At 35.4% G+C, this 71,437-nt stretch overlaps 7 protein-coding genes, 1 long non-coding RNA gene and 2 pseudogenes across 12 annotated transcripts; 3 read left to right on the top strand and 7 right to left on the bottom strand.

Moving 5' to 3' along the window:
* Positions 1-1,288: 1,288 nt before the first annotated feature.
* Positions 1,289-2,938, top strand: LOC120176412 (leucine-rich repeat extensin-like protein 2). 3 transcript variants are annotated; one of them, XM_039182839.1, is made up of 2 exons: positions 1,290-1,803; positions 1,849-2,938. In XM_039182839.1, exons 1-2 carry the CDS (start codon positions 1,329-1,331, stop codon positions 2,778-2,780), a joined length of 1,407 nt encoding a protein of 468 aa, XP_039038770.1. In that variant the 5' UTR covers positions 1,290-1,328; the 3' UTR covers positions 2,781-2,938. The 3 variants fall into 3 exon arrangements, with proteins under 3 accessions (XP_039038768.1, XP_039038770.1, XP_039038769.1); XM_039182838.1 differs by having other exon boundaries at positions 1,290-1,800; positions 1,846-2,938; XM_039182837.1 differs by having other exon boundaries at positions 1,289-2,938.
* A 2,216-nt stretch (positions 2,939-5,154) lies between these two features.
* LOC120176411 (heat shock 70 kDa protein, mitochondrial-like) lies at positions 5,155-8,431 on the bottom strand. The gene is made up of 6 exons (XM_039182836.1): positions 8,220-8,431; positions 7,762-7,823; positions 7,592-7,670; positions 6,920-7,486; positions 6,219-6,839; positions 5,155-6,003 (listed from the first exon to the last, which is right to left on the bottom strand). Exons 1-6 carry the CDS (start codon positions 8,292-8,294, stop codon positions 5,368-5,370), a joined length of 2,040 nt encoding a protein of 679 aa, XP_039038767.1. The 5' UTR covers positions 8,295-8,431; the 3' UTR covers positions 5,155-5,367.
* Positions 8,432-10,156: 1,725 nt separating this feature from the next.
* LOC120176416 lies at positions 10,157-12,512 on the bottom strand. Its single transcript, XM_039182844.1, has 4 exons — positions 11,528-12,512; positions 11,249-11,328; positions 10,721-10,985; positions 10,157-10,582 (listed from the first exon to the last, which is right to left on the bottom strand). Exons 1-4 carry the CDS (start codon positions 12,264-12,266, stop codon positions 10,320-10,322), a joined length of 1,347 nt encoding a protein of 448 aa, XP_039038775.1. The 5' UTR covers positions 12,267-12,512; the 3' UTR covers positions 10,157-10,319.
* Positions 12,513-17,177: 4,665 nt separating this feature from the next.
* Positions 17,178-21,439, top strand: LOC120176405 (putative disease resistance RPP13-like protein 1). The gene is made up of 3 exons (XM_039182831.1): positions 17,178-17,575; positions 18,031-18,495; positions 18,565-21,439. Exons 1-3 carry the CDS (start codon positions 17,178-17,180, stop codon positions 21,422-21,424), a joined length of 3,723 nt encoding a protein of 1,240 aa, XP_039038762.1. The 3' UTR covers positions 21,425-21,439.
* A 2,443-nt stretch (positions 21,440-23,882) lies between these two features.
* LOC120176415 (protein EXECUTER 1, chloroplastic-like) lies at positions 23,883-29,068 on the bottom strand. 2 transcript variants are annotated; one of them, XR_005521323.1, is made up of 12 exons: positions 28,514-29,068; positions 28,319-28,435; positions 28,150-28,215; positions 27,937-28,043; positions 27,643-27,724; positions 26,458-27,183; positions 26,214-26,337; positions 25,827-25,996; positions 25,451-25,525; positions 25,233-25,325; positions 24,993-25,137; positions 23,883-24,348 (listed from the first exon to the last, which is right to left on the bottom strand). XR_005521323.1 is itself a non-coding variant. In XM_039182843.1 (11 exons), the coding sequence occupies exons 1-11, from the start codon at positions 28,898-28,900 to the stop codon at positions 25,045-25,047; spliced, it is 2,040 nt and encodes a 679-aa protein (XP_039038774.1). In that variant the 5' UTR covers positions 28,901-29,068; the 3' UTR covers positions 24,953-25,044. The 2 variants fall into 2 exon arrangements, 1 of the variants encoding a protein (XP_039038774.1); XM_039182843.1 differs by lacking the exon at positions 23,883-24,348 and having other exon boundaries at positions 24,953-25,137.
* Positions 29,069-32,627: 3,559 nt separating this feature from the next.
* LOC120176417 lies at positions 32,628-35,056 on the bottom strand. Its single transcript, XR_005521324.1, has 3 exons — positions 34,372-35,056; positions 34,316-34,319; positions 32,628-32,639 (listed from the first exon to the last, which is right to left on the bottom strand). It is a non-coding gene; the product is annotated as an uncharacterized LOC120176417 (long non-coding RNA).
* A 393-nt stretch (positions 35,057-35,449) lies between these two features.
* Positions 35,450-38,769, bottom strand: LOC120176383 (annotated as a pseudogene).
* Positions 38,770-40,811: 2,042 nt separating this feature from the next.
* LOC120176420 (14-3-3-like protein) lies at positions 40,812-42,893 on the bottom strand. Of its 2 annotated transcripts, XM_039182851.1 has the most exons (5): positions 42,306-42,893; positions 41,515-41,637; positions 41,222-41,338; positions 41,064-41,141; positions 40,825-40,985 (listed from the first exon to the last, which is right to left on the bottom strand). In XM_039182851.1, exons 1-4 carry the CDS (start codon positions 42,792-42,794, stop codon positions 41,082-41,084), a joined length of 789 nt encoding a protein of 262 aa, XP_039038782.1. In that variant the 5' UTR covers positions 42,795-42,893; the 3' UTR covers positions 40,825-40,985; positions 41,064-41,081. The 2 variants fall into 2 exon arrangements, with proteins under 2 accessions (XP_039038781.1, XP_039038782.1); XM_039182850.1 differs by having other exon boundaries at positions 40,812-41,141.
* A 2,745-nt stretch (positions 42,894-45,638) lies between these two features.
* Positions 45,639-47,847, top strand: LOC120176394 (annotated as a pseudogene).
* A 2,878-nt stretch (positions 47,848-50,725) lies between these two features.
* Positions 50,726-60,054, bottom strand: LOC120176422 (protein EXORDIUM-like 2). Its single transcript, XM_039182852.1, has 3 exons — positions 60,038-60,054; positions 54,972-54,976; positions 50,726-51,830 (listed from the first exon to the last, which is right to left on the bottom strand). Exon 3 carries the CDS (start codon positions 51,807-51,809, stop codon positions 50,928-50,930), a length of 882 nt encoding a protein of 293 aa, XP_039038783.1. The 5' UTR covers positions 51,810-51,830; positions 54,972-54,976; positions 60,038-60,054; the 3' UTR covers positions 50,726-50,927.
* Between the last annotated feature and the right edge of the window lie 11,383 nt (positions 60,055-71,437).

Raw genomic sequence — 71,437 nt, forward strand, 5'->3', positions numbered from 1 at the left:
AATGATCTATTTGTGTTCGGGTTAAAAATTTTGAGTTATTTAAGTTGATGAATTTTATTATATAATTTAAATTTTATTTAAATTTTTTTAGTTGATTTATTGGAATTGTGTTTAAATTTAATTATAAATATTTATAATATTTATGATATTATTTGATGTCAATTTAAACAATATTCTATTATTATATACATATACAATGTGTTTTTAAAAAAATCGTATCTTTTATTAGTGATTCACGTAATCATGAAAAATTGAAATACTCGACTTAAATTTGAAAATTAATATATTAATTATTAAAAATTTAAATTATTCAAATTATATTTTATAACTTAATTTAAATTTAAATTTTTTTAATTAAAATAAATTTATAAAATTAAGGATTAAATCAAATTAAATTAAAATTTTAATTTTTGAGTGACCAATTTTGTCCACGCTATTAGCCGCAAACACACCAAGATGGCTTAGTGGCTATCACATGAGAAGCCTCTAACAAAAGCCAAATAATTGACTTTGACTTTAAAGCATTAATATATACTTATTTCTCTTTTAATGTAATGGGTAATTAATCGGATTCAACTTAATATAACTTATTTACATAAAATACCAATAACATATATGAGGTAAGTATAATATAGTATATTTTTTAAGATAACTCTGAACATCTTAATATTGAACGCTCACACCTCTGACGTTCTCGGTGCTCGAACCCGGGCCTTAAGGAACAATAATCATTCATTTACCACGAAAACCACTCGATTCGTGCAACAACATTCTTCGTCCCTTATTTTTAGTGTCGGTGATATTTTAGTGATTAGATTTTTTGTGTGATTGTTTATCAATATACTCGAATCTATTTTGCGAAATAACTTGTAAATTTATTTTGATTCGCTCGTCACTCCGTCATCTCTAAAACATTTAGTTGGATGGAGAGAAAAATAATAATATCAACCATTATTATATTATTACGTATGATGCACAATAAAGTTAAAAGAAAACTTTGATTATTATTGTGTCCTTTTTCTTTATTTTATTTTTACTTTTTTTATAGACATAATCAGTAAAATTCTCTAATAAAATTCAATACAGTTGTTAAAAGAAAATAAAATTGCATGCGATGTTAGTTCCCACAGTGTCACCCTAAATTCACCTTCATTTGCATCATACTCCATTCGTAATAAGCCACGTGTCCAGTAATCCAACCCTAAAACTCGCCCACGCAGCACACAATCCCCGTACCACCACGGTCAAATTATCCCTTAATAAAAGGCACTAAAAATTTAGTCTCTCCAATTCTTCTAAAACCACTGTAAAACAAGAGAGAGAGAGAGATGGAGAATTATCCTTATAATTCTTATCCAGATTCCGGCGACTCATCGCCGCGATCCAGAGAGATCGAGTTTGAGAATCCGCCGCCGTGGGAGGATCCATCTCAGCAGCAACAAAGTTACAAGGCTAAGTTCATGTGCAGCTATGGTGGAAAAATCCATCCTCGGCCTCATGATAATCAGCTATCTTACATCGGCGGTGAGACGAAGATCCTGTCCGTTGATCGGAACATCAAATTCTCCTCCATGATCGCTAAGCTCTCCGCTTTGTGCGGAGGTGGCGACGGCGACGTTTCGTTCAAGTACCAGCTCCCCGGCGAAGACCTCGACTCGCTTATTTCTGTTACCAACGATGATGATCTCGAACACATGATGCACGAATACGATCGGCTTTATCGAGCCTCGGCTAAGCCGGCGAGGATGCGGCTTTTCGTGTTTCCGGCGACTGGTTCCGTGAATTTCGGGAGAGAAGGATCGAAACTGGACCGCGAACGGTTCGTTGATGCTTTGAATTCAGGTCCGACTCACGGTGGTGAAAAAGCCGCTACGATCCCCCAAAGCAAAGTCGATTTCTTGTTTGGACTTGAAAAGGGGATGGCTCCACCTCCGCCGGTCAAAATCCGCGATCATGTGGGGGAACCGGTGATTACGCCGCCGCCTCCGGTTCCGGAAATCCTGGGGACAGATTATAGTTTGAATCCAGGTGAAATTCAAAGACAAATACAAGACCTGCAGAGGCTTCAAATTCGTGATCAAGAACAGATGTATAGGAAGAAAGCTGAAGACGCCGCTGCTTCTATGCCTTACACAGGAGAATACTACGCCCAGAAGTTACCAGAAAAAGTGCCGCCGATGACCGTACAACAGCACGCTCCGGTGACGGCTGGATACTGGCCGGATAAACATATTTCCTCCGGGAGTTTCCAAACAACCATAACGGCAGCTCCAGGCCCACCACATCCGGCGGATAATCCAGTTTACATGATCCCGGCACCAGTTCCAGGACAAGCTCCGGCCACCCTCTACCACGCACCACCACCAGTTCCCGCTCCAGCACCGGCACCTGCACCACCCCAAATGGTTCGACCGGTAACCGGACAAGCCGGTCAAGGCTACTACACCAACGTACTACAGAGAATGCCACAAGAAGTTTACCGGGATCAACCGATCTACAACATGGTGTCGCAACAACCGCCACCTCAACAACCTCCGCCGCCTACGCAACACCACCCCGTGTCGACCATACCACATCAGGCGGTGAGGTCGCCGAGCGGTGGGGTGACAGATGCTGCATACACACACGCGGCAGCGTACGATAGGCCAAATTACTATACTTCGCCGGGGGCCGTCGTGCCACCTCAGTATCAAGGCGTCGGCGTGGCTGTTAGTGGTGAAAAACGGGGCACCGCCGACAACAGTAAAGTGGTATACAAAGTTTCACAAGGTTCAGTTTAATTAAACTTTAATTATGATAGAATTTGCGCTTATATATATATATATATATATTAGTTTTAAATTGCTATTATGTATTACTATGTGAAGTCTAAATCAAAATCTTAGTACTTAACCTTTTTATGTTTTTACGCTATATGAAATTATGAGTTTGTGTTGATATTGTCATGATTTAAATTTCTTGTTAATTTTGCACTTATAGAACGATATCGGTCGTAAAAATAATTATTGTTATTTTTTAAGATTTTAGGTTCGAGTATCAATAATAAAAAAATACATATTAAAAATATTTTTTAAACAGATATTATCTTATATTTATCGATTAATAAAAAATAAATATTAACTTTAAAATTTTGTGAATATCATGAATAAACCTGAATTTTTATTTTCTCCAAGAAAATTCAAGTAATAGCGTGCTGTGCATTTTCTCAGTAACCAAACAAAGAACAATCATCATGTAGAAATAAGAGATGTCATTGACCCCACAAATCACTAAATTTAATTTTACTTAGAGGCAAAAGGAAGAAAAAAGGAAAAAAAAAATAAAGAATGTCATTTTCTTTATCTCAACTCAAAGTTGACATTATTATTATTATTATTATTATTATTATTATTATTATTATTATTATTATTATTATTATTATATTATTATTATTATTATTATTATTATTATTATTATTAAGTGCAAGAGATATGATAACAACATGGGACTTGTCCCTGTTAGCTTACATTATCCTGCACATGCCGTGGCACTTGTTTGTTCGGTTTCTGACTTTAAAAATAATACACATAAAATAACCTTATAATAACCTTATGGGTAAACTATATGGATAGCAGTGAACTTTAGGCGTTGTATCGTTTGTAACGTTGAACTTTCAATTTTTCTAATTATAGTATTGAATTTTAATTTTCGTTTCAATTATATTACTGAATCGTTAAATAGTTAACGACACGATGACGTGGCTGACGGCTATCGACATAGACACGTCACAAAACGATGTCATTTTGATTTGGTTGTTAATGATTTAACGGTCCAGTGGTATAATTGAGACGGAAATCAAAGTTCAATGATATAATTAACAAAATTAAAAATTCAATGATATAAACGATAGACGCCTAAAGTTTAACGGTATCTAGTGTAGCTTATCCTATCGCTATATAGCCTTATTTACTAAGAACTACTATAAATACCCTTCAATTCCAACTAAACAAGTGCTAGAGACGATAAGTTTCACCACATCTCTCATTATGCCTTTAACCCTCTCATTAGATAACACCGGCCAACGATAGTCTTCTCACTAATTACGATTCTTTATTCAAATCAAAAAGAATGAACTGTCTACGAAATTGAATTATTTTCACCAACAATATCATACCTAAAGTTTATAAGAACTTTTTAGGGAAATATTATACCACCAAATCGTCTCCTTTTGCTAGTGTATGGTAAAAAGGTATACCTCACTTTCATTTTATTTATTTACTTTTATTTTTTTGCCCACGATTATGTTTTCTTTCAATTTTCTCGGAACCCAAACACGGCCACATGTTAGCTTTTCAAATCTGTGGGAAGTTCTTATCTTGATAGATTATTATATGCAGATTCGGATTCTGGGTCTTCTTCAAGAACGTTTGACATTTGGGGTGGCACCATCACACCCTCTGGGGGGACCAATTGTCGGAACCACGAAGCATCATATTCTTGGGAGTCCATCAAACTTTCAACACTAACCCCCACAATTTTCAAACATCGACCATGACGTACAAATATTTTTCATAGGTTTCACACACACATTTCTATATTGACAGGACACTAAAATATATGTTTAGATTACATCAAATTAGTATCACAAATTGCAATTTTTTTTATCAAATCCATGGTTTAGACTTGGAATATTTAACCATTTAACTAGGTTAAGATTTAATAAATTGTTGATTAATTTTTTTTAATTCATTTAAAATTTTAAAAAAAATTAGATGTTTATTTAAAATTATAAAAAAACTATATGATTAATCACTTTTGTGTATATTTCTCTTTACTAGATTCAAAAAATACAATATTCAATAATTTTATTTTTATTTAATTAAAACTTGATAATGTTTGTGTAACTTTTTCATTTTTTTTTCTCACTGTCAACAGTTAAAATTTCAGTAACTAAACATTCAATAGTCAACAAATGACCCCTTTTAATTAAATAAAAATAAACAAGATCACTTCTTAATTAAATAAAAATAATCAAATATATTGGAAGATTCATTTTCTCATAATTGTGTATCTACACTATAATCAAGGCCTATGACCACAAATCCAAAAAGACTTTAAGAATTACCTATAAAAATATAAGATGAAAGACAAAATTGAATGTATCGATTATAGAAATTGCAACAACAGGCATTCAAGAAGCAAATATTATATCAACCGAAAGTAGCCTTTCCTTATTTAGGACACTTTTCAGATAAATTAACCTAGTGTTTGAAAGGTCTCTGCCCTCAAATTCCTAATAAATCCAACTCTTTTGGTCATTTAGATACAAAACTGGACATACCATCTCAGAAATAAGGGAAACAACTACGCGAATCATTGGCTGATTGCTCACTTTTTCATCTCTTCGTATTCGGCCTCTTGTGCCTGGTCACCACCACCTTGGGCACCCCCGGAAGAACCACCTTCAGCACCACCGGATGAACCACCAGACATGTGTTCCCCGATCTTCGACACTGCTTTGTTTGCTGCATCGATCTTGGCCTTAATCTCATCCACGTCCTCTCCTTCCATTGCCTTCCTCAAATCCGCAACGGCATCCTCTATCACTTTTGCAACTTCGGCAGGAACCTTGTCTCTGTACTCGTTCAAGCTCTTCTCCACACTGTAAATAGTGGTGTCTGCATTGTTTTTTATATCGATCAGGGCTTTTCTTTGTTGGTCCTTCTGGGCATGCAACTCGGCTTCCTTCACCATCTTATTGATCTCATCCTCTGAGAGACCACCCGATGAACGGATGGTAATCTGTTGTTCTTTCCCAGTGGCCTTATCCTTGGCAGAAACAGTGACAATACCATTGGCATCGATGTCAAAAGTCACTTCAATCTGAGGCATGCCTCTAGGAGCGGGCGGGATGCCGACCAAGTCAAACTCACCCAACGTCTTATTGTCAGCAGCCATTTCACGCTCACCTTGAAGTACCTTAATGCCTACTTGTGTTTGGTTATCAGCTGCAGTGGAGAACACCTGAAAAAATAAAACAAGGAACCCCACCAAACATGAACAACAAAAATAATTAAAATTAATACAATACATGTCTGGAAGCAATTAGACTTCGATTACGCACAAAACAGAACCAAGAAAATTTGTCAACTTATCATGTCCAAAGGATTACTGCCGACTTTATTTCAATATCAAATGTTTCTCGAAGAAAAATGCAAACATTTGCACCAAAGACGCACCTGACTTTTCTTTGTTGGAATGGTGGTGTTCCGGTTGATTAGCCTTGTGAATATACCACCAAGTGTCTCAATACCAAGTGACAAAGGAGTGACATCAAGCAGAAGCAACTCTTTAACATCACCTCGAAGTATACCACCCTGAATTGCTGCTCCCATAGCAACCGCCTCGTCAGGATTGACACCTTTGCTTGGACTCTTTCCAAAGATCCCCAACACTACTTCTTGTACTTTAGGTACACGAGTCATCCCTCCAACAAGAAGAACCTCATGAATATCCTTTGTAGAAATGCCAGCATCCTTCAAACAATTCTTACAAGGAGCCTTGGTCCTCTCAATCAGGTGATTTACCAAAGACTCGAACTTTGATCTGGTCAATGTGATATTCAAGTGTTTTGCCCCAGATGCATCGGCTGTTATAAATGGAAGATTAATTTCAGTCTGCGAAGTTGATGAGAGTTCAATTTTAGCCTTTTCAGCAGCTTCCCGAAGCCTCTGGAGTGCAAGTTTATCCTTTGAAAGATCAATTCCCTCTGTTTTCTTGAATTCGCTCACCAAGAATTCCAGCAAGGCATTGTCAAAGTCTTCTCCTCCCAAGAAAGTATCACCATTTGTTGCTTTGACCTGGATAAAAGATTTAATTCATACAATTGGCCTAATAATGCCTAAAACAAGACCTCTTAGAATAGAAAAAAGATGCGCACCTCAAAGACGCCATTAGAGATCTCCAAAATTGAAATATCAAATGTTCCACCACCAAGATCGAAAACTGCAATGAGACCCTCCTTGTTGTTCATTCCATATGAAAGGGCAGCTGCAGTAGGCTCATTGATTATTCTCTGAACATCAAGGCCTGCAATTCTACCAGCATCCTTAGTTGCTTGTCTCTGAGCATCATTGAAATAAGCTGGAACAGTGATAACAGCATTAGAAACGCTCTTTCCCAGGTAAGCCTCGGCAGTTTCCTTCATCTTGGTCAAAATAAATGCACCAATTTGGCTAGGAGAATATTTCTGCCCATTCGCTTCAACCCAGGCATCTCCATTGGGAGCCCTCACAATCTTGAAAGGAACCATCCCCATTTCCTTTGTTGTCTGGGGATCATCATATCGTCTACCAATCAGACGCTTGGTCCCAAATACTGTATTAGTTGGATTGGTAACTGCCTGACGTTTTGCAGGGGTGCCCACAAGTAACTCTCCCTTTTGGTTGAAGGCAACAACAGATGGTGTGGTCCGTGCACCCTCCGAGTTCTCAATAACCTTGGGATTCTGAATACCATGATAGACTCAATCAGATATAAGCATAGAATAGCTTCACCGTCCAAAGCCAATAACAAAGTCGTAAGCACATCAGCGCACTAGTCTAATTCTTACCTTTCCCTCCATGACAGCAACACAGGAGTTGGTTGTCCCCAAATCAATACCAATAACATCATTGCCTGCAGGTCTTGCACTGCTTCAAAGGAATAACAAGAAAGTTACATTGAGCAATCACAGGTTCACTGCAAAAACAAAATAATGATAATGGCCCAAATCACGGTTACCTGAAAGCTCTTGAAAAACTTGTCCAATTAATTCCGGCTGAGCTCTTGCCATTGCTAGTAAGCTGCACAACAACAAATTAACCATAGACATCATCAATTCCATCCCATTTCATTCAGGTGGGAAAATTACTCAAGTACTGAACAAACTGTAATAATCATTTTCACACGATAGACAATTCTAACGCAAAAATCAGGGAAACACAGTAATTAAGACAAACCCTAAACTAATTTGATCTAAAGAACCACTAGGATAACAATAGTTCTTCCGCTGTAACTACTTTTAGTAACCTTCAGATCAAAAGATGCAAAACTAGGCAAATCTAGATAAATTCCACTTTTCCTCGACTTTGCAGGCAACCAACCAAAGGATGACACCAAGTAACACAGATCAATCAAACGAATCGCCGAAACCGAACTAGAAAAGTTTTAAAGCGCACAGAAAAGGATTGGAAACCTACGCATTTGTAAGCTGATAGAGGTGCAGAGACGGCGTCGCGGCGTCGAAATGAACGAAGCAAAGCTGCCGTAGCCATGGCTGTAACTTGGACGTAGAGCAGAGGAGGATCGGTTTGAAGTTCTTTGTGAAGGATGGTAATGAAATGCGAGTGGGAGAGGTTTACAGGGTTTAGGGTTTTGTATATTCTAATCTTTGGTGAGAGATGGTAGGTTCTAGATTAACAACGAACGTGCTCGGCCGCCCGCCATTCAGTTTCTATTAGAGGCGGTTAGTGAATAATGCCACGTCAACGAAATTCCCGATCTAACGGTTAGCATGAGACCACGTCATTTTCTGTATTCTAATATGGGTAAACTACTTGTATGACCATTTAACTATTACCCCTTTTAATTTTGATAACCGGTATTCTGATTTTATAAATCAAATCACTCAACTATTTAAATCTTCAATTAAAATTTAGCGAAAATGATAATGTGACAGTTAACACCATTAATATAATTATACATTTAATTCTCAGTATTTAAATTTTTTTATTAATTTAATTTTTATTTTTATTTAATTAAAAAATAATAATCTCCAATTTGAATGTGTCACATTTGCTATTAGATTGTAAAATATTTTATATATTTTATTTTAGATTATGACATAATAAAAGAAAATAATAAGAAAACTAATAGGATTCAAACTTAGGACTAACTTAGAGTGAAAGCACCTTAACTGCCAAGGCAAATTACATGCTCAAATAATCATTTCTCACTTAAGTTGACTCTCTCCTGTTTTACTCTCTATACTTTTAATTTCTTTTTAATTTACTTGCTAAATGTTCGATTTGTTACTGTTTTATTCATTTTGAATTATGTTATTATTATTTTGGTATGATGCGACATTTTTATTATTATTTAATATAAAATAATTTAAAATATAAAATAAAAATAGAAGGTGATCTTATTGTTCATTGGCATTGGACACCATCGTCGACGGCCATAGGTGGTGGTCATTCGGTCTTAGATTTCATCGGTCGCTTCGTTTCGACCCCTGAGTCTAATTCTAACCTCTATTTTATCGGAACATGCTCTGAATCTGATCAAAAGTGAGAAAAATGAAATGATGGTGGTCGTTAATCGCCATAGATGGTGGTCGTTTTGTCTTAGATTTCATGGGTTGCTTCGCCTCTGAATCTGACCTCCACTTTGTCATAATATACTTCGAAGTATGTGAATTGAAGTTCGAAAGTGAGGAAACCGAAATGTTTTCGTCGAGACTCCCTTGTTATGGGATATTTTATGGTTAAACAACCACCAAGATTGAACTTATCGTGTCAAAACGAGTCTCTCGATATAAATTGGGATCAAACAATTGTCGGTTCCGAAGGCTAACGGTGAAGAGAGGGAGTGGTTGTCAATGGGGATTGGGATGAAAAAGATGAAGGGTTAAGGTTAGGGATATTATTTTAATATTTATTTTAAATTAATTTTATATTAAACAATAATAAAAATGTCACATCATAGAATAATAATAATAATAATAAATAATTCAAAATTACCAAAACAAGAGTAATTCGAAAGTTTAGTGAATAAACTGAAACAATTAAAAATAAGAGAGAGTGAAAGCTTAGTGAGGAGTTGTGTAGTTTATCCATAAATTATATTTCAAACCCTTAAAAATAATAAAAGTATGATTTAGTCCTAAATGTTATAAAATTGTAAATTATATTTCAACCCCTTAAAAATAATAAAAGTATGATTTAGTCCTAAATGTTATAAAATTGTATTTTGAATCCATAAAGATTTATAATTCAATTTAGACTCCATCATTTCAAAAATTGAAGTGCGTGTTATAGTCGAACTTTAATACTATTACAAACATGTACAATTAAACCATAAACAAAGAACGATACAACATTCAACTGGACATGCCAAAGAAAAGAAGCACCCTCCTAGCCTAAATAAGAGCAAGAAGCAGAAAATTTCCTATTTTCAGTCCGGCGAGATGATGCACCCGGAAAATCTGTACGTTTATCCGATACGATACTCCGCAAACGTGATTGCGGAAAGCACCTAGTCAAATGAGAACCCGATGTTATCGACTTCCATCAACTCCGTCAAATCCTAATGTAACCGCCGCCGTTTTCTTGAATCACACTGCTTCTCTTAAGGAACGATCTCCGGTTATGCGACCAACTTCGTCGCAATGACCGCCTCCGACGCCATGCGGTCAATCGGGAATAGAGAGCGGGGAGAATGAAGCATAGCAGCACTAGAATCAACATTGCTAAACATAGGAACATTACTTTTCGGAAGCCGTCTTTCAATGCAGGGTCCTTTTGCACTGTCCATGGAACTCCTCCCACATTCATTCCAAACACTGCAAAATTCAACACAAACAAGGCAAGGAATTCAATGCAGGCAGATAACATCTAACGATAAATCCGATTCCTAATCATAAGGGGTCGGTAGAGACGAGAATTTCGGATCATAAGGGGTCGGTAGAGACGAGAATTACCTCCGGTTATAACGGACAGAGGAAGGAATATAACGGAAAGGAATGAGAGGTAATAGAGTTTTCTGTTGATTTGCTCCGACTGCCAGCTATCTAAACCGGCCTGAATCGCGGCAACACGGTTTGCTTGAAACCCGACGTTCTCTTTCAACCTCCTCAACCGTCCGATCAGCTCTTCGAGGGCGTTAATGTCTTCACTTGCAAACCAATGTTTCGAACAACATTTTTCCTTCACTCTGGGAAATACTTGCTCCCCATGTGCAATTACCTGCATTTTTCGGAGAATGCATACAAGCAATGCCAGTTCAATTCACATGTTATTCATACGAGTGCAGGCACAAGCTATGGCAAAACTAAAGCAAGCTCAAATTATTAACATGTAGGTTGACAAGGAGACATCATCGATACATCGCCTCGGAATGGCTAAACAGCGTCTTCCCGCCTTTTAACCGTGTCTGTTCCTTGATGGAGGTTCGGAGTTGTTAAAATAGTTCCTCCAAGGCAATGTACAAGGGGGGAAGTCGAAATTACCTGCAGGAGACGTTGCAGATTGAGACTCATTTTCGGGAATCTTCGATCATCGAGCATTTCTTTCCTTAAAGCAAATCCACCTGAGATTAAGCAGAACAATTATTCGAGTTGCGGTTTAAATCGATTCGATTTTTGCAAGCTGATTCTATGTCGAGGAAAGTCCTTTATACCAGTTATGCACATATGAACTTTGAATCCATTGCATGAAAAGCTATAAACCAGTGTCAACATACAAGGAATCATGCAATGTTTATTGCTGATCATAGGGATTGAATTTACCTCGGTCCAATTCGAGCTCAACCGAATCCAAATCCATCTCGAAATTGGTAACAACATCTTGAAGGTGATCGACGTGCGTGTCGACGATGTGAACGACAAGGTTCGAGACCGATTTCGGAACCGGATTATCAGCCTCCTCAGAGTGATTCATTGTCAACAAGAACTCAAGAACATGTTCCCTAATAATAATACCACCCTGCTGCCCCTCTTCTCTACAATTAGGACTTTCGACACTAGGAATCTCCGACAGAAGAGATCGACCGACCGGAGAGAAACCGAGCCTCGGAACACGTCCCAAAGACACGGTGATCACCGAATTCTCGGTAACCCTTGCAGCCAGCCTAACTGTAAAGTTACTGGAAGGTGGACCAGGCGAATTAACCCGAAAGATGAGGGCTCCATCGACATGTCCACAAAAGGGTCCATTGCTAACGAGTGAAAGAATGTCTTGAAGCTTTAACGGCGGACAAAGAACATCGACGAGGTACTGTGCAGATTGTGAGAGCTTCTGTTTCCCTTTTGGAAGCTCAACATGGTACCAACAAAACTGTTTCCCACTACCCTGAGCTAGATCCCATTCCTTGTTGTAATAATTCCCACAACCATCAAACACGTATGATTTTTTTCTCACCATGCCAGGAAAATATGTTCTCTGAACATTATTTTCCATGATTGGGATACTCGAATCCGTTTCCTCCATTTCCCCATCTCCAGCAGGTTGAATCTGAGCTAAATCCATAACTTCAAACCCTTTTGAATTTCGAAAAAGATGAATCTCTTGGCCTAAGCAAGGAAAACCCAGATCAGAATCACCAAACCCCAGTTGAAAACTGCCCAGATAAGAAAGATTCAATCGTTTCCAGAAAACACACAATATTGAACAGTTCAAACTAAGAATATACGTTGGAAAAAATGAAAAGGTCGGCAGAAAACAAGATTAGATTATTTGATTATGGGGAAAAAAGGAACAGATGGTGTTGTCTTGGTAGTGATTTCTCAGAAACTTCATGTCTATAATAATTAAATCAACAAAAAAATAATAAAAAAGGCTGACCAGAAGTGATCACGTTTCTGGTTCAGTCATGATTAGTATATTACTATTATTATCGGTTTTAAATTATCTTTGATGATTTAGGGTTTAGATTTAGGCGAGCAGTTCATCTGTTTTTTGGTTTACCAGAAGATTGATTTGTTAGAACGCAAAATGAATTTGGTAGAGACTTTTTTTGTACTGAATTGTTTGGTTTTTGGGTTGAAAAGTACAGCTTCTGGAGACGTATCATCGTCAACGTACCCAATATTTGAATCAATTAATATAATTCTTCAAAAAAAAGAATCAATTAATATAAGTCGTTATAGTTCAATTGAATTTTAAGATTTTTGAAATGCGATAATAATAAATATCTAATAAAAGATATTTATTCATTTAATTACTATTTTTCGATTAATCTAAGGGGGTGTTTGGATGGGGGAATGTGGGATTTTCATGGGAATGAAATCCACATTCCCCCGTTTGGTTAGCCCCGGAATCTCATTCCCGGTAATGTAAGATTACCAATAGTGAATTTTTTTGGTATATTACCGGGAATGTCATTACCTCTATTTCCTTAGGTATTGTTGGATTACCTGTGTTTTGGACTAAAATGGCCTTAAATTTTTTTTTTTTTCAAAAATATTATTCTTATGTTATTGAATAATAAAAATTCTACGAAAGTTAAATTACAAATTTATCCTTAAATTATTTTAGATTTACAAAAAAAATCTATAATTAAAATTTTATATAAAGTTCAGGGGTTAAAATAAAATTGTACCCTTTCATTAAACCTTTTTTTATATTTTTAATTTTGTAAAAAAATTATATAAATATTTTCCAACTTGTAATATTTTACAAATATATAATAAGGACAATTTGGTCAAATATACATTCCAAAAATCTTTTATTCCTTTAACCAAACACGGTAATCTTACATTCCTGCTAAGCCAACCAAACACAAAATACAACATTCCCAGTAATCATATTCCCTGGTAATCTTACATTCTCAATGATAATCTTACATTCCGTGAACCAAACGCACCATAAGGTGTTTAGAAGTTGTAGTATTTATTCTCAAAACTCTCACATATTTGATAATGAATATTCAAACACCTTAAGGTGTGTTTGGTTCACGGAATGTAAGATTATCAGTGGGAATAAAAGATTACCAGGGAATAGGATTACCGGTAGGGATGGTAAACGGGCGGATCAGGTGCGGATACTCCATCCCTCATCCCCACCTAATATTTTTAAATCCACCACCCAACCACCACCCATGATGGGTAAAATTTTCCAAATCCACATCCATCCACACGAGTACATTATCAAATTCATCCCTACACCCACTACCCAACTGGAGACGTACCCAGCTAGACCCGCTTGACATCATATATCTTATACAATATTCAGATTTATAAATTAGTCTCTAAAATTATACCTAAATTCATAATAATCCAAAAATTTAATGGGTATTTAATGGGCGGATGCAGGGCGAGGGGATGCGGGGCGGGTAATGTCTCAAACCCATCACCCGCTCACTACCCGCAATGGGTACCACTTTCTAAATCCACACCCGCCCACTATCTACTAAAGTTATACCCATCCCCGCCCCAATTGGAGCGGGTACGATGCGAAATCCATGAAATTATACCCGTTTGCCATCCTTAATTACTAGGAATGTTGTATTTTGTGTTTGGTTGGTTTAGCAGGAATGTAAGATTACAGTGTTTGGTTAAAGGAATAAAAGATTATTGGAATGTATATTTTACCAAATTGTCCTTATTATATATTTGTTTTTTAACAAGTTTAATTATACTATAATATTACTATAATTAATTTATATATTTTCTTTAAAAAAATTAAATTCATAAAATTTATATAATTTTTTTTACAAAATTGAAAAGATAAATAGGTTTAATGAAAGGGTAAAATTTTATTTTAATCCTTGAACTTCATATAAAATTTTAATTATAGATTTTTTTTTAAATCTAAAATAGTTTAAGGATAAATTTGTAATTTAACCTTCGTAGAATTTTTATTATTCAACGACAGAAGAATGATATTTTTGGGGGGGGAATTTAAGGGCGTTTTAGTCCAAAACGCCGGTAATCCAACAATACCTAAGAGAAGGGGGTAATCACATTCCCGGTAATATACCCCAAAATACTACTGTTGATAATAAAATATTATCGGGGGCTGAGAATGTTGATCAACCAAACGGGGGAATGAGAATTTCATTCCCTCGGTAATAAGATATGATGTGAACCAAACAGCCCCTTATAGTCTTTTGGTGCTTGAGCCTGAGACGTCTAAGAATAACAATCATTCTTTTAACTATTGAGATAACTTAATCCGTACAAATCATTTACTTATTCAAATAACGTTAATCTAGTTATATATCATTAATATTTGATGGAGAAATTAACGTGTTAATTATTTAAATAATGTTAATCCGTACAAATTAATGTGTTAAATGAGTGCATTTTTAATTTTTATTTAATTAACTTGCATCAAATTAATTAAGTATTGGAGTCAAAAAGTTGAATTTATTAAACTCTTTTAATCAATTTTAACAGTTAAGTCCTAACGATTTTTTCAGTTATCATTGTCACATGATATATTGTGATCATCAATTTTGAAAAAGTTATATCCTGATCACTTTTTTTTTCGCATGCCTTATTTTAATCACCGACGGGCCAAACGGCTAAATGATCGACTACCACAACCAGCTAAACGACTGATTACAATGATTGACCAAAGGGATTTAAGGGGTTGGGTATTTGGGATTTTAGGGATTGAAGTGTAGGGATTTAAGAATTTTGGGTTTTAAAATGATAGAAGGGTTATGATCAGTCAATGGGTGGTCGGAGACGTATGGGTGGTTGGTCGCTGATGGATGGATGACCGGCGGTTGGAGTAGAGGGAACTAGAATAAGAGATTTTAAGAATTTGTCGTTATTTTTTAGATTTTAGTTGTTTATGTTTTTAAATTAACTTTTTAAAAATATATCAATGTGACACATACCACTTAATTGGATTTTTTAATTATCATTACGGTCGGGACACTTAAAATGTTAATATTTATAATGTTACACATGATGAATTGAAAAAAAAATTAAGGACATATTTGAAAAAAATGGTATAGTTTTGGACCTAATATAACATTTAAATTCAACCAAAATCTCTCATCACCAACGAACATTGGATCTCAATATTTTAATTTCATTCCTTTTTTGACCTCATAATGCAAATAGAATATTTATTTCACTATAAAAATTCTCCGTACTTCATAAATATTACTTAGAACTCTTCGAATTCATTTTATAATTAAACCATAATAATACTTTCACAATTAATATTCATTAAAAATAAAACCACTAAAAACTTAAACGTGCATTATAATTAAATCTATAATTTTTTGTATATAATATTATTATATTATAATTCATAAGTTTAATTAATTTAGCAATACTACAAAGTACAAACTGTAACAAAATAAATCTATGTGAGAGGAGGAAATTTAAGTAAATTTAATCATTATATCTCAATAAACAAAGCTGTTAATTTGTTTAAATCCAACAAATAATACTGCTACTAACACTTATAGTTAGGGTTGGGCATAAGATCCGAACCTGACGGTGTCCGACCCGATCGGGTCAGGTTTTTTTATTAAAAAAATAAGTTCGGGTCGGGTCGGATTTTTTAAATGTGATGGTCGGGTTGGGTTTTGGGTGAAAAATATCCGACCCAAAAAATATATATAATTTTACCTTATATATTTAGAAATAATTACAATAATATCCCTCTATATATTATTGTTTTCAATTAAGTCACTATTTTTATTGAATAAAAATAATATTTTTATTATTATTTTGGGTCGGGTCGCGTTTTTAAGTTACATATGGGATCGGGTGAAATCTTGTTTTGGTCGGGTCAAATAAGATATTGGGTGGAGGATTCTTTGTTCTCGGGTCGGGTCGGGTGGGCCAAAAACCCGACCGATGCTCATCCCTACTTACGGTATTACTAATAACAAAACAATAAAACAATTTCTTTATACACAATTACCCTATAATAAAAAAAAATGAGGGACAGTGGCCCCCGGGACCAAGCTCCCAACATTTAAATGGATTCTATCCATCTTGAACCTGTCCCAAACATGGCCCGTCCTCGAGTCTACTCGACCCAAACTAACTAGAGAGCTATGGAAACGAGCAATGGAAGGAGAACAAGATATTGATAACACTCGCAGGAAAATCGATGAGAAAAATAAACAAATAAAAAATTAAAGTGACCACTCATGTAATTTACCGTTGTTTTATTATAAGAATCCAGACTGAGTGAAAGACAATGGTTTGTGAACATTGACCAAGTCCCTGAAAGGAGAAAACTTTAATACATGAAGAAACTACAACCAAACTTCCAGGAATGAGTATTAATTTCTTTCTTTCCAATCAAAATTCCCCGATAAATATTAGTGTATGATACTGGTTACCATCACTTACCAACTACCATGTAATGAGGATGAATACAAAAAAATATTAGAATTGCTACTGTGTCTGTGTTCCTCTTCTTCCTTCAAACCTTTTTTCCCAAGAAAACACAGAGAAAAAAGAAATGGCTTTGGTGGGCGAAGCATTTCTCTCGGCTTCCATTGAAGTTTTGCTTGATCGGATTGTTTCTTCCGATGTTTCCAACTTTATCAGGGGAAAGAAGGAACTCCAAGCTGTGCTTCTCAACAAACTGAAGCCTACCTTGATGTCGGTGAAAGTGTTGCTGGATGATGCTGAAACGAAGCAGATTACCAACCCAAATGTCCGAAGTTGGATTCTTGAGCTCAAAGATGCTGTTTATGATGCGGAGGACCTGCTTGATGAGATTGCAACTCAAGCTCTTCGACGCAAGATGGAATCCCATGATCAGACTACTGCTGTAGTGCAGGTAACTTCCTTTTTCTCTTCTTTGATTCCTTTCAAAGATGGGATGGTGTCGAATCTGAAGGAGATCCTTGGGAGGTTAGAGTATCTAATCAACCAAGCACACATCCTGCGTTTGGAAGTAAATTGTGGGAGAGAAAAGGCATTTCAAAGATGATGCAGGGGATCGAGACAGATGATGTTGAGGTGTTGAAATACCATATGTTTTAGTCTTTTGGCCATAACTTTAGCTACAGGTGTCAGAATCGCGCATAAGATCCCAATCCGGAAAGCTCTTTTCGACGCGTACGCTCTCCACGTTGAGCTACGCTCCATGTGACCTTTTTTTCAACCTCAAATTCTGTCGTTTTGTCCTCCGAATCACTAGAATTAGATATTTTTTTACTATTTATGGTAATATTTCGATTGTCAATTAGGAATTCAATTTAAATCCGATTTAGGCTGGATTTTTTTGAGATTACTTATTTTTTTTTCGAATTTCAATTTAGAGTGATTTTCGGGATTTTGTTATTTTTGACAAAATTCGAATAAAGACGATTTTTGACTATAACAGTCCGGTGTTTGAAAGTAAATTGTGGGAGAGAAAAGGCATTTCAAAGACCACCTGCAACTTCTATGGTGGATGAGTCTGCTGTCTATGGCAGAGATGGTGAAAAAGAAGAAATATTGAGGTTGTTGAACCCTCAAAATCCCACCGAATATCCTATAGACGTCATTCCCATTGTGGGTATGGGTGGTCTGGGAAAGACCACCCTTGCTCAATTGATCTACAACGACTCAAGGGTGGATGACTGGTTTGACATCAAAGCATGGGTTTGTGTTTCTGAAGAATTTGATGCTTTCAGTGTCACCAAAACCCTTCTTGAAATGATTACTCGTAGCAGCGACGATAGCCAGAGCTTAAATCAGCTTCAGCTTCAACTAAAAGAGAAGCTGTCGGGAAAGAAATTTCTATTCGTTTTGGACGATGTTTGGAATGAAAATTATGTTGACTGGTAGGAGCTCAGAATTCCTTTCAATTATGGGGCACAAAACAGTAAGATCATTGTAACAACACGTAATGAAAGTGTTACCTATGTTATGAAGACTGTTCCAACTTATCGTCTTGAAACTTTATCCGGTGATGATTGCTGGAAGCTATTTGCAAGGCATGCATTTGTTGGTACAAACCCAGGCAATCATCCAAAGCTGAAGGCCACAGGTGAAGCAATTGTTAGAAGATGTGACGGTCTCCCTCTGGCTGCAAAAACTCTCGGAGGTCTCTTACGTTGCAAACTAGACGCTGCTGAATGGAACAAAATATTACATAGCAATTTTTGGGACATACCAAATGATGTGAGCAATATTCTTCCTGCACTGAGATTGAGTTATTATCATCTTCCCTCCCATTTGAAGCGTTGTTTTGCGTATTGTTCAATTTTTCCGAAAGACTATGAATTCCAAAAGGATGAACTTATTCGCTTATGGATGGCCGAAGGTCTTTTAGATTGTCCCGGAGACAATGGCGATCTGGAAGAACAAGGTAACGAGTACTTCAAAGATCTGACATTGAGGTCGTTTTTTCAACAATCCAAAGGGAGGAAATCTTGTTTCATCATGCACGATCTTATCAGTGACTTGGCTAAATCTGTCACGAGAGAATTTATTTGTAGATTAGAAGGTAGTGGTGGTTCTTCTGAAATAACCGAAAAGACTCATCATTTGTCCAATGTCCGAGAACGATATGATTTGAGAAAGAAATTCGAGACTGTACCTAAAGCAAAAGCTCTGCGTACATTCCTAACTGTTGGACCAGCATGGCAATGGCGTCCATGTGTTACCAATGATCTAATGCGTGATTTGTTGGTGAAGTCAAGCTTACGGGTTCTTTCTTTTGCTAGGTATTTCAATATCAATGAATTGCCGGAAGAAGTTGGTAATTTGAAGCATTTGCGGAATTTGGATCTCTCAGAAACATCAATGAAAAGGTTGCCAAACTCTTTGAGTGCATTGTTTAATTTACAGACCTTAACATTGTTTTACTGCAGCAAACTTATTGAGTTGCCAAAAGACATGAGGAGATTGGTGAACATGCATTATCTTGATATTAGGGGAACACGTTTATCAAGGATGCCAGAGGGATTCGGTGAGTTGAAAGATCTTCGAATATTAACAGATTATGTTTTAGACGATCACAATGGTTCAAGCATTAATGAGTTGGGAAAAGTGAAGCATCTACGTGGAGGAATTGTCATTTCAGGTCTAAAAACTGTTGCACGTGCAGTAGATGCCAAAGATGCCAATTTGAAGGATAAGATGAATCTTGAGGTGTTGGAGTTGATATGGGGTGCAAATAATGATAATTATTCAAAGCATGATAGTGAAGTTCTTGAACAATTGGAGCCTCATTTAAACTTGGAGGGTCTTGTTATTAAAAGTTATAATGGCACGAGATTTCCGGAATGGGTGGGACATTCTTCCTACTCAAACATGGTATCTTTGAGTTTAACAGATTGCAGGTTTTGCCAGTCTTTGCCACCACTTGGGCAATTATCATCTTTGAAATCTCTTTACATTTCTGGGTTCAGTGGAGTGGTTACAGTGGGTGGTGAGTTCTACGGGAATGGACACACTTCGACTATACCATTTGTATCTCTTGAAACCTTATGCTTTGAGAAAATGTCAGAGTGGGAAGTATGGTTATGTGGGAGTGATGATGAAGCATTCCCCCTTCTGCAAGATCTACGCATTAGTGATTGTCCGAAGCTAACCAAGTCTCTTCCCAAAGATCTCCATTCTTTAAAGAAACTTGTGATTAAGCATTGTGGAAATCTTGGAGGTGTTCTTCCCATGGCACCAAGTGCCTGTGAACTCGAGTTAGGTGGATGTGATGCATTACAATTGGAGCCATTGCCTTGCGGACTTCGAAAGTTGCGAATTGGAGGTTCAACTATGAATGATTCCATGTTGGAACATATTTTGCAACAATGCACTCATCTCGACGAGTTACTAATGTGGGATTGTTCTGATATCAGATCCCTTCCAGAAGTTCTTGTGTCTATGACGCTGAAGCAATTGGACATCCGAAGGTGCGAAGTCTTGGATTATTCGAAAATATTATTGTATACATCCCTTGAATCCTTGAATATGGAGGGCAGTAAGTGTCATCCAATTGTAGAATTATGCTTGCCACTAGGATCGTTTCCTTTGCTGAAACGTGTTTCTATAAGGAGATGTGAAGACATGAAGTTTATTGGTGCTTTAGGAGGCGCTCATCGCCAGCATCCAGCATGTCTCGATTCTTTGACTATCGCATCATGCCTAAACTTGATATCGTTGGGAATTGAAGATGGATTATGTGTCACCAATTTGACCCGACTTTGGCTTTGGGATTGCATAGGTTTAAAGTCATTACCGGAGCAAATGAAGTCAGTCTTTCCATCCCTGGTGTCGTTAGAAATAGAAAATTGTCCAGAAATAGAATCGGTTCCAAAAGCGGGTTTGCCCTCCAAATTAAAAGAAATCAGAATCTTTGGGAGTGATAAACTAGTTGGGAGCTTGATCTGTGGGAAAAGGGAATGGAGTTTGCAAAGGCTCCCTTCACTTTCGTATTTCTGTTTCTCAGGTCAAGAGTTGGACATGGAATGTTTTCCGGATGAACTTACGTTACCCTCTTCTCTTGAATCTCTGTCTGTCAATAATCTTCAAAATCTGGAGCGTTTCGATTACAGGGGCCTTCAACACCTCACCTCTCTTTCTCAGTTGAATATCAACAACTGTCCGAAGCTTCGGTCTGCGCCGGAAAAGATGCCCCTTCCCTCTCTGTCTCGCTTGTCCATTCGAGGCTGTCCGTTGCTGAAGGAACATTGGCGAAAGGAGAAAGTCGGAGATTGGTCCAACATTTCCCACATCCCTCACATTATAATTGACGGCCATCACTTCATGTAGAACGGCAAGGATAGACTGAGTTGTGCATGCTGTATTCTTTACCTGAGAGCCATTCTCACACTGCTGATTCTTTAAGCTGAAGCACTGTGGATTCTAATCTCCATGCCAAATAATGGTGGTGGTTGTTTGATTCCGTTTCCAAGACCCACCTCCATTGTCAAAATCAGTCTTTCTGTTCATCAGGCTCCAACATAAGACCCTAATACAATGACATTTTCCAGCAAATTTTAACAGGATTAACATTTCCTGTTAAATAGAATCACATTTTTCTACGGCTCTGATCGTGTTCCTCCTAAGTTGATCGAACCCACCATCAGACCACGACCAGCACTGAGATGGAGTTATCATTATCTTCCGTCACATTTGAAAAGTTGTTTTGTGGTTTGTTCAATTTTTCCTAAAGACTATGAGTTTGAAAAGTAAGAACTTATTCGCTTATGGATGGCCGAAGGTCTTCTAGAGTTTCCCAGAGGCAATAGTTATGTAGAAGAACAAGATAACGACGGAGAATTTATTTGCAGATTAGAAGATAGTGGTGGTTCTTCTGAAATAACCGAAAGGACTCGTCATTCATCCAATGTCCGAGAAGACTACGATTTGAGAAAGAAGTTTGAGATTGTACCTAAAGCAAAAGCTCAGCGTACATTCCTAACTCTCGAATCATCATGGCCTTGGAATTCATATGTTATCAATGATCTAATGCATGATTTGTTGGTGAAGTCAAGCTTACGGGTTCTTTCTTTGGCCGGGCATGTCAATATAGATGAATTGCCAGAGGAAGTTGGTAATTTGAAGCATTTGCGGAATTTGGATCTTTCAAAAACATCAATTACAAGGTTACCAAACTCTGAGTGTACATTGTATAATTTGCAGACCTTAGCATTGTTTAAGTGCAACAAACTTGTTGAGTTGCCAGAAGACATGAGGAGATTGGTGAACATGCATTATCTTGATATTAGGAGAACACGCACAGGGAGGATGCCAAAGGGATTGGGTGAGTTGAAAGATCTTTGAATATTAACATATTATGTTTTAGGGTTTAATAAAAGATAAACAGATTATGTTTTAGGGGACCACAATGGTTCAAGCATTCATGAGTTGGAAAGCTGAAGCATTTACGTGGAAGACTTGTCATTTCTGGTCTAGAAACTGTTGCACGTGCAGTGGATGCCAAGGATGCCAGCTTGAAGAACAAGATGAATCTTAAGATGTTGGAGTTGATATGAAAATGAGAAATTATTTCATAAACCTTTTTCACCACCATATCCATATCCATAGTCTTCAACAGGGGCGGAGCTCCCTTAAGGCTCAAAGGGGCCTGACCCTTGTAAAATTATTTTATGTTTGATAGATTTTGATATAATATTATTTTGGTTAATGTAAAACTAAATATTTAAATTAAAAAATATAAGAATTTGTTAGATATTTAATCAAGTCGGGGCGAACTAAAGAATGATAATTCAATACCAACAATCGCCTTTGCATTACCTAATCCGAATTAGTTGACAAATAAATTGAAAATTGATGATTATACAAAAAAAATGAATGATAATTCAATGTTCTCAATGCTCCGGTGGTAGCAAGGGCTGCGGAGCTTTGAAACCGAGGACATCAATAGCCAGCGTTAACGATGGGCGGGCAAAATAGTCTGGGTGAGCACAAGCCAGCCCAACTAAGAGCAGTCGTTTCACTCGATCAGTGTCGTAATTGCCGTACAATCGTGAATCTGCACCATCTAAAAGACTGTTTTTCCCTCACAGTTCCGGAATCCAATCCACCAGCTTTGTCTTGAATTTCTTATCCTCCCTTTCGGTTACAACAATGGTGCCAAAGCCGTATATGTTGGATTCCTTAATGGCTATGTATTTGCCGAGATACTCGGAGGCTATATAAATTTCATCCACTGACATAATATTCTGCGCCTCTCCGTTAACAGATGGCTTTGCCTGATGCTGATGCTGATGCTGATGCATTAGATTCAGACACTATGCCAACCGTGCTTGGGGTTAAATGTGAAACTGATGTTACCATCATCAGTTGATGCAGCCTTTGAACCATTAAGTAAACCAAAAGATGGATGATGTGAAGAGGAACGCTGGTTTTTCGACACAAATTCTCAGCATTTTCAGACCGACTTTGACGCATAATTTTCAGACCGTCTTTGACGCATAATTTTCAGACTGTCTTTAACGCATACAATACAAAGCCATAACGGAATCCAACATATGGCTTCATCATTTTTAGGCTTGTCTGTCTCAAGGCCGAGCAGCCGCCTAGAACGGTTCCCTGTTCATTTGGAATGTGCTTATATATAGCTTTCAATACACCCGGCTAGTCCTGTTTTCAGAGCCAAGCTTGAGCGTAAGTTGTTCGACCCTTGTCTTGATAAGGAAAAACATGCATGTATGGATCCTCTCTTTTTTGCATCAAGAAATTCTGATATAGAATAGTTCAAGGTATAAGGGCTTATATGAAAACAACAAGAGTATAAGGACTTGTTCAACAAAAGTAAACTAGTTCAAGGGCTCTTTTAGTAGTTAAGAAACAAAAAAACGGAGATAATTTACAGTGTGATTTTGAAGCTCATAAGCTAAGGCCATTCCAAAGCCTGGATTTCACTGGTCCTAACTCCCAACTATGATCATTTGGATCTTATCAACCTATGGTGGCTATGAGGATTCCAATAGGGTTGTAATTTCAGAATTTATTGGATGCTACGATATAATTACTAGATCGATCGATATCCAAAGAAAACAGTACTTCCTGAAAGACTGAATGGTTTTCTTCTCGCCGGATCTTACGAAGCTTCGTGGTGACTTCTCCAGAGTCGATACTCAGAACCAATAAGTAAGAAGTTGAAATATAAGCTAGAATCTCTTCCCTTCTTTGTCGCTCTACAGTTCAGTGAGACGTATCATGTTGAACTGCAAATTACACAGAAAGAAGGGAGCTTTCAATACTGAATATTTACAGAAATGGCGAAGAAATCTAACAAAAATGGTACCATTAATCTGATTATTCTTCACAGCACAAATCGATACCAAACTTACGAATAACAATCATCGTAAGAGCATGTGAATCAAGTTCCGCTATCGAGATGGATGGATCATCCAATTAATATAGATAATGTCGTTTACGTAGTCATGCACACACAAAAACAACGCATTTATATACAGTGTATAATGAAAGTTATGCGCCCATATCTGCATGCAACAATATCTATTATTTAGCTACAGTTTGAAGCCATTTATTGAGGTTCAAAGCAACATTATGGGAACTTCAATAATCTCTTTTATCCTTCACGAATAGAGAACAGCAAGCATGACTGGACCAGGAAGGAGGTAGCAAAATCAGAAATTTACTTGATCAACATGACCTGAATACAGAAATTAGTTCACAAAACATGGCACGTGATCGATTTTACACACTATAATTGATGCCACATGCCTCAACGAAGTTCACATGAAGAAGGTATTAGAGCGTTTAGGAAAATTATCACGTTCAAACCATATTTAATGTGATTACTAGATAAGTTTCTTACATATCTTTGCAGTGAGGAAGTACTTACCCCGTGTTATTTGAACCAAAGATAAACATGCTCAAATACTATGTACAACAGACTATTGTTGAAGCCTTAGGCGATTAAAGAATACCAAGAATTGATATTCAGGGGCCCAATATACAAATCCAACTACGGGCCCTCCTTTGATGCACTGTTCAAATTAGCAAGTCAGAATATCAGACGATCAGTAACCATTTGACAATAAAAGACATCAAATCAAACACGCGAACAAAACAAGAGACAAACCTTTCCATCAAGAATAACAAGTTCGCCATCAACCCATCGAGGATTTCGAAAGCCTGGCTCAGCAAGCCGCCCCTGTCCTTTATATCGAGCAACCTGAGTTGAAAATAAGACCACGGAACCTTCTTATCATTTGAAGCAGGTATCAAAGATAAAACTTCAAAAGTTATATAAAAAATTCAAGCTTTACAAGTTATCAATGTTCACTAAAAAAAATGTACCACTCCGAATTCTTCAGGAATTATCCCATTATGTGGGAGCTGATATCTTTTACCAACTCTGGCACGAAATGCCACCTGCAGATATTCCAAGGTTTTAGGAGACAAACCAAATAAAAATAGATGCACTGCAAAGATTTTATTTTTTTTGATAGAAATAGGAAGCCTCGTTAAAAACAGATGCACTGCAAAGATATTCATATACACAACCAAGAAACATACATGGGGAAGGTAGGGAAGTACAACTAAGTTAAAGACGATAATGACTCAGCTGCATTCACATCCAAGCATAATTAGGCAATGCAAAACTAAATGATATACTTTGATAGCTCCAGAGTGCTTCTGATCATAAGAGAGTTAAATTAAATAATGAAATCACCTGGCCTGCTGGTACATAAGGATCTCCAGTTAATTTTACCGCCTCCACATATTCATAAAATTCAAGATCTAAAGGCTCCTTAGTCCCACTATCCCCTTGCCACTGACCAAATTTGCGCTTAAGATGAATGACTTCTGAAGTGTAAAGCCCATGTGTCCCGATATATAATCCTGATCAAACAAGCATACTGTAAATACAATAATTCTATGATACATGTGAATAACCATGATGACAAAACATACAGAGCAGAGAATTGCATAATGTAGCCTAAACACAAACACACACACACACACACACACACACACAGAGAGAGCGAGAGAGAGAGAGAGAATAAATGATCATTTCATAAAAGCATCAGCGAACATCAACAATGGTGTTACAAATTACCATTTAGGGGATCAGGTGATGCTGCAGTCTCAATGCGACGGAAAGTGGTAGATCCAGATAGCGGTTGACGATTTTGAGCTTGATTCAGAGTAACATTTATCAATTCACCAACATCTTTGAGCACCTGCATGGTTGAAAACTAGAAATTAGTTAACAAACCAAGCATCCAATGGAAGAAACTTAAACGGAAAATGGCATGTAGAACACGATTTCATCAGATATTTATCTAATATATTGGACTAACCTTCAAAGGTATCTTCTCCCTGCCGAAAAATTTAGCAAGATCGAACATTATTTCATCTGCACTGCGTTGACCTGGAAGCTTTGCTTTTCTATCCGTCACACCCTTTTTCTTGAGACTGGTTTCTTGTTGGTTTATGTCCTTTTCTATAGAAAATGAAAACATTAGGCGCCCATTTTTCACTAGTTTAGCGGGCACTCGAAGTGATTCTATTGCAGGAACACTGCTGGAAAGTTTTTGTACAAGACCACCAACAACAACTTTAACTGCAATTTCACCTCGCCTGTCACTATCAATAACTCCACTATTGGCATCCATCTCAATTTGATCTCTGTCTTGGTCACCATCACTCTTAGTTTCATCATCCACTTCTATGCTTTCAACCTCGGCACCTTTTTCTTCATCTTCTTCATCTATTATCTGCTCAATTACCTTGGATATAAAATCTGGGTCTACTTTCCCAGGTGCAGTAACTTCCACAACCTTGACCTTTGCACCAGGAATCATATCTCGTAATACATTTTGGAAACCAGTTAGTCCCTCACCCTCATCAGATTCATCATCTTCATTATCATCTTCTTCATCAACACCATCTTCAGTACTGACAACAAAAAGATCAGTTTTGTCTTTGGTGGGGTCTGATGGAGCCAAGCGGCTGGGGACTCCAGATGTTTTTGGAGGCACCGTTGAAGAATCTTGGAAAACTCTTCTCCTTTTCAAATACACGGCCTGAAAACACCAAATAAGATTACATTTATGAAACATTAAACGCTACTGCAAATTTAAAATCACAAATGCAGAATAAGGTGCCTGGAACACACAAGGGTATTATTAAATACATTTCCAAGAACAGAATCATTTTCATTCTTTTTAAGCTTGCTACAAGTAACAAGCATGTCGATGGCTCACTGAACTAATGCCTCTCAGAACTAGGCCTGCATAATAATCTAATAAGCATTGGTCAATTCAATTGATGACATTGGGTTAGATATTTAATAGCTTCAATAAAGGATCACCAAGACAAAAAATGCCAGATGAATTATAATTATCAGATCCATGCACACAACTATAGAGCATCCAGGTTTTCCGTCAACTTATCAGATAAATTTACTGTCAAATAAAATATTTACAATTCAAACATCAGAAACAACACAGACATGGGGAAAGAATAACAGAAACAAATGATACCTGTTGTTTGTATTCACCTTTCTTATTTATAGTAAGAAAGATCTCAAACAAAGGTATACCAGCTGAGGCGGTAGAGAGCTGCCTGAAAGAAAAGAGATTCAGACAAACAGTGTCGGAAACAATCAATCAAAATCACAAACCGATAATTACAAGCAAGAAGTATAACAGAACCGGAGCCACTGCAAAAAATGTAAACAAGAAATGCTCCATAAAAGAGCTGAACTGAAATAGTAGCACAAGTGCAGACCAGCATACCAATGATCAATTATACATCCAAAACAAGGGAGTGATTACCTAGGACTAAAACTCCTGGCGACATATCTACCATGTTCGGCAGTAATTCGTATAATTAGACCGTAAGGATCTTTGGCATCATTAGGAAGACCAGCCCACCATCCAACCTGGAATCCAGAACCATAAAAACCAAACAATTTATACTTATTCACTAAAAGAAGTGTCTACTTTTTTTCTTTCATTCTAAAGAAACACAAAAAAGGGTTAACATACTAATCCAGCACCAGCATTATCTCTTAAAAATGCAGCATCCATGAAACGTTCTTCCATTACTGCTCTCTGAAGTCACAAGAAAACAGGTCAGAAAGAAAAAGGGGGAACTCCATCTTTTTTTTTCCTTTAAAAAAAGGGTTAATAAAATGAAAAGAAATCGAATTTGTACATTTAAATGTGATATGACTCTACCAACAGTATCGTTCCTAGATGCAGCTGCAATTGCAACCTTTAACCTAGCAGCATCCTCATAATCTTCTCTACGCACAGCTTCATTTAATTGCGTCTGTTCAAAGAGAAAACGCCATCAAAACTTGAAATTGAAGTCTCCCAATCAAAAAAAAGGCATAAATTCGTGAAATACCTTTAAAAGGGAGACGAGACGTTCCTGTTCATCGACTTGATCGAAATGCATTTTCCACCGATCCCAATCCCAATCACGATCGTCCTCTTCTTGTTTCCCCTCAACGGCGTCGTTCACAGCATCTCCGGCGGCGGTGGGTTGTTTCCTGAAAGGGTTCACGTAGGAATAGAATCGCTTGACGGTGTTCTGGAACACGTCTTGAATTGCGGAGTCCCATCTCCAGTTAACGGAATTCCCATTGGAATCGCCGTTAGAGCAGCGGCAAAGAGTGGAATGGGGGAACCTCATGGAGGTGGAAGCAGGGTGAAAGAAGGGTGTTTTGAAGGAAGGGAAATGGTGGGTCGAGAAAGTGAGACTGGGAGGCGTTGGAGATCGAATTGAAGCCATCGAAAAGAGAGAAAGAAACTGAAAGTTAACAATGGCCGCCTACTTCCATGCTATTTTCCTCTGCTACGAAATCAAAAGGACAAATCTTTGTGGGTAATTGCTGGAATGGGTGGTAGGCAATTCGGAGCTCAGATAAAGCTATGTTTTTTATTTTGCTGTTTCCAGGCTTCAGTTGCTTTGGAATAAATATTTTATAATTAACACTTGACACTTGGCCACATCCATATCCATATCTATTAAAACACATATATTTAATAGGGTAAATTAAGTATTTAGTATTTAGACTATCAATTTTAATCTGTTTTAATATATAAATTTTTAATTTTTTTTTAAATCATACCTAACATTTATTTTTTTTATTTTAGTATCAGTCGTTAAAAACTTAAAGAACCATCTCATCAGTTATCGCATCTATAGTAGTCGATCGTCCTATCTGTCGTTCGATGAAATCTAAACTTTCTAGATAGCACCTTTCTGACTCCCTAAACGTAATTTTGGCCTCGGTCTCATCAGAAAATTCTTCAATCTCCCAAAATCGATGGATTCTTTAATTTTTTTCATTCTTCGATCTCTGTCGTCAACCGTCAGATGAGTCTGAAACTGGATTATATTGGTCGACTCATCACTATCTCGTGTTCCACTATTCGGATTGGTCATCCGTCCACCGGAGTTATGCCATGTCAGCCCATCCGTTAAGTTTTTAACAGCGGATACTAAAACGAAACAAAAAAAACTAAAATTATGTATATTTTGAAGAAAAAAATTAAAAGTTTAGATACTAAAATGAACCAAAACTAATAGTTTAGATATTAAATGGGTAGTTTACCCTTTTAATCTCTATTCTTTTGGTTTAATAATTAAATTAATAGTTTAATAAATAGACTTGTTTCAAAAGATCATATGACATTTTAAAAAAAGTTTAATAAATAAGATTAAAAAATTAATTTAATGAATATTTTTAAAATATTAAATAATTTAATTTAACTAAAGCTATTTAATGGCGTTATGAAATATATTGTCACTAAAGTTTATTACATGATGCCAATACCTAAAGAAACTTTGTGGCCGACTGTTTATCATCTTCACCTACACGATGACCGGCGTCGAAATGTCATTCGGACAGAATACGATATTCGAATCCGTTTGTCGATGGGATCAGAAATGAAACTCCTTTGAAAGGCTTCATGCTTTCCTGCACTCGTACATGCCTTCGGAACATTTGTGACTGGCTGCTCATCGCGTTCGGACATGCGATCTCCTCCGTCGATCATCGGAACCGGATTTGACGGTCGGATCTGCTCATTGATGGGATAGAGTGGAAATGTGCTTTTTCGAGTACAAATGGAACATGTACTCTAAATGTCATGTACTATGATGCCACTAGACCCTTGAGGACCTTCAACAATACAATCAGAGTAATCTTCATCCGAGTTCTCGGACGATATAGTTGCAACAGTTTCCCCCCATGGGTGGAGGATACCTCAAGATCCATCAAGTTCCCACCTCGTAGCAATCAGAAATCTCCCCCCGAGTCTTTCCGACCTTGTAGACTTGCTGTAGGGGATGCATCAGAGAGTGCAAAATCGTTTACATCAGAATGATCATGACATGTTTCAGCTGAATTGCCAATCTGGTCAATAGCTTGTGCTCCTGGTTCTTGCTCACCGTGGAAGGGTAAAAGGGAGGATGACTATTTATAGATGCTATCAGCTGGCGGTGGACAACAGGATTGCTCCTCCAGGATTCCGTAGATTAACTTCTTGGTACGACCACGTTTCAAAGAAGCCGCAGCAGGAGGAAACCGATTCGCATTAAGCCGAGCCAAATATAATATTAGAAAAGCTGAACACGAAATCCTGTCTACATTTTTCGAATTGAAAAGAGAAAGGGGATTGGAGTTTCCTAAGATGGAAAGGTGATGTACAAGTAAGATAGGATAGCAACAATGCTAAGTTATTTGCAACAGAAGACTAGATTGGCAGCAAGCAGAGACGATCAAGCAGTAATAACGAGTAAAACGGCGAAGTCGAAAACAATGATAAACTTTTTGCAGAAGGAATAACATTATGCAAGTTCAAATATTGAAGAAAACGATCACAGTACTTACAAAGCTGGAGGATTCTGTTATCTTAAAAGGGGAGAAGTTGGTTGGTGCTTGAAGAAGAAAGAGTTCCACGTAATGCAGTAAGAAGAGGCCACAGCCAAATGAATTTTCCTGTTGTGTCAGCTGAATCATAGAGGGGGGAAATATAAATACATGCATGCATACAATCAATTAGTTTTGCAACACGAGCTTGGATACTTTCTAATAAAAGCAGGTCACACGACATGCTAACAGAACAAAAGCATCGTAACTACATATGAATACAATCATGAAGAAATTACCTCTGGAAAGGGTTCTTAAGGCCCCTATGGCTTCCTCTAATTGAATCGATGTGCAAGATGCAAGGAACTTTAAGCAAATTTTCAGTTACATCATCTGCACGACAGCTGAAAAAGGTTGAAGTGGAGACAATCCTAGTTGCTATGATATGCTGAGACACTGAATTACAATCTTGCCTTTGAGTTTACCCACTTCACCAGGATGACAGATGACAATCAAACTCCAATGCAGGATGTCATAGAGATGACAGGAATGAAAATGTAATCCTTTTCAAAGATATCCGCTTTCCTCGTCCATTTATGAACACGTTGATATGCTGATCTGGCTTGACAATCATCAGATAAACCCTTACCCAGATCAGCAAGCTTGCTAAGGAAAAAAAACTATTGAAAAAGTGGAACCTATGTTGCTCCTCGGGTGGAATTTTGTTCTTCAAATATCTGTTAAATGGATCAGAACAAAACATCAGTCCTTTCAAGTCAGGAAACGGAACAAATGCAGAAAAAACACAATAGCTTGGGATCATAAACTAAACATAGGGAAGGTTTCTCATTAACTCCCACAAGGCACTTAGACATCTATCATGATTATGATTTTAATTTAGGGGCTTAGCTGTGGATCTCGAGATGATCATTTGAGTTGTCGATTGTATAAGCCCAGATCACAGTATGAAATGGAACAAATGCAGAAAATAACACAATAGCTTGGGATCATAAACTAAACATAGGGACTGTTAGAAAAAAGAGTTAAACATTTTGAAATAAAAGAGAAAAAGGTTGGTACTCCATAAATGCAGAATAACTACTTAGGCTGAACCAAGAACACATGGTGATAAAAGACGAGAAATGCTTCCAAAGCCATAACCATACCGCACATATATCTTATCTATGAATTCTCAATCTATGAATCCTCAAGGTTGAAGACAAGCACATTCGAGATATAAAATAGGTTAACATTCAGAACATGAAGACGAAAACCAAGCCAAGGTGCCAGCATACAACAACCTTTGCCATTACAACTGTGGCTTTGTGGGCACTGTTAGAAAAAAGAGTTAAACATTTTGAAATAAAAGAGAAAAAAGTTGGTACTCCATAAATGCAGAATAACTACAGAGGCTGAACCAAGAAGACATGGTGATAAAAGACGAGAAATGCTTCCAAAGCCATAACTATACCGCACATATATCTTATCTATGAATCCCCAAGGTTGAAGACAAGCAGAGATATAAAATAGGTTAACATTCAGAACATGAAGACGAAAACCAAGAACATAGAGTATCCCTTTCACGCTTACATAATATAGAAGTCAATGATAGTATCATTGATACATGTATCTGGAGAACGAAGTTCAACATCTCTCTTGCTAATTGAAATAGCATCAGGATCACCTTTCGGATAGATAACTTCTTCTAAATGTTCATGAAGCCTGCAGAACAAATTGAAGAAAACCAAATAAAATGCATAATATAGAGCTTGTGCCTCAAAAAGGAAAATGATATAGAGCATCATAATCCATTAAACTGCATTCAAAACCAATTAGCACCAGTGGTTCTGTTTCTATTGGTAACCAAAAAAACATGGAAGTTTGAACTTACTCAGAAAAAATATGGCTTTGGAGAAAACCTGTTATTCTGTCTCACGAAGGCATTCTCTTCATTTTTGCTGTAAATTGTAACACGACTGGTTATGTCTATGAAATTAAACCACGCACAGATACAAACAAAAGAGAATTCCATTCACATAAACAGCAAGTTAAGCTAGAAGAAAGGGGCTAGAGCATAGTGAAAGCCAGAGAATACTTGTCAGAGCTACAATCCAAGCTATACGATAAGACTAACACGAAAACAGTCAAACTAAACGATATATGTTAAAACACCATTTCTCTGGACGGGGAAAGAGAAAAGAACACCTATGTGGCTGGACAAAATCAAATGCATATCTATTCTAATTCAAGAAATCAAGTCAGTTCAAAGCTTACTCAGAAAGAATTTTCCATAAATCACTGTATCTCACGCTCAATGATTTGATTGCTTCCTGCCTTTCAGACCAACAAGGATCGTAAACCGAAAACGTCAACGATTCAATGACTGCAGCAATCAAGAACCCAGTTCAAAATGTATTGATGAGAAAAAATAACCCGTGAACAATATCACAGCTGCATCTAAAACAGCTCCTGTTACAAAAAGATGGTTGAAAACAATTTCATAAAAATGGCTCGCCAACAGGAAATAGTGCAGACGAGGTTATAATGTAGGGCTAGTGCAACAGCTAAGATGGGTGATATTCTAAAAGAAGTCAGATTAGGCAATAATTTTGACTGGAGTTCAGCTAATTTCCCTTAGAACATGAAATATCATGCTATACCAAAAAATGTTTAATACACATTATTTGTGAAAATGAGCAAACCTGAAAATAATAATCAAGTATATCCATTACAAGGAGGGTTATTAGAGTTTAGATTTAACTTAAGAGTAAGAATCAAACCAGAACACAGAATAATTAAAATTTTAAAGATTTAAAGTCAATTTAAGAGATAAAAAAATTATTTAAAATCACCAACAATTAATTGGTCTGGTGGAATGAGACGAACCGATTGACTTTTGTAAATGAAGTAAATTGGATTGAGAAAATCGCTCCTGTAACAAACTTTTGCAAATTCTCGATCCTGAATAGTCGAGGAATAGATCGGATACCAATAGTTAATAACTGACGGTGATCAACTGTTTGATAAACAAATGGGAATCAATGAGCAACAAGTGATAAGCAGTAGCAACAAAGCCAAAACGAAAAAAATGTTGTTGCAACTCTGAATTTATTTACAGAAAAATATGAATAAGCTAATTCTATTGGAAAGTTTAATCTGATTTTCCGAAGCTTACTTGCTCAAAGAAGTTATCCACGATGCTTGAACTTAAAGAATCAGCAGACTAAGAAAGGGTGTCATCTTGAATGAGCTAAAAGAGTAGAGCAAGCAGATTCCGGAAGTGCAGCAAATCCAAACTCCGAGCATTGTAGGCCGTGGTTGATGGCAACAATCCTCGAAAGCACGTTCAAAATTGTTAAGCAAGCAAAATAAATGCACACCTCACTCCATCCTTGCCTTTCTATGTAATGAGTTCACCGTCAATTCTAATGAGAGGGATGTGGGAAATGTTGGGCCAATCTCTGCCTTTCTCCTTTTGGCAATGTTTTTTCAGCAACGGACAACCTCGAATCTCCAGACGAGAAAGGGAGGGGAGGAATGTCTTTGCCGGTATGGACTGAAGCTTCGGACAGTTGAAGATTTTCAACGACACCAACGAAGGAAAGGCGGAGTTCATTTGCTCCGGCAATGACTTTAAACTTCTGCAATCATGAAGCCAAAGTTCCGTCAAATTGGTGACACATAATCCGTCTTCAATTCTCAACGATATCAAATTTGGGCAGTGTTCGATGAACAAAGAATCGAGACACGCTGGATGGTGGCGTTGAATGCCCCCTAAAGCACCAATAAACTTCAAGTCTTCACATCCCTCTATAGTAGCACGTTTTAGCAAAGGAAACGATCCTAATGGCAAACATAATTCTAAAACCGGATGACACTCACTGCCCTCTATTCTCAAGGATTCAAGTGATGTATACAATAATATTTTGGAATAATCCAAGACTTATGCAACTTTTGATGTTCGATCTCTTCAACGTTTTAACTTCAGGAAGCGATCTGATATCAGAACAACCCCTCATAGTTAACCTGTCGAGATGAGTGCACTGTGAACTACCATGTCAGCATCATGAACTGCAACGCCAATACCGTAACGGTCAACAACGAAAAACATTGATCGAAGGACTACAATGGATTTAATTTTCAATTTGGAGGGCTACTTTGAAAAAAATTAATATGAGAGCCACATCAATTTTCTTTCAAAAGAATAGGGTATTATGATGCCTTTTTGTCAAAAAAGAAATATAAAATTCTATCTAAAATACATAGAAATTTTCAAGAGACGAGTTCGAATAAAAAATATTTTAATTTGTATACTTGCAAATTCCAAACACAGCAGGTATTAACCCTTAATTATTCGAGGTCGATTTGTTTTTACGTATAATAAGATTTAAATTTGAATTTTATCAAGTACTAACCCTTAATTTTGAATTTTTACAGATAACTCTACCATAACAAATTAAACATTAAATTTAAGCATAAGATCGCTTGTGTTTTTAACCAATTTCGTACATGATGTTCTCTTCATACTACTACCAGGTAAGTTCTAACAAGGGGATCATGTCGGAAAGTTACCAGCATCGAAAGCAAGCCCGAAGCAGCGGGATCCTAAGATTCAGATGCAGCGTCCGTCGCCACAGTCGTGTTACCATTGCCGCCAATGATGACACTGTTCATACTGCTAGTAAAGTCGTATACATGGCCCATTTTAGCTCGTTTCGTCGCCAAGTATCGCTTGTTCTCCTTTGTAATAGGTGTTAGTAGTGGAACCCTGCCTGCAATTGCTAATCCATAACCCTTAAGTCCTTTGTATTTGGCCGGATTGTTCGTCATCAGCTTCATTGTTCGCACACCCAGATCCCGAAGTATCTGAAAGAAAGAACCGAAGTTTGAATCAGACAACTTCTATATCAAGTAAGAAGAAAGCAAAATCCATAAAAACAAAGCATAAAGCCTAAGCATTCTAGTAGGCCATGATCATTACGGATTCATGTTTACTGAACTTACTTCCATATGTAGTAATGGATGGAAAAATGAAACTACATATTTAAGCTATATTACTCGGGAAGGTGATATGGTATGCCGCCGAATATGTATCAAAAACAGACGTCGGGCTTGAGTACTTTAAGAGAAACGAAAAATGGGACCCATTCTGCATGGAATAAGCTACGTTACAAATTAAGGTTCAATCTACTATATCACGAACAGCATCCTGCAGATTATACTGTATCACGACCAGCATACCTGTGCACCAATACCATATTCTCTTGAATCAACAGGCAACCCGAGCTCGACATTTGCTTCTACCGTATCACGACCAGCATCCTGTAGATTATAGGCACGAAGCTTGTGGCCTAAACCAATTCCCCTGCCTTCATGTCCACGGAGATATACCAAAACACCCCTTCCAGCATCCTCGATTTGTTTCATTGCAAGACTAAGCTGATTCCCGCAGTCGCACCTAGCAGATCCGAATATGTCTCCTGTTAGGCATTCGAGTGAACCCTCACAAGAATGTCTTGTCCATCTCCAATCTCACCCTGTTTTCACCATACAAAAGAATCATGCCATATATAGAATTGACAACGAAAATTATGGTAAATCAGATATAAAAGAAAGTGAAATTAGCTATAAGGATGCCGATGTATCCTCACCTTCACCATTGCGATATGCTCAATCCCATCTAATAGTGACCTGTAACAATAAGCATTGAAGGGCCCCCACATCGTAGGTATCAGTGCAGTACCAGCATGTTCAACTAATTTATCCCTCTTTCTCCGATACCTGTCAACAATAAGCAGCATTACTAATCATTTACTTTACCGTGCCTAGAAATTACGATTAATTGAACAACTTAACCACATGATCCATGAAACATATGTAGAAAACAAATCTCTGCATATGGTACTCGTTAGTTTACCTAATTAAATCAGCAATGGATATAATTTTCAAGTTCTCCCGCTCAGCAAATTCACGAAGCTTTGGTAATCTAGCCATGGATCCATCATCATCTACTACCTCACAGAGAACCGCAACAGGGTCCAGTCCAGCTAGCATTGCAAGATCAACTGAAGCTTCAGTATGCCGGCTCTTTTCAGAACACCACCTTCCCTGTACTTCAGCGGGAAAATATGACCTGGGCGGTTGAAATCCTGTGGTTTAGAATCTTTTGAAGCAAGGGACAATATTGTCGTTGCTCTATCGTGTGCAGACACGCCGGTTGTAGTGCCATGTTTTGCATCCTGGAAAATTGGTTTTCATACAACACAAAAGTTGAGAATCATCCGAAGTGTTGATGACCCCTAATCATACTTTGTTCATAATAGTTAATACCATAAAAATTTATCCAAAATTCGTATTTTATGCTTATCACTTTAGTAGGCAATCAAGATCATGAATATCCAGTAGGTGGTGGTTCTGACTTTCAAATATGTTATGATGCAGTAAATTCCATTGAACATAAAATAAAGTCTCAAATTTAAGTTAGTCTCGTTGATACGAACTTCTTTCCAAATAATCCATTATTTCCCCGAAACGAATGAATTATCCATGTATAACATACCACTGTAACCGTGAACGCGGTGCGGAGTTTCTCTTCATTTTCCCTTTGGTTCACCATCAAAGGAAGATTCAACCTCTCCAGATCCTCCTCTTTCATGCTCACACAAACGATCCCGGTTCCATGCTTCACAATAAAGGCCATAGATTCAGGTGTCACCAACTGTGCCGCCATTATAAGATCTCCTTCGTTTTCTCTGTCCTCATCGTCTACAGCCACTACCATCTGCAAACATTAATTCCGATTACTGAAAAAAAAACGGACTAATATCCAGAAATATAAATCTACAAGTGTTGCCGGTTCATGGAACCTAAAAAACAGCACTAACCTTGCCTTGACGAATGTCTTCAATTGCCTCGGGGATGGAAGCAAACCCTTCGGTGGGGCGGTCCGAATCAAACTCATCATCGTCAATGGGAAAACCATTACTCGCAGATTTGGCATCTGCAGCAACATTTCTAAATGTTATAGTATCTTGTCATGCACCAATCTCAACTGAGTTATCACTAAAGAGATTACCATCTTTAGAAACACCATTTCTGTCCGAATTCGACCAGAAGTCACCTTCTCCGGATAGAAGTGCAGACGTAGTTTTTCCATCACTTTTAATAACAAACGACGATCTATGACCCAACCGTACGAAGGCCGAATCAGATGTGTAGCCATTTGAAAATAATAGTTTCGTTCTGTGTAATCCATTAAAGGATCGGAAGCTTTTGGATGACCTATGTAGAAACAAATGTCACTAAGAAATTCACACAATAAAATTTTCTAGCTGTTTCTTACCAACCAAACACACCGACATTCCATCATTCAAAAGATAGCAAATAAAATCACCATTTCAAATGTCGAAAGGCTTAAAGTTTACATACAAACATTGGGTCATTGGATCTAAGCTAAGCAAAGCGTTTGTATAACATCGAAATGTAACAGTTGATCGTTAAAAAGAAGAAAAACAAGAATTATAAAATCAAACAACATGAGAGGGAAAACCGAATTGTGGGAAAAGAAACCTTAAACAAAGAAAACCCAAACGAAAACTCAACTTAAACGAAAGGATCCGCTGAAGAAACAGAGAAGAAAGCTTACCCGGGTCGAGAAAGTGATGCAGTTGAAAGAGCAGGAAGGTTCAAAGATGCCATGAGCAGTCGGATAAAAGCTGAAAGTCTAATATGGGGATTTTGATATCGCAATTGTAAATTTGAAAAGGGTTTTTCATATATATACATAAACACACATATATAACAGGCAGAGGTAGCGAAATGGAAGAATGTGGAGACGACGACGGAGATGAGCTATAACAAGTAACAGCAGTACGGCACTTCTGTTCGGTAGGTTCCGTTTTCCACAATTAGTCGATATAATATGGATAATTTTTATAAATATATATGGGTAAATTACATAAATGATCCCTAACTATAGAGTGTTATCGGGTTGAGTTCTCGACTATTAAAAATTATAAAATGATCATTTAATTATAGGTCATTGCTTTGTTGAGTCCGTCAACTATTAAAAGTAACAAAATGATCATCTGACTATTCATATATTCCAAATTCATAATTTTCTATTAAAAAGTTGGCAATCCTTTGAGTTAAACGTTAACTTGCTAATTGGTATATAATAAAATATGATATTAAAATCTCAAGCGACTATACAACTTAAACAAATGTATTTAGAACGACCAGTTCAAACGATCACCAATTTAGAACTTTTAATACAAAATGACGAATATGGAACATATGAATATTTTAGTGATCATTTTATAACTTTTAATAGTTGAGGGGCTAAAAGAAATAATGTGCCACAATCAAATAATCGTTTTATAATTTTTTAATAATAAGAGAACTCAACAAAGCAGTGTACTTTACCTTATATATATTATATTCGCAATATAGTGGATTGGTCAGTAAAAAAAATAAATTGATTACTTTTTGTTACGATTTAAGTAGCTCTATCGATCAACCGAAAATAGTGCCAAGGGTGAATAGGCCAAATAAAATCTTGGGAGTACGGAGAGAAAAGATAGATAATTTGCACAACGATTTATAGTGGTTCGACTTATCAACCAATTCTACATCCACTACCTTAGCTCCACACTAAGGATTTTCTAACAAGTCCACTAATTTGTTCTTTCTTTTTCTAGGTTCAAAGGTAACCTTTTACAATTTCATAGTTTTCAATGGCTAAACTAGAACCAAAGCACTTTTACAAAAGGATAAAGAAAATGTAAACAAGAAACCTACACAATTAAGCTCACTAAAAACACTTATGTACAAGAAAAAATGAAAAATAAGAATGAAATAGTTTTTCTCTTGACGTGGATTGATTGTTTGGATAGGCGTTGTAACATCCTCCAAGTGTATTCAACTTCCTTTTATATGTTGGAATGTGTTTGTGATCATTTCTAGCCGTTGGGATGTTTTGAAGTCATTTGGGACTTAATTGTTGTAAAATAAAACTACTCATACAACGGCGTATCGATACTCGAGATGTGAATATTAGTATTGCACTAATAAAAACTAGTCGTTTTTCGAACGTTGGGTTGTGAGTATCGATACTAGGGTTTACAGTATCGATACTACTATATTAGTATCGATACTCCTTTGAGTATCAGTACCAATTTTGCATACTGGAATATGAACACATTTAAAACCAATAGGCAACATCGATGCTGCCATGAGAGTATTGATACTTCCCTTACCTTAGGTATCGATACTACAATAACAATATTGATATTGTTCATGTGGTATCAATATTGTAAGAACAATATCCACATGAACAATATTGGTATTTATTTTCTAGAAAATCATTTTTGTCTTCAAATTCAAATTTTATGGACTTTGAATTATTTTTGAAAACTTTGAATGAATTTGATAAAATCCAAACACATTTTGCCCTTAAATTTGGTATATCAAAATAGGTTCAACGCTTTTAATTTAAAAATGTAATTGGTTGAAAAAAAATATATAATGATCAAATTGGTAATTTTAATAAATTTAAGGAGTTAAGAAATTATTTATGGGATAATTTTTATATTTTAAGAAAGTTGATGTCTTATCATTTAAGTTTTAGAGATTTAAATTTTAGGTTTAGTTTGTTAAGATTTAAGGAGTTAAGAAATTATTTATGGCATAATTGTCAATTGTATAAATATCAACTAGAATAACAATTGTAATTAGAATCAATTATTAAAAGTACTAAATTGCATGATTAAATTAACAATTGAACAAAATTAAAATTAAATTATAATAAAAAAAACCACAGATATAAATATGAATGTGATAAGTCCAAGAAACCATCTTAAAAAAATTAAGCTTAGGAAACATCTCCATTGTCAACTCCCTTATTGTCGAGCAAACAATAAAACAAGAGTGCACATTGCCTCACTGCAATTAGTACAGCGAAATGCTAAGAAATTGATGGGTAGTTCCAGGCATGATCAACTAAAAACAAGCAACGAAAGAGAAAGTGAGACGAACCAACTTTTCGGTACAAAAACAAGAAGAGAAGCAAAATACTACCACAAAGATTGGGGGGCTTCACGGTTGTTTCTCGTCCTCGTTTTTGGGAGCTTCTTTGATCTCATCGGTCCCGTCATCCTAAATGGATAAAACATTATAAAAACATAGATGGCTAAATACAGAGGCAAGATAGAAAAAACATGCATGCAGCGTCAAACCTGCATATCTGAGGTCCACAAAGTGAGGTTATCACGAAGAAGTTGCATTATCAAAGTGCTGTCCTTGTATGAATCCTCTCCGAGAGTATCCAGCTCAGCAATGGCTTCATCAAAAGCCTGAGGAAAGAAATGAAAAAGTCTTTTGACTCGATAGAATTTGAAGACGAAATAAATGAACTCCAAATGAAGAGCGAAAAAGGATGTGCAAAGTAAAAGAATGTACTTGCACATTCTTTGATGAACGAGATGAATATTTAGACTAAACTAAAATTTCTGAAGTCTTCTAATTCTACCTGTTTGGCAAGACTGCAAGCACGATCCGGAGAATTCAAGATCTCATAGTAGAAGACAGAAAAGTTCAGAGCCAATCCTAGACGGATAGGATGAGTCGGGCCTAGTTCAGTATTTGCAATGTCCTGAAAAGAAAGCAGCACAAAAAGATACAGATAGCATCATAAAGGGTCGGAACCATGGACGAAATACAAATCATTAACCAGAGGTAAATATCAACCAGAACCGAAATAAACAGGAATTACAACAATGGCATGACTGGAAATGCTCGATAATCCGAATCAACTAAAATTACACCACAAAATGAATCAAAACCGAGGAACATCGAATACTAAGTTGGGGGGAGGAAGAGATGAGGTGAGGAGTGACTATATATCACAAACACAAATTTCATTGGTCCCAAAAAGAAATTCAACTATGCCTAATGCACTTAAATCAGAAATGATAAAGTTACAAGTTCCAACAGAAAGTACAAAACTAATTTATGAAATGAGACCATATTTCTCGATAATTTTAGTAAAATTTCTTTTACGGTTCGCAGTAATGTCTTCTAACGATTATGTTTCCAAGTCAAGTTTAGCAAGGGAAATCAGATCCGGATCTTGACGATAAGAAATACAGAAAAGATCAAGGGCAGTTCCCATGAAAAAAAATTAAATCATATCTAGATTCAAACAAACTGAAAACAAATTTCATCATGATTCAAATCTAAACTAAACCAGACCCTAAATTACACATCAAAACGAGCAAAATACACATGATCGAACCGGAATTTACGGAAATTGCCACAAACCTGAGCAGATTTATATGCGGTGAGGGTATTTTCGGCAGCGGCTTTCCTGTCATCGCCAGTCTTGAACTCAGCCAAGTACCTATGGTAATCTCCCTTCATTTTCAGGTAAAACACCTTGGAATCCCCGGTTCCAGCAGCCGGAACAAGCTTCTCATCGAGGAGCTTCAAAATTCCGGCGCAAATCTCGCACAACTCTGCCTCGACCTTGGCCCTGTAGTCGCGTATGACGGAGACGTGGTCGGTGTTCCCGCGTCCTTCCTCCTTCTGCTCGATGGAGGAGACGATCCGCCAGGAGGCACGGCGTGCACCGATGACGTTCTTGTAGGCGACGGAGAGGAGGTTGCGCTCCTCGACGGTGAGTTCGTCGGGTGGAGGTACGGCGGAGACGACGTTTTCCATGAATTTGACCATCTCCTCGTAACGCTCAGCTTGCTCGGCGAGTTTAGCCATGTAGACGTTCTCGTCGCGTGGGGAAGCGGCGGCGGCCATGGTTTCTTGGTTTTGAGTGGTTGTTTTCGAAAGAGGGAGGATCTTATTTCCGAGGGACTTGAGATTTGGAGAAATAGAGAAAAGGAATTTCAACTCGCATCGTCGTTGTCGTTCTTTTGGGTAAATGGTAATTTTCATCACTTAATTATCTTAGTCATTAAAATTTAATAATTTTAATTTAATTTCTAAACTTTCAAATAGCTTTTTTTTTTAAACTATATCAAAACGACGTTGTTTTGGATTTCTACGTAAAATTAAATCTTTTAAAAACAATAGTGAATTTGTTGAGATTTCCCATAAAATCTTTTTTTTTTCTTATTTTTTTCTCGTTTCTTTTTTCCTCATATCATTTTCTCTCGATCTAAACCAACCCTAATTATAGTCATTGTGTTGGTCGTCGATATGATCACCGTTGATCACCATTATCAGAGGCTAATGAATCTCAAAATATCCCATCAAACTTGTCTGACCTTTCTGAACATGATTCTATTGTCCATTTAATCGGAAAACAATCCAAACTCCATAAATCTCCATCATCGGTGTAAAAACCAGTGCCAGATAAAAGCTTTTCCTTTCTTTATTCAACCCTTCGATTTAGATCTCTATGAAACCAGGCTAAAAACCAAGAAAACCAAATTAAAACTTTAACCAAATAGTCTCGATTTGTGTTTTTTCACTGTTTGATTGTTTTCTGATTGAGATATGTTACTTTTCACTTAATATATCATGCAACCAATATAGTAGAGCATACAAATGGTGTTGTTCATATTTTAGCCTTGGTGTGTGCGATTCATAACTTGAGATGCAAAGCATGAGCTACTGATATTCAATGGATCCCGAGAGAATGATTGTTTGGATGCTGCCCCACCAAATCTCATTGCTTTGGTAGATCGAGATGTAAACGACCCCTCGTACTTAAGAGTTTGATGTAATGCTCCCATCGACTATTCATTATGCTCCAAACTCGTCATTTTCCGTTAAAAATCTGATGGTGATTTGAGTGAATTAACCTACTTACCGAGATATGATATAATACGATCCTAAAATCTCAAATGACTATCATATCTCAGTCTACATGTTAACGTCCAACTCAAACTATCATCAATTTTATAACGAAAAACGACGAGTTTGGAACACAATGAATAGTGGGTGATCATTTTGTAACCTTCACAATCAAGGGACTCAAAATAACAATATCTTATAATTAGGAGACTATTTTATAACTTTCAATAGTTGGAGAACTAAATAAAACAATACTCCATAGTCGAGGGACTATTTGTATACTTTTTCTGTCTTTATTAGGAGTAAGAAATATTATCGTGCCAATCTTATTAGCTAGCATAACATCTCCATTTCAAAAAATAGAAAAAAAATTTGAGATTTGAGTAAATAAATTTACAAACGAGTCAATAAATGAATTTATAAACAAGTTTATTAGTTAACATTAGGGATAGGTATAGGTTGGGTCAGGTGGATCCCGACCCGAATTGAAAATTATACATCTTTCATCTGACCTAATCTCGATCTTTTTTTGAGATAAAACTTGAACTCGACCCGACCCAACCCGAAATAATATATTTATTAAACTATTACTTTTATTCGATAAAAATAGGGATTTAATTTATAAAAAACAATACATGGAAGGGTATTATTGCAATTATCCCTAAATATAAGATAAAAATATAATTTTTTCAGATCGGATCGAGTATTTTTCACCCTAAACACGAATCCGATCCGAACATAACATCTAAAAAAACCAAAATCGATCCGAACCTGAATATGAATATGCTTTTTAAAAAAAAATTAAACCCGATTAGATCGAGTCAAAACCAGTCATATTTGAATCTCATGCCCAACCCTAATTAACATAAATAAATTGAACATACATCTATTCGTATAAATTCATTTATTAAATGAATACAAAAAATTATTAAAAATTATTTATTTAACTTAATAAATATACATAAATAAACGTTATACAGATAATTCACAACTAATTCATCAGACGCTCTGTTTAGGCCTGTAAATGAATCGAACGTTCAACGAACCGTTCGGCTGGAAGTTCGTTTATTTATTGAACGAACGAACATGAACAAGTTTTTGTGTTCGTTTAATTAAATGAACGAACATGAGCAGAGGGCTCATTTCGTTTAATTAAATGAATGGACATGAGCAAAGGGCTCGTTCGTTCATTTACGCTCGTGAACGTTCGATAATATATTCGTTTATGTTTGTTCATTTATGTTCGTTCGTTTATGTGTGTTTATTTATATTTAGCTCAATCTGTCTAGACATATTTAAAATATTAAAACCCAAAATTTTAATATGATACCCATAAATATTTTAAAATTCAATTAATTTTAAATACAAATAAAAAAAACTCAAAACGATTAAATAAAATAGAATCCTAAAATTTTTATGAAAGAAAAAAATATATGTTTTCATTTATTTTTGTTTACGTTTATTTATGTTCATTTATTGTGTTCGTTTACATCCTTTCGTTTATGTTCGTTCATTTGTGTTCGTTTATCATTTAAATGAACGAACACAAACAAGCTATATTCCTTAACGAATGAACACGAACAATAAATTTTTTGTTTGCTTACGCTCGTGTTCGTTCATTTTTCTGTTAAAATTAAACGGACAAACATGAACATACCTTTGTTCGTTTAGTTCGTTTACATACCTAGTTCAGTTGATTTACTCTGTTGTATCTCCCATTGATTAAAGACATTACTACAAAAAGGTGTAGAGACCAAGATGATTGTCGGCCTAAGACCAAATCGGCCCATTTAAAAGACGCACGCTTATTAAAGCCCTATTCTCCATTCGTCTCATTCTCTTCTCTTTCGCGCACTGGGCTGCATCCCGTAATTTCGAGCAGCAGCAGGTAAACTCGATCCGAAAATGACCCTTACCCAAAAAATCATTGAAAACTATAATTTCATAGCTATAACTCTGTATTCCATTTGTTCAATTTAACTATTATTATTATTATTTTGCTGTCGTGTAGTTTAATATCGCAAATCCGACCACTGGTTGCCAGAAGAAGCTCGAGATCGATGACGACCAGAAGCTGTAAGTTTAATTTGTTTTCTTTAGTTCATTCTGTTTGAAAAGCAAAGAGAAATGTGTATGTCGAATTTTGGTTATATGTGAAATAGAGCCTAAGACTTCGGTTGAGTTTATGAGATTTGCCTAGATTCCGTTTTGTGATTAAAGATATTGATGTTATTTTATTGCAACAATCGTGCATTTTTCGACAAGCGGATCTCGCAGGAGGTTGCCGAAGATGCTTTAGGCGAGGTATGCGGAACAGCCATTTGACAAATTTATTTTGATTAATGATTGACATTCTCGAATTAATAGAAGATTGTTGTTTTCGATTTCTTTCAACAGGAATTCGAGGGGTATGTTTTCAAGATCATGGGAGGTTGCGACAAGCAAGGATTCCCGATGAAGCAGGGTGTTCTGACTCCCGGTCGTGTTCGTCTCTTGCTTCATAGAGGTGAGTTTTCTGATCTAGTTGTTTTGGTTTGTGTATTGTGTGCTTGAGAAAGCTTTTATATCGTAGACACCTAATTTTATCCGGTTAATGGTTATGTCTTCAAACGATGCTAGATGAAGCCTTGAGCTTGGTCCAATGAGGTTTTCAATGTTATTGATATAATATATGATTTAGTAATTAGGTTAGGCTTTTAATTGCATTAAGATTAGAGCTTTGGAATAAAACTTAATTTAGCTAAGATCAAAAGTTGAAACATATGTCGTGCATGACTTATTTTATCTGGAGAGTTGTATTGTTTGCATTACCATTTTGATATCTGCTGTCTCATTACTCTACTAAGGCACTAACCTTTGTGGATTGGAATGTCGATTTTTTATTCTTTCATTCGTGTCTGCCTCTGCAGAATGAAAGTTTGATTCATTTATTATATTGCTTGAGCAGGTACGCCTTGCTTCCGTGGATACGGAAGACGCAATGGTGAGCGTAGAAGGAAGTCGGTTCGTGGGTGTATTGTTAGCCAAGACCTTTCTGTTTTGAACCTTGTTATAGTGAAGAAGGGAGAGAATGATTTGCCGGGGCTAACCGACACTGAAAAACCTAGGATGAGAGGTCCAAAAAGAGCAAGATTAGAAAGCTCTTCAACCTTTCCAAGGAAGATGATGTCAGGAAGTATGTCAACACTTACAGGCGGACCTTCACAACAAACTCTGGTAACGTTGTTCTTTCTTCCTCAACTGTCTTTTAAATAAAGATGGACATTAGTGAATGCTTCATGTTTACCTCTGTTTTAAATAACGTTGTTCTCCAGTTATTTGCAAACTGTGAATGGTCTAACATATAATTATTAATTTATCTCCTACAAAATAGTGGAGTGCTTAATGCACACAGTAGTAGGTTGTATTTTCTAGGAAAATACAAGGCACATAATTCTTGGATTCTAGCTTCGTATTTTCTAAACCCTAGTACATAATTTGCATCTGCATGCCTCATTTGTCCACCACATTTAGGGGTATAAATGAACTGGGCATGATGAGCGAATACGGTTGTGTTTGGTTTGTTTAGCGTTCGCCGACTTGTTTATTTAACGTTTACGAACATATTCGTTTATGTGTTTAGAAAAATGGTGAAATTATGGCACTAGTCGTTAAGCTCCTTGAGCTTCATAGATTTCACTCCGAAGTTCATCTACTGTTCACCCCGTGTGGTATATGGGTATGTACTGGGGTGTCGTATCGCCATACTATACCCGAGTATGTCCATGGGGTTTTGGATCGAGTGTCCATTTTGGGGTTTGCAGGCAAGAAGGTCAGTAAAGAACCAAAAATCCAGAGGCTGGTAACCCCATTGACACTCCAGAGAAAGCGGGCTAGAATTGCTGATAAGAAGAGAATCGCCAAGGCCAAATCAGAGGCAGCCGAGTACCAGAAACTGCTCGCCACAAGGTTGAAGGAGCAGCGGGAGCTCCGTAGCGAGAGTTTAGCCAAAAGAAGGTCCAAGCTCTCCGCTGCCTCTAAGCCTACCGTCGCAGCTTAAATCACCTTAAAAAGTTTATATAAAACTATAGGGGATCCCGGTAAGTACTCAGTTTTTGCAAAACATCATATACATTCATCATTTTTTTGGCTTAGTTTCCAATGTGGTTAACGTTATTCCGACTACCCAAGGTTGTTGTAGATCTTTTTGACAATCATCATCCACATTCATTGCTGCACCTAATGCATTACATTTTGTAGTATGTTTATGTATGTATGTATGTATGAGCCTAGATTATACCCTATATTTTCGTAGTCTGAAAATGACAGCAGGCACTGAAAATATCCCAATTCACAAGCATCCTTAAGCTGAGATCAGTTCACATCACATGTAACGAAATAGTAGATGGGATGGATGGGTGCATGAACTGATTTGATGTGTGCTCCCGCATGCCATCTCTGATTCTTACTCTGATATTCTGACATCACTGAAATTTGATTTTTTAAAAAGGTGGTCCCCTGCAACTTCCTTCTGAAAACCTGTAAATGTCTTTTAATAGCTTTCCCTAATCCCTCTCCAAAATTTGTCATTAATGTTTAATACCATATTCTCACCATGCCCTATGTAGAGCCTAGGTGTGCATTGGAAGGGAAAACAATAATTAAATATGAGAAAATCTATCTGAAATACAATAGTGTTTGGTTTAGATTTAAGGGTACATTTGCGTTATTGTTTTAGGGTTTAGAATTTAAAACTTTAAGGCCTAAAGCTTGAGATTTAGTATTATTCCGAAAATCATTTGTATCAAAATTTTTATTTTAATTAATACAATTTCGAAATGGTTACCGATTTTATTAACAAAATTGGTAAAACGTCTAATAATAATAAAATTGATAGAAATAATAATTTTTTCAGTAATTTTTATCAGTTTTATTATTTAAATAATAATAAAATTAATAATATTTTTTTTAATCCTATATTAAGATTATCGCACGTAATCATTTTCTTGCGTCCACCAATCCTTTTCTCCTATGCCAATAACCTGGATTTCAACCCCGGGATCTTTTTGTTTGTTTTCATTTCTTGATCCAGTTTAACCTAGCCTTGACGAGTATCGTTTGATGAGCACCATAAAATATTATTAATTTAATTTATAAAAATTTAAAATTTTAAAAAATTTAATGTATAATTATAAATTAATTAAATAAAATATTTATGGTTTAAAGGTTGATATTTGATCTAATTATTATTAAAAATTTATGAAAAATAATGTAATTAATATTTTATTTTAAATAATATATTTTAAATTTTAACTAATTTATAATTATATATTGAGTTTATATAATATTTATTTTAAATTTTTTAACTAATTTATAATTATATCTTGAGTCTTTTAAAATTTTAAATTTTTATAAATTAAATTAATGATGCTCAGTATCACTTATATTAGTGGTGTTTGTCGAGCGTTGTAGAATTTTCCAACATCTTATGCCAATTAACACTTAAAAATCCCCACAAAAATCAACTATACTTCTTTGTGTTTAATGCTCAAATTCATTATATTTACAATCTCAAGCATTATTTAAGAAGCTTAATTTACTGATACTTGGACTTAAATAGAACTACTTTAAAATCAACTATACTTCTTTGTGTTAAATTTCATTAATGGGTTTAGCATGAAATTTATTGTAACTTTTAAAATCGTTCTCACATATTTAAAAATTTTAAAATGTGTTTGGCCCGGACCAGTAGTTAATCTGATAAACTCCATTCGCTCACTCACAAACTTTCTGCAGCAGTTACTACCACTCTGGGTAGTTTACAAACGTTTTCGTTCGGTGGCGGTGGTGGTCTTTTCCGACCACCATCCTGTCATTTTTTAATTATGTTTTTTTATATTTACTATAATAATACTCTTGACCATTTCTCTAGAAAAGGGTATCATGACTACGTGTTTTTGGACTCTCGGTGTAGGATTTTTATTTTGTTTTCTTCTCAATTTTTTTATTTTACCTGAATTTGTGGTTGTTGATTTTCAAATGTATGATTCATCTGTTCGTTTGTTCAAAATGGTTCGTTGATTATCGCATAAAGATGTCGGATGAGATTGATGTTAAGGGGATATCGTTTTTTCCGTTGGTCATTTTGGTGCTTCTTCAAGTTTCTCTCTTCCATGTTTAATGCTTAGAGATGTTGTGTAAAACTAATATTTTGATATAATAAACAAGGAAAAAATGTTTTGGACTAAATTGAATTTGTTCAAAATCTTCAAAAATAATTCAAAGTCCAAATAAAACTTAAAAAATATGTTTCTATATGGTTTTCAAACTTAGTAGAACATTTTCAAAACATACTCGATCATTTTTGCGCTTTACTGTTATGTTTCCAAGTTTGTCTAGCTCAAATGATCGATACTTTAGCAAAATGATCGATCCCTTTGACCAAATGATCGATCCCCTTGAAAAATAATCAATCCCTTAGACAATAATGAGTTTCAGATCGATCCTTCGAGGAAAAAGATTAATCCCTTCATAAAAAAGATCGATCCCTCGAAGAAAATATCGGTCTCTTCCAAAAAAAGATCTATCCCTTTAGTATAACGATCAAATATTTAAAAAATAATCGATCTCTTTAGTAAACGAACAAATCCCTTATGCCTTAAAAGTTGTAGGTAATAGCTATTTTGATCCCCAACGACTCCGAAATATCTCAACAACTAGAAATGACTAGTAACTCATTAATAGATCGAATTTCATAAATCTTAACACGTTGACAAAATATTTATTGATACGACTTCGATAAATGAATATTTTAATTATTTAAAAAATAATAATCGTAATTTTAGAATTAGTTTATTCAATTTCAAACATAATTGAAATTTATATATCATCGAAAATTTAAGATAAGTTTATATTAGGAAAGACGTTTTAACTTTTCACTTCTTTAATATTTATATAGTTTATTGTTCCACATTTCCATCTCTCATCTGCCCCTACCCCACACATTTTCTTTTTCTTTTTTGTTATATAGGAATTTACACGTCACACAAAACGACAACGTAAAAGGGTCCCTACCATCTTTTCCTAATTATCATAGCCACGTCAACCTTTTCATCATCATCCCCTCACCAGTGATATCCGCCACGTGTCACATCAGACGATCGCCTTGCAATTTGATGACCGGGGATCCCACATCGCCGGCAACAAGTACTTCCTTCCATTAATCCCATTCGCATTGTAACTAGCCCCGGTACTCTTCTCCACAAGCACGTTACCCGGATAACCCGGGTATGAACCCGACCCGAACATACCCGTACAAGCAGACACCGCCTCCAAGGGAGCATTCGCCGGACCCTGAAAATACCCGCTATTGAACGGGTTGGTAACGGTGTTACCCAACAGCGTGGCCAGGTTGATGATCATTCCGTCGACTCCCACGTCTCCGTTTGGCGCCACTAACGGCGGTGTCTGGGGACCGTAAATAGGCTGATGAAAAGGCCAAGCGCATTGACCCGGGCACTGAGTCTCCGAGTTCCCGACCCAGATGTAGGTTCCGCGGACCGGACCCCTGGTTGACCCGTGAGTACCGCACCTCATGCAGAACCCTTCGACGGCGACGTCTTTAGCCGTGAGGATGATATTGATGGTGTTAACGCCGTTAAATTTGCTCGCCAATGCTGGTAAATGCGGGTTCTTGAGGGATTTACCGAGGGGATAATTTTCGAGGAGGATCTGTTTGCCGACGGTCAAGGCGGAGGAGCCGCCCTTGTAATTCCCCGTCGTTTTCCACCACGATGACGTGGACGGATGCGCGGCGTTGTTCGAGTTCAACGAGGTGATGAAGTCGACGATTATCGACCGTTGGATTGGAGAGAACTTGCCGTACCAGATGAGATTAACGGTGATCTTGCCCTTCAGGAGTGGGCCGTTGTGGTACCTCAAAACAAGCGGTTGCTGTTGGACGAGCTCGGAGGAGGAGAGCTTGATGAAACAGAGGAGGAACAGAGCGGCAAAGAGGTGGTAAATTGGAGCCATGTTCAAAGGGTAAAATGGTAATTGCATACGGGTAAAGAAATCGTTTTTGCTTTACTTATGAAAGCTGCTTGCTGGGAAAGATTTGTTGCAGAGTGAAGGAAAAGGGAAGGAAGGAACTATTTATAGGTGTGATTTTTTTTAGGGGGAGAGAGAGAGATAGCGGGAGACAGCTGTCATTGCAGAGGTGTCAACGTCAAAGGAAGCCACGTGGAGGGAAACGATTGGGTTTTGCGTATAACGTAGAGAGATTTCGCAAGTCCGTGTGCAGTTAATGGAGAAATTATTAGATAGATTTGAATTACCATGACATTTGTGTTTTCAATTATTAGGGTTTATTTAGGGATAGATATGGAATATGAATTCGACAGGTTTTGATACTATTCGACTTGATTGAATCTGATTTTTTTTTTAAAAAAATGCAGGTTTGGGTTGGGTTTGGTCAGGTCGGATTTGAGTTTAGGGTGAAAAATATATGACTCGATCTGATCTGAAAATATATATAATTTTACCTTAAATATTTAGGAATAATTACAATAATACCCCTCTATATATTATTTTTTCAATTAAGTCATTGTTTTTACTGAATAAAAATATTTTTTATTATTTCGAGTCGGGTCAAGTTTTTAAGTTATATATTAGGTCGGGTGAAAACTTATTTTAATCGGGTCGGATTGGGTTTAGTCTCGGGTGAAGAACTCTTTATTTTCGGATTGAGTCGAGTGGACCAAAGACCCGACTCGACCTGACCCATACCCATCCCTAGGTTTATCCTCTCAAGATAACTTTCAAATAATTATCTAATAAATTTTTACATGCAAAAGACGTAAAGATTCACTTTTAAAAAATAAGGTGGATAAATATTATTTGTTAGGATCACAGATGACGTAATAACCTCGGTCCATTAACTTTTCATAGTAAGGAATTGAAACGGTAACGTGATGGTCTACTGAGCGAAATAAGTAACTAAGAGTGGAGGTTTACTAATATTTGTATAATACATTTTTAAAAAAATATTGGTGATGCAAGATGATTAGAAAATTTATTATTATCTTTGAGATTTTCAATTTAGTCATTGATATACTAATATGAGTATTTATTATTAAATAGTTAATTTTTTTAAATAGATAAAATCTTACATTTATCGAGATAAATGAAAATTATTCCCAACAGCCCTGGTAATTTTTTATTTCCAACAATGGTATTTTGGGGGTATATTACCGAGAATATAATTACCCCTTCCCTTAGATATTGTTGGATTACCGGCGTTTTGAACTAAAATGCCCTTAAATGTTTTTTCAAAAATATCCTTCTCCTGTGATTAAATAAAAAAATTCTACAAAGATTAAATTATAAATTTATCCTTAAACTATTTTAAATTTACAAAAAAAAATTCATAATTAGAATTTTATATGAAGTTCAGGGGTTAAAATAAAATTTTACCCTTTCATTAAACATATTTATCTTTTCAATTTTGTAAAAAAATTATATAAATTTTATGAATTAATTTTTTTTAAAGAAAATATATAAATTAATTATAGTAAAATTATATTAAAATTCAACTTGTTAAAAAACAAATATATAATAAGGACAATTTGATAAAATATACATTCTAATAATTTTTTATTCCTTTAACCAAACATTGTAATCTTAGGGTAGTTCTGCGGTGCGGCGCCTAAAAAACGGCTAATATACGGCGTGACCGGTTAAACAAGTGACCGGTTAAAATTTAGACCGGTTATGTTATATTATTTAACCGGAAATATTATAAAGTACAATAACATACTAGGTAGCGCTTATATAATGTAATAGGTAGCGCTTATATTTACCTATTTTATAAGTAAACCGGTATATTTATACCGATAGCATTGCAAATTTACCTATTACATTATAATACGTTGAAAGTGTCCATACTTTTTATAAAAAGGATCGATACTTTTTTTAAAGTTATGTAATTTATGTTTCAATTTTTTTTAATAGTGTTTCATGTTTTCCACCTACAATATTAATTTAATAATTTCATTTGCACAAAAAATTATTTGATTGTTTTGATATTTTATAAAATATTATTTAGAATTTAAATTTAACAATATTAACCAAAGATAATAATAAATATGTAATATATATGTTTATTGTTTTTAATTTAATAATAATATATATCGTAACGTAAAAATAAATCATTAGACGCCTATAATTACTAAATTAATATCTTAAAACTCACTCAAAAGATAACCTTAAATTAATGTTTTCCACAGTGAAAAAAGTATGGACACTTTTATAAAAAGGATAGATACTTTACAATATAAGCACTACCTATTACATTATATAAACGCTACCTATTACATTATATAAACGCTACCTATTACATCATATTTTTACCTATTATATTGAAAGTGTCCATACTTTTTATAAAAATGATCGATACTTCTTTTAAGGTTATGTAATTTATGTTTCAATTTTTTTTAATAGTGTTTCATGTTTTCCACCTACAATATTAATTTAATAATTTCATTTGCACAAAAAATTATTTGATTGTTTTGATATTTTATAAAATAATATTTAGAATTTTTAATTTACTAATAATATATATCGTAACGTAAAAAATAAATCATTAGACGCCTATAATTACTAAATTAATATCTTAAAACTTACTCAAAAGATAACCTTAAATTAATGTTTTCCACAGTGAAAAAAGTATAAACACTTTTATAAAAAGGATAGATACTTTACAATATAACCACTACCTATTACATTATATAAACGATACCTATTACATTATATAAGCGCTACATATTACATCATATTTTTACCTATTATATTGAAAGTGTCCATACTTTTTATAAAAAGGATCGATACTTCTTTTAAAGTTATGTAATTTATGTTTCAATTTTTTTAATAGTGTTTAATGTTTTCCACCTACAATATTAATTTAATAATTTCATTTACACAAAAAATTATTTGATTGTTTTGATATTTTATAAAATAATATTTAGAATTTTTAATTTAATAATAATATATATCGTAACGTAAAAAAGAAATCATTAGACGCCTATAATTACTAAATTAATATCTTAAAACTCACTCAAAAGATAACCTTAAATTAATGTTTTCCACAGTGAAAAAAGTATAGACACTTTTATAAAAAGGATAGATACTTTACAATATAACCACTACCTATTACATTATATAAACGATACCTATTACATTATATAAGCGCTACCTATTACATCATATTTTTACCTATTATATTGAAAGTGTTCATACTTTTTATAAAAAGGATCGATACTTTGTTTAAAGTTATGTTTCAATTTTTTTAATAGTGTTTCATGTTTTCCACCTACAATATTAATTTAATAATTTCATTTACACAAAAAATTATTTGATTGTTTTGATATTTTATAAAATAATATTTAGAATTTAAATTTAACAACATTAACCAAAGATAATAATAAATATGTAATATATATGTTTATTGTTTTTAAAACTCACTCAAAAGATGTATATACCTAAATATGTAGTTATTGTACATACCTAAATATGTAGTTATTGTACATACCTAAATTTAATGATAATATATACTTGTAGTTATTGTACATACCTAAATATGTACTGCGAATTTAATGTTGTACCCACCCTTTAACTACTACTACCAATGCCACATCCTATTGAAAGCAGCACGACTAAAACATGTTCAAAATGAACCTTTGCTTACATCTCCATCAACTCCTGGAGCACTGAACTTGCACAACAAAATTTTTGCCATGGATAATACTGATGTAGACAATGTTAAGCCAACCGAGGAATGCCATGAAGTACATAATGTTGATGAATCTGACAGATTGGTTGGTCAGCTCTTCTGTTCACGTGATCAAGCTTGGTACTTTTACAAGGGATTCGCACGGGAACATGGGTTTAGTGCACGTAAGGGAACAACACGGCTTGACGTGGAAGGGAATGTGAAGACACAAGAATTTTGTTGTTCCAAAGAAGGGTTTCGAGTATCAAAAGTCAATACTGTTGATCGTCAACGTGCTCATACGCCAGTCACAAGAACAAGATGTAAGGCTAGAGTCGTAGTTACAGCAACAAATACAAACGATCAGTGGGTTATAAGTAAGTCTGATCAGAAACATAATCATGCATTGTGCACACCTGCTATGACACCATTTATGCGTTCTAATAGAGCTGTAAGTAAGGCTGATATCGATGAGGCAACAACATTGAAAGAGGTCGGTGTTGGCACGTCACAAGTAATGAACTATTTAACGCAGCAGGCAGTGGGCTATCATAATGTTGGATTTACACATAAAGACCTCTACAATGCACTTCAAAGAGGTAAAGCAAACGAAATCGTCGATGGGGATGTGAATGCGCTTATTGCCTACTTTGATTATAAGAAACATGATGATCCCGGGTTTTTTATGACATACTCGGTAGATGAATCGGGGGCATTGTATAATCTTATTTGGTCGGATTCTACATCGAGATCGGATTACACATGCTTCGGTGATGTAATTGCGTTCTACACAACGTACAAAGATAATTTGTATGGTCGACCAATTATGCCTATTATTGGTGTCAATCATCACCATAACACAATTGTGTTTGCCACTGCCATAATCGCTGACGAGACGTCTCAATCTTTCGAGTGGGTGCTACAGAATTGTTTAGAAGCCATGATGAATAAATCACCTATTTCCGTTGTAACCGATGGGGATAGGGCAATGCAGAGGGCTATCAAATCTGTTATCCCTTATGCTAAGCACATATTATGTTCTTGGCATCTTTCTCGCAATGCACAAGCTAACATTGGTGACCCAAAGTTTACAGCAGCATTCTCAAAATGCATGGCTTCCTGGTGGACAACCAAGGAATTTGATATTCAATGGCGTTCGGTTGTTTCAGAATTCAACGTCCAAAAGCATCCATGGGTGATTGAGAAGGGAAATACACGACACTTATGGGCACAAGCATATCTAACCGGTCATTTCTTTGCCAATATTCGCTCAACACAAAGGTGCGAGTCTATGAATGCTTCACTAGCTATTGCACTGAAACACAATAAGACATATTTAGATGTTGTTCGTGCAATTGAAGATGGAATTAGTAGAATGCGTATGAACGAGTTGAAAGCGGATTACTTAAGTTCCCATACGAAGCCCTTCCATATCACAAAACCGGTCGACCTTGAAAGCCACGCCGCTGCGATTTTTACCCGCGAATCTTTTCGTGTGTTCCAAGATGAACTTATACGGGAGACATTGTACCGGATTGAGGCATAGATTAAGTCATTATCAGATGAATGTCAACATTATATTTTGTCAAAGTACGCAGAAAAAAATAGGAAATTTGAAATTAGTTTTGATTCTCGTACGAAAACTCTAATTTGCTCCTGTAAAAAATTTGAGACCGTTGGACTTCCGTGTCGCCATCAACTTCACATTTTGAAGCAATTGGACTACACATATTTGCTCGGGACTTTGATTCAAAGTAGGTGGACTAATGATGCGAAGGCTTCTGCACCCAGCTATGTTGATTTGAATGTGTCTCCAGAAGTGATGCAAATGGCAAGGTTCGCTGCTCTACGTTCAACGTCAAGTAGGTTATGCTACATTGCATCAAAGACAGACGAGTCTTTCAAAACTGCAAGAGATGAGATGAAAAAACTAATAGAAGAATTAGAAAACTCGTTTGGTTTGAATCATTCAGTCAACCAGAGCATTGTAGTAAACAATGTTCGTGACCCTCAACGAAAACAACGCAAGTGAAAAGAAGTGCCGAAGAACAAGGTCGAGAAGAAAATTAGGCGATGTAGGTACTGCAACGGTGAGGGACATAACAAACTAACATGTCCTCAAGTCAAGCTCAGTTTGAGTACAAGCACACAGCCTACATCAACTGATTTTTTCGAAGACGGAATGGAATGACAACGATCTCCATATATCGTAAGTATCAACATGACTCCTATTGTATGTACATATAAATATTTTGAATGAAGGAAGAAACCGCGTTACTTAAAATTACCGACATTTTTTAAAATGGTATCGACACATTTTTCTTCCAATCTGGACATAAAGTACCGACACAATATTAGAAAGTGTCGATATAGGTTGTAGACCTATTCTCTCATAAAACCGGTATATTTATTGGTTATATTACAAAATTATCTATTACATTATAAATCTGGGTTCCGATGTGTAAATGTCGACACTTTTTTAAATGGTATCGACACATTTTTCTTCCAATTTGGACATAAAGTACCGACACAATATTAGAAAGTGTCGATATAGGTTGTAGACCTATTCGCTCATAAAACCGGTATATTTATACCGGTTATATTACAAAATTATCTATTACATTATAATTCTGGGTTCCGATGTGTAAATGTCAACACTTTTTGACAATGTATCGACACATTTTTCTTCCAATCTGGACATAAAGTACCGACACAATATTAAAAAGTGTCGATATAGGTTGTAGACCTATTCGCTCATAAAACCGGTATATTTATACCGATAGCATTGCAAATTTACCTATTTTATTATAATATGTTGAAAGTGACCATACTTTTTATAAAAAGGATTGATATTTTTTTTAAAGTTATGTAATTTATGTTTCAATTTTTTTTAAGTATGTTTCATGTTTTCCACCTACAATATTAATTTAATAATTTCATTTGCACAAAAAATTATTTGATTGTTTTGATATTTTATAAAATAATATTTAGAATTTTTAATTTAATAATAATATATATCGTAACGTAAAAAATAAATCATTAGACGCCTATAATTACTAAATTAATATCTTAAAACTCACTCAAAATATAACCTTAAATTAATGTTTTCCACAGTGAAAAAAGTATAGACACTTTTATAAAAAGGATAGATGTCGTTTGATGTCGTTGACATAATTCGTTACGCAACATGGAGACTTCATGTTGCAATGATGAAATATCGGATCGCATTCCACTCACAAGGGAATCAATATGCTCCCGAAAATTGACCATATATTCCATCACGATCTTAATTGTGACATCCTCTGCAACTGGAGCTTCTTCCATCATTGCGTCTCCACTTGGTTTCTCTTCTTCATGGCCAACGGGGTCCATTTCCTCCCTCTCTTGATCTAATCCGACCTCCTTGACACGCTTCCAACCGAGTTTTTCAACAAAATCATATCCCGCTTTTTTAATAAATACCATGTCAATCTTGCGGGTTAACCGAACAGGGGCGTCATGCGAAAAATCAACTTCCTTCTTCTTCAACAGATGGGTGATGACACATCCATATGGTAGTGTAGTCGAAATTGTTGCTCCCTTTGTGACCATATATACAATTGTATTAAATATGAGTTTTGCAATGTTTGGAGCCGTTTTGGATTTATACTTTGCTATCCACCAATAATCGCTGTCTCGAAGCGTTGAATGTTTTCCCCCACTAGGCCGGATATACCATGTGAGCATTTTTTGAAGCACTCTCGACTCTACATCGAGGTGAATTGGGCTATTTTTAGCAACCCGTTTAATTGTAGACCAATCTACACCATTTTCATCTGAATCCCCTGTATTCGCTACACCTAAACCCTCCGCAATAGTTTCTGGAGATATATATATATCCTTCCCCATGACATATGTATTAATTCCTATTATATTAGTCTTATTAGGCTCGTGCTGTAAGGAAGCATTGTTGTAGAAAACTCTAACTAGGTTGGGATAATATCTTGGTTCTACACCAAGGAATTCAAGCCAACCCCAAGATGTAAATGTGGATTTAAAACTAAATGCATAATTATCATTAAACAAGAAACCCAAGTCAATGACACGTTCGGGACGAATCTTCCTTACTTTAAAACTCGTCTGCCATCTTTGTTTCTCCATATCAGATCTAAAGTTCAGAGTTTCGAAGGACCTGATTTCCTCAGAAGAATCGTTTGTTATAGAAGGAGGTTGTGGTTGATAAGAACTGGGTTGAGAAGAGCTTTGAGAAAGACCTCGCTTCTGACGCTGACGTTTTGGAGCCATTTTGGTTGGATGCTATTACAATGGAACACAAACACATTCAAGGAAAAAAACTCCAATATAGAAATCAATCAAACCCATAAAATATCGATAAATTTACCTGAATATCTGATCGTCACTTATGATAACGCTAGAAGAAAGAGGAAGAGTTATCTTCTGCCTGTTTGTCTTTATGTTTATGGTTTCTCGATTAAGAGTACTATATATAGTGAACGGTGGAAAAACACTTGATATTTAAATTAGTATCGACACAAACTAAAAAGTATCGACACATTATTTAGACATATTCTCTCATAAAACCGGTATACTTGTACCGGTTAGATTGAAAAAGTACATATTACATTATACTTTTGGGTTCGATGTTTTTGGGATCGACACTTTATGGTTGCACCCTGTTTTCCATTCATTCTGGACCAAAAATATCGACACAAACTAAAAAAGTGTCGACACATTATTTATACATATTCTCTCATAAACCGGTATACTTGTACCGGTTAGATTGAAATTACATATTACATTATACTTTTGGGTTCGATTTTTTGGGATCGACACTTTTTATATATGGATCAACACTTTATGGTTGCACCCTGTTTTCCATTCATTCTGGACCAAAAATATCGATACAAACTAAAAAAGTGTCGACACATTATTTAGACATATTCTCTCATAAAACCGGTAAACTTGTACTGGTTAGATTGAAAAATTACATATTACATTATACTTTTGGGTTCGATGTTTTTGGGATCGACACTTTTTATATATGGATCGACACTTTATGGTTGCACCCTGTTTTCCATTCATTCTGGACCAAAAATATCGACACAAACTAAAAAGTGTCGACACATTATTTAGACATATTCTCTCATAAAACCGGTAAACTTGTACCGGTTAGATTGAAAAATTACATATTACATTATACTTTTGGGTTTCGATGTTTTTGGGATCGACACTTTTTATACATGGATCGACACTTTATGGTTGCACCCTGTTTTCCATTCATTCTGGACCAAAAATATCGACACAAACTAAAAAAGTGTCGACACATTATTTAGACATATTATCTCATAAAACCGGTATACTTGTACCGGTTAGATTGAAAAATTACATATTACATTATACTTTTGGGTTTCGATGTTTTTGGGATCGACACTTTTTATATATGGTTCGACACTTTATGGTTGCACCCTGTTGGCCATATTGTAAATTTGCCTTTTACTTCAAAGTATTAACATGACCCTTAATGTGTATAAGAAACATGTACAACAACATACTGCTAACTTTTCTCATCTCATTCATAATTATATTCACATACAAAAATATAAATCGTATACAAAATTATAAATCTTATACAAAATTAACCCTACATTTACATCATTGCATCCTTTTGTTATTCTTATGTAATATGGCAGCTTTTGTTATCTCCTGTCTTCGTTCATTTTGATTGTGGCTTACGAGATCGTTTAATATTCGCGATCGATCCCAGTCTCCAACAACCTATATTCAAATTGTCAGAACGTTAAGTATTGTCAACTACAGCATTCAATCTATGACTTTTAACAATTTTACCACAAACGAATTTTTCTATCCACTTACAAAATCACCAGTTGCCCCTGTTGAACCGATCGATTCCATCCACATCATCACACACATGCCGCAATCATGTCTGTTACAAAATTTGAAAACCACACAAGTCAATTATGATGAATACTGCATAAATTAAGCTTTCTATTTGTGATAACATCTCATACCCATTCAATTGCTTATTCTTCTTATGCTCCACAAATTTGAAATTTTTCAAGGGATACTTTCCTAGAGATCCACAGGATTCAACCCAAATGCGTTTCTTATTATAAGAATCTAATATTTTAATCTGTATTAAAATAGAAGAAGTTATGCACCAAAAAAATTATGCATTATAATTTACATAATGTCCTTTCATACATACATACATACCAATCTCTTAGCATCCTTCACTCTCTGTTTAGCTGCTTCAGTTGTAAACATACTATCATATATTGTTGCAACACGATCTACCATATCCAACACCAACATATACCAATGTGAATTATGGTAGTTTATTGTGATCATGATCTGCAACAAATTTCACACCCAATTTGACAAAATTCAACATTCTATATCCGAAAACATCATTTGCAATTGGTATGGTGTCTTACCTTCTCACAGTCGGTGAATTTCACATAGTTATTCAGTATGGGACCCCAGAAGCTAGCAATACCCTCAACACTTTCTTTGCTGTTGGCATCCAACGCCTGCTGCTGCAATTACGCAACAAACATTATTAATTTACCGTCTATAAAACTACTTATCTCCATTTATTAATTTAATTCACCGCTAAGTGGTATGGAAGGTAGCCAATCCTCCGGAGTGACTTCTGAGAATCGTAGCATACTGTCTAGGCGAGCAAATCAATAACCTAACAAAATTAATTACACAATCAGAACATATTCAATAAGTTTTAACATTTTCTACTTTCTACTTACCACACCGCTAACCCATTCCGTAGGCTTCAACGTTGCAACGTCGTATACACTAGCGAATTGATTTCCCATTGATATTACAGAATATCTGTATGAATCATTAGGATTAATATGTTGTCATGAAATATTTAAATATAACTCACAAAGCAATATATTTCACTTACTCCGATTCTAACTCGCTATTCCATAAATAATCACAAATTGCAGCTTCGATGTCATCAATTCCGCTTGGAATATCCACTTTTTCAACCTACAATTTTGCATACAAATTTTTGTCACAACAACATAATAAAAATCAAATTAAGTTTTCTTTTATTCAACTTACCTTCTGCTTCTTCTTCTGGGGTGCAGGACATTCCGAATCCAAATCTACTGCTATAACACTCTCCGGTGTATAAATGACATCGACTTCCTTCCTCCTCATTTCTTCCATCTCTTCTTCTTCCTCCTCCCTCTTTTCTTCTTCGTATTTTTCAGTTCATCGTATTTTTTTCTACATAGCTCTTTATCTCTTTTATTTCACCCTTCAATTGATCCCTTCATCCAAGTATTTATCAACCACCCCCTTCACCCCCGTAAGTTCACTCCTCAATTCCACAACCTCCTCACCACTCCCTCAAATTTTCACCCGTCACCATCTTAATATCACCCTTAACACTCCAACTTCTTTCACCACTTCACCCCTCAACACCTCTACTTCTTTCACCACTCCATCTATTTTCCTTCCACTACCCCCTTATGCCTCTCAAGTGTATCTTCGACTCTCTCAAGTTTCTCTTCGACTCTTGATTGTCTTTGCATGATTTCAAATTGGATTTTTTTGATATCAGCCAATTCAGACATCAAAATGTCGAAGTTACTATGTTTTCCCTCACCGTCGTCCTACTCACCGTCATCCCCCAATACAACCATCCCTCCTTTATTCTCCTCTGCCTCCACTGCCTCCTCTACATCCTTGCCAATAACCTTCAAAAATAAATTACAATATTAAGACATTGATTATATTCTTAATATTATTTAATTACATTTATTACCCTTTCTTGCTTCTTCGCTCTATCCAACTTCAACTTCACCATCACTCTAACCACCTCTTCCTTCCCCCATGCACGGATGCGTGCCACTCCGGTTCTTTCATAAGCCGGCACTGCCTCACAGCCCGACCAAAAATCGAACAGTGCAACCTGCATTTATAATAAAATTTATATTTTTATATAAAAACACAAAAAAGTTCTTCAACTCATTTACCTCTAAGATTGCTATGCACCCTTTGAGGTATCTCTGGCTGCCCTTTTTAAAGGTGATTATTGATTCAATCAATCTCGAATGGATATATTCAGCCCTTATATTAAAGTACCGACACTTTAAATGTATCCGGTAGCGCTTTACCGGTTTTATCATTTCTATACCGGTTTTGTCATAGTTTTACCTGTTATATCGTTTTGGATCGACACATTTTTAATTTGGATCGACACGAACCGGTAGCACAATTTTTTAATATTTCTTCATGACTTAGACATACTTTTATAAGTATGGACACTTTTATAAAAATGATATATACTTTTTTTAAAGTTATGTAATTTATGTTTCAATTATTTTTAATAGTGTTTCATGTTTTCCACCTACAATATTAATTTAATAATTTCATTTACACAAAAAATTATTTGATTATTTGATATTTTATAAAATATTATTTAGAATTTAAATTTAACAATATTAACCAAATATAATAATAAATATGTTTTCCACAGTGAAATAAGTATGGACACTTTTATAAAAATGATATATACTTTTTTTAAAGTTATGTAATTTATGTTTCAATTTTTTTAATAGTGTTTCATGTTTTCCACATACAATATTAATTTAATAATTTCATTTACACAAAAAATTATTTGATTGTTTTGATATTTATAAAATATTATTTAGAATTTAAATTTAACAATATTAACCAAAGATAATAATAAATATATTTTCACAGTGAAATAAGTATGAACACTTTTATAAAAAGGATAGATACTTTACAATATAACAGGTAAAAATATGACAAAAGTATGTTTCATTATGACAAAACCGGTAAAATTTACTTGATATGTTAAAAGTATGGACACTTTTATAAAAATGATAGATACTTACCGATAACCAAAGTTTACCAGTTACCAAATTTTTTAATAGTTTTTCATATTTTCTACCTAAAACATTATTAGTTATCAACATAATAGGTATCGCTAAACCGAATTTATTAAATACATTTTAATGTATCCGGTAATACCGTATATTAACTGTATATTAACCCGCCTTTCCTGAGACAATCCCGTAATCTTATATTTCTGCTAAACGAAATAAATATAAAATATAACATTCTCAGTAATCTTATTCCTATCGATAATCCTATTATCACAAATAATCTTATGTTATGTAAACCAAACGCAACCTTAAGCACTTCTTTTCGAAAGCTTTTAATTTTAATTTATTGACTTCATTGCGCGGTGAATTGTGTTCTGCACAAGTAGTTTCTTGGGAACAAAACTTGTAGGGTGGTCCTACCACCTAAAATTTCAGAGAGAATGATCACAACCGTTGATGTGATCATTAAAATACCCGATGACGTGCGATGATTGTTTAACTTGGGAGGTTCCTAATTCTCTCTCCTGCACCTGCACGCATGGGACCGCAACACTACTGTAGATCTGAACACCGAGAATTATGAAATCCATTCAGGACCTACAAATTGGGCAAACTAGGAAGTAGATAAGGAAGGCTGAGCTATACTATGGTGCACCGTGCCTGCATTAGTGCAATACATCATCATATATTAAAGTGGATGGTACGGGTTTATGATTTAGGTCAAATTATCCTTATAGACAAGTTTATTATTACGAAATTTAAAAAATTAGATAGAGTGTATTTAGATATAAATTTTAATGTACGAATCAAACGATATCGGTAGTGAATGAACTTATTATACTCCTAAGACGTTCCGAGTCCGAACACCAACGGAAGTATAAACAATTATTGTCAATTGGTCGAACTATGATGTTGTCTAAAGTCAAAATCAATGACACATGGTTATTTTTGAATCCGATTCCGCTATGGTTATCAACAAGCTCAATGTCGATTCGTCTGACTTGTCCACGCTTGGATTTCATTTGTCGGAAACCAAGTCCTTTATTCATAATAATGTTTTGTATATTGTCTTGTTTGTCCCTCGTAATTGTAACAAGGTTGCTCCTAAATTAGTTTCTTGGACTCTTTGCTCTGGGTGTGCCTTGTTTTTCGACTCGATTCGTCATGAAATTATTGCTACGGATGTATCTATTCATATTGTCGTTAAGACTTAAAATTTAAAGTTTAGGGTTTAGGGTTTAAGATTTAGAGTTGTAGATTTCATTTGACTCGCATGAAAGATAAGTTGCCCAAACGCCTTTTTTGAAATTACTTTTGATTTTTTTTAGCATATGGAATAATATTATTGGTTTCTCCCTTATTCCCAATAATGAAAGCATGCTTTTGAAAATTTCACAAACCCCAAGACCCCAAAGTGCACTTTTTATGCTTTTGAAGCCCCCATATAACACCAAAAATAATAAAAATAAGTGGGAGAATTGGGACGGTGGCCGACTTGGTCAGTGCCCATGGCTCAGCTGCTCACACACCATGTTTGACTCATTTTCCCCTACATGATTGATTGCCACTTGATCTCAACAAACTTGTTTTTTTTGTTGCTTTTGTCTTTGCGGGGTCTCCACGAGATAGACAAGTGATGCCTTGAGGTCCATGTATATGTGCCGAATGGGTTTCAAGAAAAATAGGTTATAAAAGGTTTTTCTTGTACTAAAAAAATTAGTATTTGATTACGGCGTAATGAATAAAGTGTTTGATAAATTGTTCGTGAAACATTCGTATAATGTTTGTTTATTTTTAGGATAAATAATGCGTTCAATATTTCACCTGCAATTTTTAATTCGTTTTGGACACTCATCGTTAAAAAATTAAAGGTGATGCTGAAGTGTCACTATAAGATAATGTCATATCATCATTGATTTTTTTTTTTTATAAAAAAAATATCATGTTAGTAATTTTGCTAATTTTTTAAATGCGGGTGACTAAAATGAAAGCAAAGTATAATGTAGGATATGATTTTGGAAAGAAATAATAGTTGGATTACCAAAATGGAACAAAAGTGATACTCGGGATAATAATCATGTAGTTTACACACATATTTATTTATTAAACTAAATAAACGAGTATGAACAAAAAATTTATGATCATTTAATAAACGAACAAATAAGAACAGATGTGCGTTCGATTCATTTATATTTACGAACAAGCTAATTTACTAAGTTCTCATTTTCCTTTTGTTTTCTACATTTTAAATATTATTGAAGAAAGGGATTATTTGAATATTAGGTGGATTTTGGAGTTCAAACTGTTAAACCTAAAGAATTTAAGGACTAGTGGCGTAATTCATAATTTCTCTTTAACTCGTAATAAAAGGTTTAAGAGAGAGGATTGGTTGTTTAACAATAAGAAACTTTAAAAAGAAAATGTTTATGAATTTTAAATAAATATGTTTGCGAACGTTAAACACATTTAAAAATAAATAAAAGACCACGAATACAATACTAAAATTTAAACGAATTGCACGAACAAAACAACCTCAATGGTTAAGAACTGATTATTATTCCTAGATGCCTCATGTTCGAGCACAATGTTTATAATTCATTATCAAATTATTGAGCTTTTCGAACAGATACTACCTTATAATCACCAAGACTAATAAAAAAATTTAAACAAACACGAACACATCTTTATTCATCTAATTTAAGCTTGATTCATTATATCTTTATTTAATTTATCAATTGATCAACAAGACAAATATTCGAGTAGCCCTTTTTTCCTAATCCTCACGTAATTTAGACATTTATATTGATTGTCTAATTTCGCATCTCCTGAAATTTTGTAATTTCGAACTTTCTAAATTTTTAATATAACTTTTTTAAGTCCCTACGTTTAATATCATATGCCTGTCCCTGATTAGAAACATTAATAAATATTGCAAGTGTGTCATCAACTACCTTTGTGTGTGTGACAGGCCATGGCAAAAATTAAATTGGACATAGGAGAGCATACGTGTGACCATGACATGATATTTGTACAGAATATTGACCTAACGAGCTTAATATCTATGCATGCATGAGTCCTAATTTCTTCCCTACCCTAATTTATATGTATATATTCTAACAAGTATTTACATTTAATAAATGATCAATGTGGCCACCATAGATTTTAGGTACACATATTTAATAAATGATTATCAGTTCATCATATATAGGACCACGTAATAAGTAGTTATTGAATTCAATGCCATAATAAAGCTTAATGATTCTCAAGCTTATCTTGCTATTCATTGAATCTTATTATCAACTATTGTAGTTGATGTTAATGAAATTTATTGTGAAACAGAAAGTAAGTGGCATGAACTTAAAGTTTAGGGCAAAATAAGCCAGCAATTCCGATAGGTATAGTCCACCAAACTTTTTTTTTTAAATGGTTATTTTGTATTGTAATGAAAGAAGGTCATACGATACAAGGTACAATTCATGGGTCTCGTTAAAAAAACCTCCCTAAACTTAAATGAAGGAAAAAGTGTGTGCCATGAAAGTACCAACGAGGGATACTCGATATTACAACAGCACAAACAAATCAAATTAACATACGAGCGCAAAATTCGTCACACAAGACAACAGAGGAGGCCTCTCAGCGGACTAAAATTACAAAACAAGCCTTACACTATTCGGGAACAACCGACTTGAGCACCCTAGTTTTGTATCGGTAATCTCCACACAAACTTAAGCAAAACAGCAACACCCCATTACCAAAGTGAACAAGGTAGTAACTTTACTCTTTGATCTTTGGCTTCAAAACATTATACCAACCAAATGGGGTACCATTCATCAAACCAACAACACACAACAACAACAACCTTCCTCTATCAAAGACTCAAATTTTCATATGGATACTCCCACCGAAATGATAAAACACATTTAGTAGCAGAAGAATAAAATGTCCTACCCAACCGACAAGTAGCAGCAAACTCAAGGACGATCTTCACCTTCCACAAGCTCTGGAACAACAAGAACTCCTCCAACGAAACACCCAGCACGCTCTAAAACTTTCTAACAACCAGTCCACCCTCTCGGAAAAGAACACAACACGACCACTATTCCTTATGTCCACACTCAACATATGAACACAACAACCAAGCCGAACGAACCTAAATGAGTAGCACCACCCCTGCAACCCTTTACCCGCCACACACTCGAATTATCGCGTTTGGAAGATTTGTAAAATCAGAAATCGAGAAGCCCATGCTCGACCACTTGCATTTGCACCAGAATCTTATCCGCGCCACTACTGCATCAAACACTATGTTTTCATTCCAGCTCTTCTGTTAAAACATCTTCGTTTCTACATAGCCACATCGTCCAGATAAACCCGAACATTGTCATAGCCCACACTTGCTTATGCTTCGCAGAAATTGGTTTGTCAACCCATGAGAGAACAAACGACTCTATTTTATTTGGACACACAAAATTTAGGTTCCACAACACATCACCTATTCCAAATTCCCCACACAGAGCTGCAATGACAAAGAAGATGAACAACTGTATCTTCCTTCGTATCACAAATACTACAATGGCACGAAATAAGGTTCGACATTCCTCTTCTCGCTAACTACGTGAACGTAGGGATCCTTTGGTTTGCAGCCTTTCACGCGAATGCATGCACTTTCTCTGATACAAGGTTAAATCATATTATATTCCACACCTTATTTTTAGCATTCTCATCGTTAATCCCATACATATTAAATAAGTACAAGATATATTAATTTAAATGTGAAAAAGTATTTTTTCCGAATCTTGATATTAAATTATTAAATCTTGTGATTTTGATCATTTAAATTAGTATACAAGTATTTTGAAGATGGTGATCATATTCCTCCCTTCTTTGAAGATGAGATGTCAAAAAAGTTGACTCAATTTTGCACATTAATCTTAATTTTCAATGAGCTCGTCCAGGACGAACGTAAGAATCTATGTTAGGGGTGCAAACTAAAGAAATTATAATATTTTAGGGGTGCGAAGTTAGATAATCAATAGAAAATACAAAAAAAATCCTAAAATATAAGGGAATTTAAATTTTCAGAAGGTGAGTCCATACCGCCTAACACCCCTCCCCTCGATCCATTAATGAGCTCGTTCCTTTTTAAAATTTTAGAATTTTATCTCCCAACGTAAATTCTTACATCCGTCCAGATCATTCTCTGTGTTCCCCTCTTTATTAAACTCCACATAGAAGAGCACACGTGAGACCATGACATGATAATTGTACATAAAATTGACCTAACGAGCTTAATATCCATGCATACATGGTTCCTATTTCTTACCCTTTTCTCTATTTCATGTTTAATAAGTGTTTACATTTAATAAATCATCAATGTGACCATACCTGAGTCAACAAAGAAGGCTACCCTTAAATTTTCAGACGCATACATTTTTTAATAGTAGTTTGGCCAAGCTGGACCATAATAAATCTTAATGTTAATGATGTTCAAGCTTCACATTTTTTATGTGTTGTTTTCTATAAGTTTAAGGGTCACTTTTATTCCTTTAGTAAACTTAATTTATCAATTTTATCTCTATTATTTTTTGCATCAATTTAACCCTCGAAGTTGTTTAGGATATTCATCCTAACATTTGAAGTCAGTTGATCGTTTTAACTAACAAAACTGTGAGTCTTTCTGGTCTATAGATTAAGAGATTAAGTTAAAATATTTATTAAACATAACGATTAGAACGAATTCTCAAAATTTTATTATTTATTTTAGTGAAATTAAGAGATTAGGTCAAATTTTTGAGGATTTTTTTAACCGTTGTATTTAGTAAATATTTTAAATATTTTATCATTTATTTTTCTTAATACATATCATGTTATCACCAAGCAACATCAGTATTATTGACTGATTTGATAATTTGTTGGTGATGATAAACCAGAAGACTAACGGTCCTGTTAGTTAAAAATGTATTCGAGGGCTAAAATGATCACCTTAACCAACTTCGAATGATAAATTGATACAAAAAACGATAGATACGAAATTCACCAAGCTCAATGACATCATTCATGAAGCATTGAGAAAGGGGTGAATGTGGGAATGCTTAGTATTAATTTTAGAAATAGGGTCCATTAATGAATCATGTAAATGAAATAATGTCATAGAACCAACCACAACTGCATCAAATAATGTCATGAACAAATGAATTCAATACAAATAATTCATCCATTTTTATAGCAATTGTCTTTAAATTACAATCTAAAATTGAAATTAGTCAATAAAAAAATATTTTATTTTTTAGCACAGTGGGAAGAGCATAGCTCTCAATTAATCCTCATGCGAATATTGTCGAGCTGAACCGAGCTTCCAACCTCTGCTGGCACCTCCGAGAAGTGCCATCAGAGGTTATTGTGCATTTCTCTATTCTCTAATATAAAATTATGCATCTATCCTGAATTTCATCCCTTCCCTGATTTATATGTATATATTATTACAAGAATTTACATTTAACAAATGACCATACATGAGCTAACAACGATTTATATGTATATATTATTACAAGAATTTACATTTAACAAATGATCGGTGTGACAATACATGAGCTAACAACGAAGGGTACCCTAGATTTTAGGTACACAAATATGTTTAAAGAAGGGTAATAGTTGATGTTAATGGGAATTTATTATGAAACAGAAAGTAAGTGGCATGAATTCAAAGGTCAGGGCAAAATAAGCCAGCAATCCCGATAGGTATACTCCACCGAACTATGCATAAATCCCATACATATTACATAAATACGAAACATATACAATTTAGACGTGCAATAGTATTTGGATCCATCAATAAATAAAAAATAAATAAATATTAATATTGAAATCTCGAATCTGGTATTTTAATATTTTAAAGGTTTAAGATCAGTTATATTTATGTTTTGTCCAATTTTCTTCATTGATTTCAAAAAATATAATATATGATTACTTCTATTTTATTTAATTAAGATACGATC

The sequence above is a fragment of the Hibiscus syriacus genome, unplaced genomic scaffold (assembly GCF_006381635.1).
Source record: "Hibiscus syriacus cultivar Baekdansim isolate YM2019G1 unplaced genomic scaffold, ASM638163v2 tig00112243_pilon, whole genome shotgun sequence".
NCBI lineage: Eukaryota > Viridiplantae > Streptophyta > Magnoliopsida > Malvales > Malvaceae > Hibiscus > Hibiscus syriacus.

Excerpts from the sequence above, each read along its gene's own strand:
- LOC120176412 (XM_039182837.1), top strand. The coding sequence starts at position 1,329 with ATGGAGAATTATCCTTATAATTCTTATCCAGATTCCGGCGACTCATCG.
- LOC120176415 (XM_039182843.1), bottom strand. The coding sequence starts at position 28,900 with ATGGCTTCAATTCGATCTCCAACGCCTCCCAGTCTCACTTTCTCGACC. Across the intron at positions 28,044-28,149 it reads ATAATGCTGGTGCTGGATTA|GTTGGATGGTGGGCTGGTCT; the intron begins GTATGTTAACCC and ends TCTGGATTCCAG. Across the intron at positions 25,138-25,232 it reads TTGTTATTCTTGATGGAAAG|TGCATCAAAGGAGGGCCCGT; the intron begins GTTTGTCTCTTG and ends TAATTTGAACAG.
- LOC120176411 (XM_039182836.1), bottom strand. The coding sequence starts at position 8,294 with ATGGCTACGGCAGCTTTGCTTCGTTCATTTCGACGCCGCGACGCCGTC. Across the intron at positions 7,487-7,591 it reads TTGCTGTCATGGAGGGAAAG|AATCCCAAGGTTATTGAGAA; the intron begins GTAAGAATTAGA and ends CATGGTATTCAG. Across the intron at positions 6,840-6,919 it reads TCTCTAATGGCGTCTTTGAG|GTCAAAGCAACAAATGGTGA; the intron begins GTGCGCATCTTT and ends TCTTTTATCCAG.
- LOC120176422 (XM_039182852.1), bottom strand. The coding sequence starts at position 51,809 with ATGGCTCCAATTTACCACCTCTTTGCCGCTCTGTTCCTCCTCTGTTTC.
- LOC120176420 (XM_039182850.1), bottom strand. The coding sequence starts at position 42,794 with ATGGCCGCCGCCGCTTCCCCACGCGACGAGAACGTCTACATGGCTAAA. Across the intron at positions 41,638-42,305 it reads CCGCATATAAATCTGCTCAG|GACATTGCAAATACTGAACT; the intron begins GTTTGTGGCAAT and ends CTTTCTTTTCAG. Across the intron at positions 41,339-41,514 it reads CTTGCAGTCTTGCCAAACAG|GCTTTTGATGAAGCCATTGC; the intron begins GTAGAATTAGAA and ends TTCTTTCCTCAG.
- LOC120176405 (XM_039182831.1), top strand. The coding sequence starts at position 17,178 with ATGGCTTTGGTGGGCGAAGCATTTCTCTCGGCTTCCATTGAAGTTTTG. Across the intron at positions 17,576-18,030 it reads CTGAAGGAGATCCTTGGGAG|ACGATTTTTGACTATAACAG; the intron begins GTTAGAGTATCT and ends ATTCGAATAAAG. Across the intron at positions 18,496-18,564 it reads GAAAATTATGTTGACTGGTA|TGTTACCTATGTTATGAAGA; the intron begins GGAGCTCAGAAT and ends ACGTAATGAAAG.
- LOC120176416 (XM_039182844.1), bottom strand. The coding sequence starts at position 12,266 with ATGGATTTAGCTCAGATTCAACCTGCTGGAGATGGGGAAATGGAGGAA. Across the intron at positions 11,329-11,527 it reads TGAGCTCGAATTGGACCGAG|GTGGATTTGCTTTAAGGAAA; the intron begins GTAAATTCAATC and ends GCTTAATCTCAG. Across the intron at positions 10,583-10,720 it reads TCTGTCCGTTATAACCGGAG|TGTTTGGAATGAATGTGGGA; the intron begins GTAATTCTCGTC and ends TGAATTTTGCAG.